This window comes from Gracilinanus agilis, chromosome 4 (genome assembly GCF_016433145.1).
Source record: "Gracilinanus agilis isolate LMUSP501 chromosome 4, AgileGrace, whole genome shotgun sequence".
Classification (NCBI taxonomy): domain Eukaryota; kingdom Metazoa; phylum Chordata; class Mammalia; order Didelphimorphia; family Didelphidae; genus Gracilinanus; species Gracilinanus agilis.
In genome coordinates, this window is record NC_058133.1 from 474466068 (window position 1) to 474538156 (window position 72089).

Sequence of the window (72089 nt, forward strand, 5' to 3'; positions counted from 1 at the left end):
TGTTACTTATTGTCACTGGTGGGTAACAGACCTTCCCCTCCCCACTTAATTCTAAGTTGGGTGGGGTGACATATTTCTGATGGCTAGAGTCTAAACTGATGAATGAGGATGAGCTAATTTCATTTACACAACTTATGGATCTTTTCCTTTTCCTAAAATTTCCTTGGGGTATAGACCTAATTAACAGTATCATTGGGTTAAAGGGTATGTATTGTTTTATAACCCTTTGGGCATAGTTTAACTTGTTCTCTAGAATGGTTAGTCTAGTCCATAGCTTCACCAACAGTGTATCTAAACTAGGCCAAATAATTGAAGGAATGTTAATTGCTTATGGGTAGACTAGGTCGATAGAATAAAAATGTCCACACTACCTAAATTAAATATTTATTTAGTCTTATACCAATCACTCTCAGAAAATTACTTTATAAAGTGAGAAAAAACTGTCAAAATTCAACCAGAGGGACAAAAGGTCAAGAATTTCAAGGGAAATAAAAAAAGAAGTACAAAAGAAAGAGTCCTAGTAGTGCCAGATCAAGCTATATTACAAAGTGGTAATTATCAGAATATTTTGGTTCTGGGTAAAAAATGAGAGGTCAGTCAGTGGAACAGATTAAGTATACAGTATACAGAAACAGATAAACCCAGCATTCTAGTGTTGAAAAACTCTAAAGATACTAACAGCTAGAGCATGGGGTGGGATTGGGGGTGGGGAATGGGAAGTACTATTTGACTAAAAAAAAAATCTGAGAAACATCTGGCAGAAATTAGGCTTAGATTTTATTTTATACTAGATACGAAGATAAACTCCAAATGGATGCATAACCTATATAGAAAAGGTCACATGATAAACAAATGATAGGAACAAGGAAGAAATTACCTTTCAAATGAATGGATGTGAGATCAATAACAAACAAATAGCAGAAAAGGTCAGAGAAGATAAAATGGACAATTTTGATTACATAAACTTAAAAAAATTTTTTAACAAACAAAACTAATGCAACTAAGATTAGAAGGAAAGAAATAACTGGGGGAAATCTTTTCAGCTAGTTTTTCTGTTAAAGGTTTCATTTCCAAGATATATAAGAAATTGAATCAAATTTTTAAGAGCCACTTCTCAATTGAGAAATGGTAAAAGGATATGAACAGATAATTCTCAAGACTAAAAATCCAAGCTAGCTATGGTCATAAGAAAAAAGGCTCCAGATCACTAATAATTAGAAAAAATAAAATTTAAAGTAACTGAGGTTTTATCTCATATTCCATGTAATTGGCCAAGTTGAAGGGAAAAAGAAAACGAAAAAAATGCTGGAGGGGCTATAGAGTAAAAACCGGGGTGATAAACTGTAGGTGACACTATGAATTGCCAATAGGCAAATTTTTTAAATCAGGCATACACTTTCTTTCAGCTATGCTACTACTGAGTTTAAATATAAAGATAAAAGAAAATGGTCTTATATGCACAAAATATTTATAGCAACTCTTTTGTAAAGTGCTGCCTATCAACTGAGGAATGGATATGTAATGGATACATAAATTATGGTATATGAATATAATGGATAAGGCAGGAAGATCTGAATTCAAATCCATAGCCAGACACTTGTGTGACCTTAGGCAAGTCACTTAAATGCTGCTCGCCTCAGTTTCCTCAACTATAAAATGAGGATGATAATAGTAGCACCTATTTCCCAGTTTTATTATGTGGATCGAAAGAGGTAATATTTACCTGTGTCTGGTACATAGTAGGTGCTATGTATTATTATTATGCTATTCTATTTTATTTAGCTATTATTAGCATTATAGCATTAGAAATTATGAAAAATGGTTTTAGGGAAACCTGGAAAGATTTTTATGAATTGACATCTAAGGAAGTGAACAAACCCAGGAGAAGCATTTCTATAATAAACAGCAACATTGTACAAACTAACAACTTTGAAAGGCTTTAGAACAAAATGATCAGTCATTATTCCATAGAGCTAATGATGAAGAATGCTGCCCATTTCCTTAGTTAGGAATAATGGACTAACTTAGGAGATATATATTTTTGGACGTGATCAATGTGAGGTTTGTTTTTATTGACTTCTTTTTTGTTACAAGGCTTTTTCCTTTTTCCAATGGGGTTGGTGAAGTTGAAATAGAAATGAGGGGATCCTAGCTGTATGTAATCCTGGGCAAGTCCCTTAACCCCAAACCCCCATTGCCTAGCCCTTAACCGTTCCTCTGCCAGGGAACCAATACACAGTATTGCTTCTAAGACGGAAGGTAAGGGTTAACAAAAAAGTTTCCCTAAAAAAAAAGAAAAGAAAGAAAAAGAAAAAACTTGGCAATCAAATATTACTTGCAAAAAAAGTAAAGGAATCTTTATTGTAAAAGGGAGGTAGATAAAGACGTGTATAGATTCATAATACATCATGCAGAAATGCATGTTGGAGCAGACTACTTCCGGTTCTAACCATTCTACTATTGGAGGGTCCCTCCACCATATATAAGATTCTGTAATTTTTTTGTCTGAATATACATCAATGAGTATTTTCTTTTAATAGGGGAATTGAGAGTCATCAGACTTGGCCAGCAGTGAACAATATCATAAAAAATAAAACTACATTACAACAAACCCCAAACCTCTTATTTTCCGCCTTAGAATCAATATTACGTATTGGTTCCAAGGCAGAAGAGGGTTAAGGACTAGGCAATGGGAGTCAAGTGACTTGCCCAGAATCCCACAGCTCGGAGGTGTCTGAGGAATTGACTACATATTTAACGCAAAAGAAATGGTTTATTTCTGAGTCAGCCGGGCTAGTTGTTCATCTGAGAGACCCCGAGTCCGGAAAGCAGTTGCAACCGAAGTGTGAAACATCTTTTTTTTATATCCTGATTCCTCGATTTGTGAGCAAAGCGTTGTCCAGGGGAAGACAGCTGAGAGAGGACAGAGAAATCCCCAGGCAGAATCTCTGAACTATGGAAGCAACGTTATCGGGAGCTATGATTAATATCCCACTCTAGCTGTCAAATCAAAATTTCTTTTTGATACTCATATGAAGAAATAGAAAGGTGGTAGTTACTCGGCCGGTTACCTCAGTTGGTTAGAGCGTGGTGCTAATAACGCCAAGGTCGCGGGTTCGATCCCCGTACGGGCCAGTCAGTTTTATAAGTCTGTATACTTCAAAAGAAAAACCTACAGCATCTTACCTGCTTTTCAGTCTCTCATCTCACGTGAACTAATTTAGGTAATGTAGAAAATTGGAACTCAATCCTCCGTCAAAGTTCTTCACCTGGGAAATGGGACGCACCTTTACTTTACTTATGCTGCAGTAAAAAACAGGACGAGATCATTTGAGCACAACTTTAAGTGGATGATGAATACAGAGACAAATTTAGTAAGGAATTTTCTGTCAATTAAAACTACCCAGAAATACAATAGTGGGTGACCACTGGTCTGGTAATTTGGAGAGAGGATTCTTCTTGGAGTAGAAGTTAGATTATATAGTGTCTGAAGTTCCCCTCCAATTCAGACTCTGGACCTAGTGTGGAGGGGGAGAAGGGAAAGGAAATGAAAGTGTTATTGGAGAGATATAGCTGTTATTTTATTCAGATTTCTCCTTCTGAATAGTGGCTTAAAATCAGGACAGAGCTGGGTTCAAATCTGATTTTGATACTAGCTGTGGGCTTCAGTTACCTCAATAATAATAACAATAACAATAGCACCTATCTTCCAGACCTCTTGTAAGGGTCAAGTGAGATAGTACTTTTAAAGCAAGGTACTTGACATATTTATTCTTCAGTCCACCCAATTCTTTGTGACCCCATTTGGAGTTTTCTTGGCAGATATAAGAGTAGTTTGCCATTTCATCTGGCTCATTTTACAGAAGAGGAAACTGAGACAAACAGGGTTAAATAATTTACTCAGGGTGCCTTAGTATTAAGTGTCTGAAACTAGATTTGATTCCAGACTGAGCACTATCCACTGTACCACCTAACTGCTCCCCACTCAACACGTTAGTAAGCCCTTAATAAATGCTCGTTTCCTTTCTTCTTTTCATTGAAAGCCACCATACTTGGGATGCAGCCTTCTCACTCTGCTCCTGGGAACCCTTTCTCCACTGGCAAAATTCTTCCTGGAACCTCAGTTTTGGAAAGGGTCATGCTCTGGACTTAGCGGCCATGCCCCTACACCACATCTTCCTTTCTCCTCCTTCCTTATCCTACAGCTTCCCCTCATCAACATCTTTCCTTATTAGAATATAAGCTCCTTGAGCACAGATCTCTTTCTTTTGGCTTTTATTTGCACCACAGGTTTGTAGTATAGTAACTGGTACATAGGAAGCTTGATTCTCTGGTTGAATCTACAATGAGTGTCACTTGAGAGTGTCTTTCTTGGATTGTTGATGAGAGTGACTGATGTGGCCAGAAGCATGTCTGTAGTGTTTGTTGTGTATTGCCTCTGGGAAGTTTTCAGAGGCTCTAGAAATCAAGATCAGATTTCTGTCTGAGAATGGTATTACCTCCTCTCTTCTGATTCATCTTCTAAATGAATTACCTGGATCTGAGTGGAAAGATGGGCAAATCCCAGTCTATTCCCTGTTTGCTGACTCTTCCTTTCTGCAAGGTTTTTATAGGGCTGAGACCCTCTTGACCCTTTCAAACTGGAAGTCAGAGTCACTGGGAGGAGGCGACGGGATTTTACTAAGACAATAGTAATAGAAAGGGTGATGTAGGGGATGAGAATAGAGGGAAGGAAGGAGGAGAAAGAATAGGAACATGACAATGAATAGGAAGAACAAATGAAAAGATGACCGAATTTCAAATCCAGGTCTGCTCGGGACAGTGGTAGTGGCAGCCAGGAGTATGCTGGAATTGCTCTTACCAAATGGAGAAAGCTGATTGTTAAATTTTCGGTGTGAGCACTTACACCACAGAAATCAGGAAACAATACAAATTGGGACTTTATTGTTTGTTTATTGATTGTCTAGACAGAAAAGAGTTGGAGAAAATGTTAATGCAGATTAGATTTTAAAATGTGTTATGCAAATCTGGCCTGACACTTTCTATCTGTGTGATAATGGGCAAGTCACTTAACCCCAGTTGCCTAGATCTTACCACTCTTTTTTTGCCTTGGAACCTATATTAGTACCAATTCTAAGATAGAAAGTAAGTTTTTTTGTTTTTTTAATGTGTTGTCCATATATCCCCCCCACCCCAGCCAATTGTTAAACCTTTATCATTACATCACTGGTAGCAACTCCAAAGATTATGTCATTTCTCTTTCTTTATTATCAATGATCTTTGAGTAATTTTTAGCAAAGGACAGTCGCTGGGCATATACAGAACAAAACAAAGCCTTCTAGGCTGCAAAAGTGAAATTTTCAGGTGAAAATAGCAAACTCTTTCCCCAAGAGGGGTTTCCGTAGTGTAGTGGTTATCACGTTCGCCTCACACGCGAAAGGTCCCCGGTTCGAAACCGGGCGGAAACAATCTTAGTATTGACTGTTTTTTTGGCCAACCCTGTAAAGTGCTATTGTACCTTCGCTAAGCAAAAAGGAAAAAAAAAAAAAAAAAAAGGAAAAGGAATACTACTTAGTGGGATGGCAGCACTTCCAACCTTGAATAGGAGGTAGCCATACTTTCCTTATCTTTCGTGCTGTCGTGATTTGTATCAAATCTCCTGGTAAGTTATAAGATAAAGAAAGAGATAAATGCCAGCGTGTATGTAACATATGTACATATATGTATACATAGGTATATGTGTGTGTTTGTACTAGATTATATACACAACCTACCAGACAGAAGGGGCAAGCTACCGTGACCATCCTGGTATTAACGAGTTTGCCCCATTTTTCTGGTAGGAAAGGAGGATGAACTAATTGCAGCAAACGTTTGCCTCCCATAACTTGGTCCAGGTTCCTTTAGACTTGGTCGAGTATTTCAGAAATTTTTTTAAAGCACCCACATATAGTATTTCAAGATCAAATACTGAAGATGAAACTTGAATTAAGATTTTTGCCAATTAATAAAAAGACAGAACTAACTGGAAAAGTTCTCCATGTTGGGAAAGATTGAAGGCAAAAGGAAAAAGGGAAGATAGAGAATGAGATTGATAGATAGTGTGTCATGGAAACAACAAACATGAGCTTGGAGAAACTTCTAAGGAGAGTGGAGGATGGAAGGACCTGGCATGCTATGGTCCATGGGATCACGAAGATTTACTGAATAACAACAACAGCATTTCACAACCAAATCACCATTTCAGTTTCTATATTATTTTAAACGCCTCCACTAGTGATGTAGCCAGAGTGAGGATAGCTACATCTTGCCTCCTTTAGTGTTCTAGGGGATCTCCATGAGGCCTTGATATATATTTCAAATGCTGCCAGCTGGAGCCTCTATTCCAGGGTCACAAAATCAGTCACCAAGTGGCAGTTAGTGTCTTCCCTACAATTTTGATATATTCGGTGATTAGCATCATAGTATCCATTAATCATTTAATATCAGTTATCTTTCATAAAGGGATTCTTACAGAGAAAATAGAGTAAACCTAGAAGTACAATTCCTCCAGCACCAGGGAGCACATTCTCCCCATACCTCCTGAATTTTCCCTCCTGGGAAAACTGGCCTCAAATTTAACTTGAATGCTACATAACAATGGCCTCACCAAGTTTACTTCCATATCTTAAGTGGCATAACCAATAGACAAAGTCACTCCTTTGCTTCAAAAAACCAATAGTTTCACTGTTGATTCATTGATATCCTGGATCAGGCCAGTTGCTCAAGGCTTCTAACTTCGAGGGACTTGTTAGTCCAGAAACTGACTGGTACTCTAATACATGATGCTTTCCTGATCTTTCCATAAGTCCCTCAGCATTGCTCTGGATTCTTGCATTGCTGCTAGAAGAGAAGTCCATTATGTTCAGTTGTACCACAGTGTATCAGTCTTTCCTGATCTTTCCAAGCTCATAAAATCACAGTCTAATTCTTCAGTCTCCGGTACGCCACCCAAGGTAGAAAAGATAGACGTCACAGGAAAAGAAGCAATACTAGGGCTAGGTGTTCATGGATTCCCATAGACCTGGGTCTGCCCACTTAGCTTAGAGAAGTGTTATATTCAAACTCTGAGAATTGTTAGTCTCATCTTGATTGACAAGGGAGATAGCTGGAGAAATTGGAATGTTCCTGGATGGATGCCATGAGGACAGGAGCAAAGGCAGTTGGCCTGAGGATATAAATACCCTAACAGTCTTCTGGGAGGGGTCTTTGGTCTTTGAGGTCTTTGAGCTTGACCATTGAGCTTTGATCTTTGATCTTGAAACAGTGATCTGTGGGTCTCTGACTGTGGGCTTTTGAATCATCATTAGCTGTTAGGTATCTGGGCCTGGGAGGTGAAGGGAGGAAGGGAGGTAGAAGGAGAAGAGGGTAGATTTCCTAAGGGTGGTTACTTCCTAAAGGCTATGCAGACTGACATCACAAATTGATACTAAGAAAGCTGAGAGAGGTCATCGATATCTGTACCAACTGAGCAGATTGCCCTCTGGTTTGGCAGTGGCCAAACTGGACCAGAGGAGGGTGAAACACTAGCTCCAGCTTTACTGAAACATCAGCCTACAGTCCTGAGGGATTATTGATCATAGATATTAGTGTGACAGGGTCTCCTATCCCCGATCTGTTCCTGATTATTCCTTTCCCTATTTAATATCAATAAAGTTTTATTAAGTACCTTCCTGAGTGGTCATTATATCATGACCCTTGGGGAGGGAGCAACACACTCAGATGAAACATGGTCCAAGGCTAATTAGAGCCCAATATTAGTCCAACGCCAGGTGGGACCTGAAAGGGTTACCCATCCACCAGACCTCAAGGGTCCTACCTGGGCACTGTTATATAGAAATAGGGCATTATACCATCAAGCAAGGGTGACTGAGTTGGTGTCCTCAGTCACCAGCTACCTAGGGGAATACAAGGCACAGTTTCTCAAACCAATATCCCCTAGGAGCATAGCAGTATTCAGAAGAGTCCTATTTATTTTTTATAACAGCAGTAATTGCCTCCTTGCTAAAATGAAGCCAGACAAGAAAGATGAAAGATGAGATAAACAGTGCAACAGAGACAGAGACAGTCTAATAGAGAGATACAGAGAAGAGATAAGCAGAGAGAGGGAGAGAAAGAGAGGGAAAGAAAGAAATAGAGGCTGATCCAGAGACAGAGATACAGAGTGTGGATCATTCTTTGTCTCTCTCTGTCTCTCCCCTCTGTCCTCGTGTCTCTCTTTGTCTCTGTTTCCACTATTTATTTGTGCTTCCCAATCCACCCCCCACCCCCACTCTCCAAACACACTTCTTGTTCAAAAAGTCACAGACACATTGCTCTCAATCTCGAGATCACTTCCACTCTAAAATCTCAGCTTTCCAAATAAGCTCTCCATTTGTTTTTAAGAGTTGGCTGTGATTAAGGTTGGGAGACTGGCATCCAAAGGGAAACTTCCCTCCATGGGTGAGAAAGAAATATTGAGAACAACGCTGGATGAGAAAGACATCGAAGACTTAGTTCTCAAGCATCGTGTAGTCTCCTGCTCTTCCATCCTCTCTGCTTCGAGTCTGTCCGATTCCTGTCCGAACCTTCACCATCTTCCACCGGGCTGGGACAGGCAGTGTTAGCTTGAGCTAGGCGGTAGAGGTGACAAGCTGGAGAAAGTTCAGGGTCTAGGGGTGTGTAGAGATGTGCGGGATGCCGCAAGAGGTGACTGATGTGTGAGAGTGTGAGTGGGCACGGTCTTGAGCTTGGTGGGGTGTTTTGTGCCAGAGTACATGGGGAGGGAAGTTTTCCTAAGGCAGGGCAGGAACCAGCTCTGGAAAACAGAAACTTCGGTTCTTAGATGTCTTCCAGTAAATTCTAAGCAACGTTTTGTCCAGTAGTCAGCAGAGAAGAAAAGCAGAAATCCATGTTATTCTCTCAAATAAAAAAAATGGTTCCTTCCCCCTCCCCCTTTTCATAGAATACATAAAACAAGTGTAAGCATATTGGCCGGTTAGCTCAGTTGGTTAGAGCGTGGTGCTAATAACGCCAAGGTCGCGGGTTCGATCCCCGTACGGGCCAACAGAGTTTTGTAACTCGCCTGAGTCCCTTTAGGCGTGTTAGGCGTGTTGGTTTACTCTTGTTGAAAACGGATTTTCATCCGGCTGGCTAACTCGAATGAAGTCAATCCCCACTAGCTGAGCATATCTCATTAGGGAAGGAGGGAGATTTGTGGGTGTCGTCTGTCTTTCTAGAATAAAGATCAAATAAATTTGCTGGAAGTGTCTGAAATTTACGAAGAATACAAATGTTTAGCCCGTTAAAAAAGTGGATCTAAAGTGGACTTGTTATAGAAATCTGTTTTTGACCGTATTCATTTTAACAATTTTATCAGTGCTTTGAATAATGGCACAGATAGTGTACATATCAAATTTCAAGGTGATTACAGTCAGCCAAAGTACATTTATTAAATATTTACTATATACTAATACCGTGCTAACCTCTAGGAATAGGAAGAAAAGAAGAAAGAAAGAATCCTTTTCTCAAGGAATTTATATACTAATGAAGGAAACAACATGTAAATAATTAAGAACATACTATATAAACAAAGTAAATGAGAGATAATTGCAAAGGGGAAGGCATTGGGTTAGGGGGAAGAGATCAGGAAAAGCCTCCTCTTTAAAGGTGGGACTTGAGTATTGAAGGAAGTCAGGCAAACTGAGCCACAGTGATGAAGAAATCACCCAGGCATAGGAGACAGTCTGGATCCAAAGAAACCACAGAGTGAGTAGAGTGACTAGTCAGAAGAACAGTAAAAAAGACTGATCAGCTAGTTCCACTGCTAAGCTGAGATGATCCATGCTGTGCTTGACTAACACTTCACTGGGCATGATGATCTCAGGCAAATTGGTCAACATGCTGAGTGACTTCTCTGCTTTCAAGTTTCTCCCTTAACTTTAGCTTATTTCTCAGCAGCAACTGCAATATCCACCATTTCTAGCTTCAAATCTAATGGATACAAGTATGAAATCTTTCCTTTCATCATTTTCTACCCCTTCTTAACTTTCTAGGTTAAAAATTAGGATCCTCTCTCAGAATGGTCCAACTTAAATTCATGGCTAGTAATCAAATTCTCATTTTCTCTGTATGATTATTTGACATTAGTTCCATAATTATGAAACAGTTACTTATGGCATCTATAATATTCTTTTTCTGTTGTTTACTCATATTTTTTCCTTCTTTCCCTCCTGTACTTTCTCTGCTCTGCTGATTGATTAGGTTAAGCAGATGGTTTTAATGAGCTTTGATGTAAGATCTTTCCCAGCTGGCAACAGAAATTTGTAGGTACTTTCTCTGCAGTCTATGGGGGAGGGGTGTGGGAGTTTTCCTGTCTTCTGAAGACTTCTTATCTATCCTATTGTTGGGATTAAGCCAGGGCAGGGTTGATCTGTAGAGCTTGATGTGTTCTGAGGTTAAAACCTTGAGAGAAGGGGGGTAGGGCAAGATGGAGCATTTTGCTGTGTTTAGGTTGCCCTCCCCTCTAGCCGACTCCCTGCCATCTGTGTTCAATGCCTTGAGACCAGCTCAGCTGTGCCAGCAAGGCCCTCTCTCCTGACTAGTGGGTTTGCTCACCCAGAGATTCCAGGAGCTGTGGGAGACTCAGCACAGCATGAGGATTCCCCTACTTCCTTACCCTCAAACCCAACAGTTCAAGAATTCAGGACTTTTTCTTGGTGTACCTCTTGAGCTGTCCAGCATGGGGATCCCCTAGCTCTGTCCTGTTGTTAGATTTGGTTTTATTTCTCCTCAAAGCACTTTTTTATCTTCATGTGGAGGTCTGACGTTTTGCTCTATCTAAGCTGTCATCTTCCCAGCACTGGAAACAAGATTATAATATTCTTGTATACTACAGCCTATCACATTCAAAAATAGGAACTATTTTTCCTTCCTTCCCCTTACCTTCTGTCTTGGAATCAATATTAAAGCATAGGTTCCAAGTGTAATACAGGGTTGCAGCAGGAGCTTTTGCATTTGCAAATTCAACTGTAACAGTCCTGGCAATTAGAAGTTTAGAATGTTCACAGAAAAGCAGTTGGAGCCTGAGGCTAGAAATAGTCCTGAAGCTCCAACTGAGGGGCTTTTGCCTGTTGGCTTTGGCTTCTGGCTTTGCCTTGGCCTGTGATTTTGTCTTTTGGGGCATTTGGACCTAGTCTGATTTCTCTGGACCTCTCCCTGATCTCTCCATTACATTCCTGCTATTTTCCCTGAATCTCCCTTTGGGCCCTGGGAGGAAGGGTGGTTTTGGTGGTTGAACATTGTGGGTTTAGTTTCTGTAGGCAAGTAGGTCATCCTAAATCAAGTCACTCCTTATTTAGTGATCTGATTAATATTTTACTTCAGGGCAGTGAAGCCTTCCTGACTGGGAGAGCTGGTCTCTCTCAGTGTGACCCTACCTCCTGTGATCCTTCCCCCAGCACCAGCTTTCTCCCTAGCAGCAGCTACAAACCCTGAAACCCTCTTTCCCTTGGCTTACCTCTAACATTAATAAATCCCCTTTGTTACCTACACAAAGCCTCTGGTGAATCATTGTATTGAATATTAAGGCAGAGGCTGAAGAGGGAGGAAGTTACTTTCCTTTATTTCTTGAGGGAAACCTAGGCATCCATCTTGGGCAGGAAGTACCCAGCGGAGACTTCCTGCAGACATCAGTTTCACTGGCAGGGAGGAGCCTTTGACTCCTCCCTCAAAGGAATCTTAGAAATTAACAAAAGAAAACCTTCCAGCCAGATGTAAACATTTCTGACTTGGCCCAGTTCCTCTTGAGCCATAGAGATATATCTTCCCTGTCTGAAGGATCCTGTCTATTTCCCCCCAGTATCCTCTGTCTCTAGCCTCAGTGACTAACCTGTTTGAGCAGCCCTCCTGTATACTCCCATCCATTCCCTTACTTTCCTATATACTACCCATTCATCCCTTACACTCAGCCATCCTCTTCATTCCTCCTATCACCTTATCCCTCCTCACTACCAAGGTTGCCTACTTCTTTATAACACAAGGCAATTGGGGTTAAGTAACCCTTCCAAGGTTACACAGCTAAGAAGTGTCTGAGACCAAATTCAAACCCCAAACCTCTCATTTCCAGACCCATAGCTATTTTTTCTTAGCACTCTAATCATGTGAAAAGTTAGTAACTTAAAAGGACATCATATCACTTTGGGGAAGTAGCAAGGAGGGATCATTAGAAGGGAGTTGGATGATTAGAATAGGCACTTTCCTCTCTCCTTCCAAATGTAGTGCAGAGGTACAATCAACCCTGCAAAAGGCTAACTGCAGAATTTCTGGCAGTTAAGAGGGTTTAGAACCCTGACTAAGGGCAGTTGATCCCGGAGGCTTAGACAGAGCAGAAGGGCCAACTGAGCTTGGTCTTTGGGCTGAAACCTGGCCTTGAATCTATGCCTTTTCTCTTGAGATTTTGTAGCTTAGCTAATTCCTCTGGATCTCCCTGACCTTCCCTATTTCAATCCCCATTTCCTTTCCTAATTTCCTGTGGGTTTTGGGAGAAGGGTGGATTTGGGTGGTAGCAATCAAACTTTGAAGACTTAGTTTTTCCCCATAGACCAGTAGGGCTTACCCTTGATACAAATTATCTCCTGATTCATTGTATATAACTTCCTTAACCTTAAAGGCAACAAAACCTCCCAGGGCTGAGTAAGAGCAGGTTCTTTCTCTGTCTCCCATTTCTGTGTTCCTCTCCCACCTGGAGCTTCTCCCTAGGAGGTTGTTAGAGAAACCTTGTATCCCTCTGTCCTTTATAATCAACCCTGAAACTTAATAATAAGCTCTGTTGTCATTTAATCAAACCTTTTGCTAAATCAATGGTTGAATGATAAAAGAGGAATAAGGAGAGAAAGGAATAGTTTCTCTTTGGGTCCTGAGGGGAGTTGGAGGCATCCATCTTGGAGGAAGTGGTGATCTCTGTACTTCCTCTGAGAAGCCCTTCTATTTCACAGACATAGAGGAGCCTCGGGACTCTTTGTGAACTTGAGAAACTGACTAGAAAGCCCTCTGGTCAGTTTCAAATCATTCCTGGCTGGCCCTAACCCTTTGTCTGTAGAAGTGCCCTTCCTACCTGAAGGGGTTCAGCCTGTTGTCCTCTGTCTCAAGCCTGTGTACTGTTATATTGAATCTCTGGGAGCTAGGAGTTCACACTGTGATTGACAGGTGGATCAGTTGGATGTCAGAATGTTCCCAGAGAGGCATGTGGACAGGAGAGGGCAGTTGGCCGGGGGGTTGGGGGGGGGTAATAAAACCACTCTGGGAGCCCTGGCAGAGGTTCTTGGTTCTGACCTTTCCCTGAGACTGGAGATCAGTGGATCCTGGTCTTGGTGGGATTGAGACTTGCAAACTCAACCCTGCAAGCTCCTCCTGTTTGTTCCTGTACCATCAACAACCTGTACCAGACCTCCATCTCTGATTCTACTGCCCCTAGATATTAGGAAGTCAATCATCTTAGTCATCTAGGTTTCCCAGGGCCCAGGAGGGATACGGGAAGTGGGCAGGAGAAGAAGAAGAGGGTCGAAAGGGTGGATATCTCAAACTGATTAGACTTAACATCTACTGAAGAAGAAGCTGAAAGATTATACAGCAGTTTGCCTGCTCTGGTGTGGCCCTGGCCAGGCTGTACCAGAGAGAAGCTATCATCTTGATTCCTTCATTTGCCTGCAGTTTAGAGATTCATTGCTATCATTTAAATTAGGGTCTCCCAATACCTCTATCCCATACCATTATCCTTCTTTGCCAAATACATTCAAAGTTTTAAAGTACCTTCCTGAATTGGTTATTCAAAGCTTATTTGGGAAGGGAGACACGAAGTTAGATTACAAGGTTACCAAGCAGAAGAGCCCAATAAATAATATCAATTAACCCAGGTGGGTCCTGAAGGGATATCATCCATTGACCTAAAGGATCCTGCCTGGGCAACTGTTATAAAGGAGAGAGGTGTCATCCTATCCTCTCTCCATACTACATCTACATCTACATCTACATCTAATAGATAGTAGTAGTATCTTTTATTATAACAGTACCCAGTCTGTGTCTCCCTGTTGCAGCTGCCTGCCCAACTACCTCATCATCTCCCCTTGCTGCTCATTATACTTCATCATCTTATATTTCCCTAAACTCAGTCATTCCCTTACATCTCTCCTACTACCTCAATCTACTACCTCCACTATTGCACCCTCCTTTCCCACCTACTGACCTAGGGATCCACAAACCGCATCCACTTGCTTTATTCCCTTATTACACCAACCTGATCCAAATAACAAGAGAATGAATATTGTGGCTTTGTATGGATCTACAGCATAACTGTTAAAGGTAAAGTTCTATTTCCTTACTCCCAAGCATCTCTGATACCTTCTGCCTCTTTTCATATCCCCAGTGCTTATCACAATGACTGGCACATAGTAGGGGATTGATAAATGTTTGATTAATCAATTCTGTTGCTCCCTCTCCCATACTGTTGTGTGTGGAGAGACTACTATGCATAAGCATCTTTTTGGCCAGATGGACTTTGTATTGCCTGCTTTCACCACTTATTTTTTGTTGTTTTAGAAGAGGATACCTTTTCTCTGCCAACTCCTGTCTAGAGATGACTCTCATTGATTATAAATTTGGGAGAATGCTTGGAGTTTTCTAGTGCAAGATAGGAATGATGGCATTGTAGAGAAGAGACTGATGACTTTGATAAGGTGTCAGATTCCTTTCTCCAATTACCCATGACACAGGTCAAATGTGACCCAGATAGGGCCTAGTTATCAAGAAAAATTAATTAAAACAATGTAAATATCAGATGATTGGGAAGGAACACTTCTATGTGCAAGACCCCTGTACTCAGCAAAGGAGATATAAATAAGAAAAGAGACAGTCCCTGCTCTCACAGAATTTGTATTCTAATAGAGGAAGATAATCTACAAGAGAAAGTTGAAAAGCAGGGGCAAGAAAAATGTAAGAGGGTGCCTGTGGCAGGGGCATGATGTTAGTGGAGTAGAAGCTAAGGAGGAGGGTAGATGTAGACTTGGCTGAAAGTTCTAGGCTTTCTATAAAGAGAGGCTTCAGGAGTTTTTGCTCTGACCTCCAACTCTCTAATCTGAGAGGAGAGACACCTGAGGGTATGAAGTAGATTTGACCTCCAAAGCTGAGTTAATCTTCATAATGATGAGATTTCTAGGGCTGAATTTGTCTTGGGGGAAGTAAGATGAAATCTAAACCAAGCAGAGCAGGGGGTGGGAAATAAAGCATATGACTCATCAATTTCTTGGAGGAGATGACAACCTCTGGGAGAATGATACAGGTAGAAGGACTGACAAAGGCCTAAGCTGTTCCCTAACTTACCAACAGATCTGGACTGGTGAATGTAACAGGCAGCACACTGCAGACATGAAAGCGAAATACCTTTCCAGAATTTCCTATAAAATTGCTTTGTCCACCCTAAAGAATATATTAGATGATAGGTTATTATTGCAGGTGTCAAGAATTTCTCCATGAAATTCGAGTTGGATATGGGGAGAGAGGAGGGGAGTGAAGGGGAAAGTAAAAAACGAGAATCATGTAACCACGGAAAATATTTCTAAAAAAAAATATTAAAACAGGAAAAAAAAAAGAATTTCTCCATGACTCAGTTTATGAGCATTTTGTGTGTAACAGGATATTTATGAAGACTTATGTCCACTGAGATACCAAAATTCACTAGTTTATCTGTTTGAGTTCCTAGTTAGCCTTGCAACTCTAATAGCTTCTATCCAATCTGAAAGGAAAAGTTTCTCAAGAGGAATCAGATCCTAGAGACCAAAAGTGGTTCAAGGTTGAGATTTAGAAGTGAGCAGTCAGTTGTGTGTGTGTGTGTGTGTGTGTGACACATAAGAGTAAATGAAATAAAGATGAGAGAAGAGAGACATGCTCAGTGGACTGGAGGCCCTGGCCAAGGAGTGGCTTGCCCCACCCTACTGTTGTTTTCATTGATAACTGAGAGAACTGATATGGAAGTAAAAGCTGAGATGATCAAAAGGTGGGGGAGGGGAGAGTGAAACTGAACTCTGGAGAAATCACACAGAATAGTGAAAGATAGAGTCTAGAGCTATTCACCCTGCCTAGAACAGAACTAGCAAATTTCTGGTTTTCCATCCTTTCCTCACAGGAGAAAAATGATGCTGTTTCCCAATCTGTTTCTTAAGATTTTTTTTTTCCTCTGAGATAAAGTGATTATTCATTGAACTGTGCATCTCAGATAGGGCACTTGCACAATGAAGAGAGAATGAGTAGAAAAGTATGAAGAGTAGAGGGGAGAGAGACAGAGACCGAGAAAGAAACAAACAGACAAAGTGATAGAGAGAGAAAGAAAAAGACAAGCAGAGACAGAAGGAGAGAGAAGAGACAGAGACAAAGTGACAGGGAGACAGAAAAAAACAGGCAGAGACAGGAGAGGGAAAGGGGAGAAGAGACAAAGTGACAGGGAGACAGAGACAACAGACACAGAGAGAGGGTGGAGGGGAGACAGATTTGTATAACTTTTGGGACTTTCCTGACTTCGCAGGGTGTCAAAGCTGTACAATGTAGATCTGCCTTTCCTGGGAGGGGAGGCAGGAAAAAGGAAAGTGATCTGCCCAGCTCCAAGCAGCTAGTGTGAATCAAAGACGAGATATGAACCTGAAAAGAACCTTGTACTTCTCTCTAACCAGCTCGGGGATGGGTTCTCTCCATCCTCGCGTACGGAGGTGCTGAGCGGGCGCGTCCCCCGGCTTTGTGGGCTGAGCCAGGGTGCCACAAGAAAATTTACTTTGATGAATTCACTTTGGCCAAGAGCTCAGGGCTGAGACTATTCCACAGCTGTGTGCTGTAATAGAGGCAAATTTGGGCGTTCCGGCGTGGGGTCAGTGGGCTTGTGTCCCTTTTCTGTCATTTCCTTATCAATTCCACGAGGAACATTCACGTCTGTAACTGTATGCATAGAGCAGAGTGTGTGTTTCGCCCGCGTTTCAGTTAACTAGGCAATGCTCACTGCAGGTCAGTGTTCTGGAGGTCTGAGAACAGAGGTTAGGCTCTTCTTACAAAATGTTTCATCCAGCCGATCTAGCCAGGTGCCTCTCAAGCTCCGGGGCTCCGGGCAAAGGAAGCTTTTCCTGGTGGCCGAGGGCCTTTTGAATAATGGGATGGAGTTTTCCAGACATTTCCCTTTGCTATCCAATAGGCATCCCTCATCTCAACTCCGTCTTTCAGCTTCTACAGACACCTGATTACCCAACAGACTCATTCACTTAGTAGAAAATGTCCTTAAAACCCATTAAATGAAATCTGCTTTTAAAGCAGCAGGAAAGCAGTTTGATTACATTTATATACCTTCGCCCGGTTTTCCGTCAGCTGGGAAGCTCCAGTGGCGCAATCGGTTAGCGCGCGGTACTTATACGACAGTACAAGCGAGTAATGCCGAGGTTGTGAGTTCGATCCTCACCTGGAGCAGGTGTTTTTTCTCCTTAAAACTTTAGAACCAGTTTTAAAAATTGCCTGGTATTCTGTTTACTGAAAAGATGAGTGGGTTATGGTTATTTACTGGACATTGAAATATCGATTTTGTATTGCCTTGGATTGGACAAGGTCTTTTGCAGACAGCAAGACCGTAATCTACTAGAACTTTGTAAAATGATTTCAGTTTGTCAAATTGTATCCTTATGTATTTGGAACTTTGGAAGAATGTGAATTATTAATTGCACTAGCAACTGAGCCATAATAGACCTTTCTTGGGAATACTTTACTGCAGGTATTTGAGAAAGTATTAAAAAGGAGATGTCTGTATCACTAAAGAGCTTTCTAGGATTTAGAACTATGGATTTTGCCAAGCACAGATCACCAGATTTGCTGGTGATAGCAAATGTTGGGAGAATTTAAGGGTGGGATGATTGAGCACAATCAATAGTTACCCCACTAGAAAGTCTTGGAATTTTACGGATTTTATTTTAGGATTTTAGGGAGGTTTGCCTTTGGAGGAATTTTGAGAGCTGCTGGAATTGGGGAATTCCAGGCAGTGACAAAAGAGATAAGAAGGAGAAAGCACTTTCAACCCCGGCAACCCCTCCCCACCCAGGAGGAACTTCCTAGGGCTGGAGGTGAGAAAGGGAAGAGAGAGGTTTTGATTTAGGTTTTTGCCTCTCCCTCAGTTTGGAGGAAAATCTTAAGGGATCCAGAGGGTGTTGGACTTCCCATCCTCCCACTGATGTCCTAGTGGCATCTTGGGTTTGGCTGACCGGAGTGTCTGCATTGGGAGTCAAGGACACACTGTGCACAGATTCACAACTGCACAAGTTGCTCAACAAAGAAACTACATCTTGTGGAAAGTGAACTTCTTGAACATCTCATGAATGGGAGAAAAGGATTTCTAACAACCAGGAGTTGTTACTCCTTTGTCACCTGTACTTTCTAGGCTTAAGATATATATTTGTGTGAGATTGTCACAGACTTTTGGGGATGACACTTTGTACCTATTGTCTTAATTGTTCCATTTTAGTAAATAACTCCTTTAGGAAAACTCTTTTGTTTGGCTGATTAAATTAATTGGTAGCTGATATCAGGGGAGTTTGGAAGCACAGTAGTGGGGCTTGAGTCAAAGGCATAAAACAATCACTCTCAACTACTTCTTGGGCATCTTCCAGAACACAGAGATGGAAGCACAACGTTGCTCTGGGATTCAAGACTTGTCTGTTTGAATTGGGTTAGATGGAAAATTTATTCACTACTTATACATGCCAGGAAGTGTGCTAAACACTTGGTGATATAAATATAATCAAGTAAGACAGTCCTTGTCCTCAAATAATATAGTTTAAAAGGAGAGGAAAACTTATGAGAAGGGGGGGGGGGGGAAGGTGGTGAAATAGTTAGAAAGAAGAAAGTAAACTTCTACCCATCTATCTCTGTGAAAATCCTGCCTAAATACACAGTTAAAGTACAATGTGAGCCCAGTGTTGCATATGTACTAGAAACAAATAGAAAGGAAGAGTTGGAGGAAAGACCTATGAATTGATGCAAAGTGAAAAGAGTAGAAAAAAATAAACAGTATACACAATGACTTAAGTAATATAAATGGAAGGAACAACATCAAAATGGTGCATGGTGCAATTATAATGATCAATATTGGAACTGGAGAGTAGTTGTGAGAATATAGCTCTTTCACTTTGAAGAGAGGGCTATGGAGGTAGAGCATGGCATATCCAGGAGAACTTGACTGAATTAATTTGTTTTGTTGAACTACTTTCTTCCCTCTCTACATTTTTTATTTTATGTTGGAAAGGATGGCTCTCTGGATTGGCGAAGGGAGGGCTATATTAAAAAAAGAAGATTATGTAAGAGCAAAAGGTATAAATTAATTTTTAAAAGTTAAAAAATGAGCCACTACAGCTAAACAAATAAAATTTATTTTCATTTTTATTTTTAAATTTATTTTTATTGATTAATTATGAACATTTTTCCATGGTTACATGATTCATATTCTTTCCCTCCCCTCCTCCCACTCCTCCCACTCCTCTCCCATAGCCAACGGGAAATTCCACTGGGTTTTACATGTGTCATTGACCAAGATGTATTTCCATATATTGATATTTGCACTGATCATTCAGAGTCTACATCCCCAATTATATCATCAATCATATCCCCATAGACCCATGTGATCAAGCAGTTCTTTTTCTTCTCTGTTTCTACTCCCACAGATCTTTCTCTGGATTTGGATAGTATTCTTTCTCATAAGCCCTTCAGAAATGTTTTGGATAATTGCATTGCTGCTAGTGAAGAAGTCCATTACAGGTGCAGCTCGGTAACTCAGTGGATTGAGAGCCAGGCTTAGAGATGGGAGGTCCTAGGTTCAAATCTGACCTCAGACCCTTCCCTGCTGTCCCAAAACAATACACAGTATTGATTCGAAGATGGGAGGTAAGGGTTTAAACAAACAAAAAAAGAAGTCTATTACAATCCATTGTGCCACAGGGTATCCGTCTCTGTGTATGGTTCTCCTGGTTCTGCTCCTTTCACTCTGCATCAATTCCTGGAGGTCATTCCAGTTCACATGGAATTCCTCCAGTTCATTATTCCTTTGAGCACAATAGTATTCCATCACCAACAGATACCACAATTTGTTCAACCATTCTCCAATTGAACCATTCCCCTTTGTTTTCCAATTTTTTGCTACCAAAAAGAGTGTGGCTATAAATATTTTTGTACAAGTCTTTTTCCCTATTATCTCTTTGGGGTACAAACCCAGAAGTGGTATGGTTGGATGAAAGGGTAGGCAGTCTTTTAAAGCCCTTTGGGCATAGTTCCAAATTGCCCTCCAGAATGGTTGGACCAATTCACAACTCCACCAGCAATTCATTAATGTCCCTATTTTGCCACATTCCCTCCAACATTTATTACTTTTCTTTGCTGTCATGTTAGCCAGTCTGCTCGGTGTGAGGTGGTAACTCAGAGTTGTTTTGATTTGCATTTCTCTAATTATAAGAGATTTAGAACACTTTCATGTGCTTATTGATAGTTTTGATTTCTTTATCTGAAAATTGCCTATTCGTGTCCCTTGCCCATTTATCAATTGGGGAATGGCTTTACAAATAAAATTTATTAATAAATACCCATTTCTTTTATTTCTCCCTCAACCCCAAAGGAAGAACTGGGTTCTGAGAGACTAGAAACAAAGAGGGCCTTTACTTTTCTAGTGTACTGAAGAGCAGGCAAGAATAATAATCCAGGTGGCTGAAGGTCAGGATTCTAGGAAGACTCAGAATGGAGAGAGGGAAGGGAGGTGAAGCTAGGCAATAGGTGGGAAATAGTTGTCTGTAGTGAAAGGGAAATGTGGAGAAGGAAACCTATATTCCAGCTATGAAACACAGCCAGAAAATACAATAGATTGATTAGAGGGAAAGTGCTTCATTATTCTATCAGTAACTAGTCCTGACTTCAACATGAATGAACTATATTTTTCCACTGAAGAAGCTTCAGTTCAAACCCACATTCATTACCTGGGATGAAACTTTTTTCATTTCCTCTAGGAAGTCCTTAAAGCCTATTAAGAAATGACCAGGTAATCCTATTCAAGTAAGACTTTGAGAGGTTCTGAAAATGAAACCCAGTCATCTTCTCTATTGTAAATGGAGCAGGATACTAGGGATTATGCATACAAAAACATATAAAATATGATCCCTGAATTCAAAGAGTTTGCTATTTGGATGATGAGCTAGGACAGAGGCATAAAAAGATAAAGAGCAAGGTCAAGTAGCATTTGCTAAATACCACATTATAGGTCAGGCCTGAAAATGTGGGTTTTTGTAGTCATCTGTGCAGAGTTTTAAGTTACCAGATAAGAAGAGATGAATTTTCATTTTGAATTTTATTAAAATATAAAGAATGGGGGCAGCTGGGTAGCTCAGTGGATTGAGAGCCAGACCTAGAGATGGGAGGTCCTAGGTTCAAATCTGACCTCAGACACTTCCCAGCTGTGTGACCCTGGGCAAGTCACTTGACCCCCATTGCCTAGTCCTTACCACTCTTCTGCCTTGGAACCAATACACAGTATTGACTCCAAGACAGAAGGTAAGGGTTTAAAAAATATATATATAAAGAATGTTTGAGCTAGTCTGTCCATTGAGTTCATGTATCTTAAATATATCTCTTATAGATGAAGAAACTTAGATTCAGAGAAATGAAGTAACAATCACTTTTGGTGGAACTAGTACTAAAGGCTCTAGAATATTGATCTCCAATAAGCAGACAAACTATCTGGATCAGCAATATATTTGTACATTGCATTGCTGAGCAACTTACAATATCTGAACATTCAATTTGTCTAGGGAAGGATGGATTTAATTTAGAAATTTGCCTTTGTAAAGATTAAAATTAATATTCAATTCTTTTTCTTTTTAAGAATATTTTCTTTTTTCCAATTACATGGAAAAACAATTTTTACCATTTGTGTTTTTAAAAAATTGAGCCCCAAATACTTTGTTCCTCTCCTCCTCTCTTCCTTCATGCCAATTTGGTATAAGTTTACATATGTACAATCAAGCAAAATCTGATTCCGTATTCACCATTTTGCAAAAGAAAACAAAGACAAAAAAACTACAAAAACCCTTGAAAATAAAGTGAAAAATAGTATGCTTTGATTTGTATTCAGACTCCATCAGGTATTTGGAAGTGGATAGGATTTTTTTTTTTTATCATAAGTCCTTTAGAATTGTCTTAGATCAGTGTATTGCTGCAAATAGCTAAGTCATTCACAGCTGTCCATCATCCAATTATATTGTTGCTGTGTGCACTGTTCTCTTGGTTCTGTTCACTTCACTTTCATGTAAGGCTTTCCTGGATTTTTTGAAAGCATTCTGCTCCTCATGTCTGTAAATACTTTTTCAAGAAGCCATTTTGGATCAGAATAGTTGTCAGTTGCCGAGTTGGAATACAGAATGCAGGGGTGGCATGAGCTGGCATGAGACCAAAAAGTCTGTTGAGATAAGCCTATAAATTGAGAGCGATTTCTAGCTTCTGGGCCTCAATCTAGAGATATGCTGGGAGGGTAGGCATCTCAGGATTGTCTCTTAGCTAGGTTAACTTATATCTCTTAGGATTAGTTACCTAGGCTGCTCACTGCTCATCTAGTGCTAACAGCATCTGGCTTTAAACATCATCATCATCAACAATATACAAATTTGCTAAACACCAACAAGAAGATCAACTCTGTTAAATCAAATCAACAACAATTAATTAGAGTCAGGCCTTAGGCCTGACCAAGGCAATCTGCCTGGCAAACTTCAGGAAATCAGCTTCTCCTGAAAACTTCAGAAGATTTAATATAACTTTATTAGTTAGACAAGATTTTAGGATTCAAAAAAAAAAAGATTTTAGGATTCATCCCTAATCTCTCTTTCCTCAATATTTCAACCTATCCTTTCCCCAATCTTGTTTATGATCATTAAATAAGTTTATAGAGGGAAGCTGGTACTGATCTGTTCTTTACTGAAGGTTCCAAGGGGAAGTTGTCAGTTAAAACTTCTCCTTTACATCACAAAATTTATCCAAAAGCTTATTGATCTTCTGTTATCAGGATCAACCAATTGCAGTCAGAAATAACATCTTAGAATAATTTGAGTTTATCCATCTTCATTTCATCAAAAGAACTAAGTTCATTTTGCACTGACAGTTGAAGAAAATTTTCTACTTCCTCATTGGTCAGCTTGTAAAGGTGGAATCAAGTGAGTGAAGTAGCCTATCAGCTGATTCAACACAAACCACATCCAGCTGCAGAGTCACTGAAACTTACTTATATACCATCTAGTTAGGTGGTCGCACAACCTCCTTTACAGCTTCATTTACCACCTTTTACATTTCTTATAGCACAATAGTATTTCATCACAATCATATACCACAACTTGTTTTGCTATTTTCCATTTGATGGGTATCTTCATCCTTAGTTTCTCTAACTTCTTGTCACCACAAAAAGAGCTGCTCTAAATATTTTTGTACACACAGATCTTTTAAAAAAAAATTCTTTATGAAACAGACCTAGTGGGGAGTATTGCTGGGTCAAAGGATATATGCACAATTTTATAGTCCTTTGGGCATAGTTCCAAATTGTTCTCCAGAATAGTTGAATTGGTTCACAACTCCACCAGCAGTACTTTTTAATGTCCTGATTTTCCTACATTCTCTCCAAAATTTGTCATATTAACCAATTTAATAGGTGTGAGGTAGTACCTCAGAGTTGTTTTTAATTTGAATTCCTCTAATCCATAGTGATTTAAAGTGTATTTTTTTTTCATCTGCCTATAGATGGCTTTGATTTCTTCATCTGAAAACTGCTTATGTATGCCCTTTGACCACTTATCAATTGGGGAATGACTAGTATTGTTATAAATTTGACTTAGTTCTCTATATATTTGGGGAATGAGGTCTTTATCAGAGAAATTAGGTATAAAATGCTTTTCATAGTTATGATTTCTGAATATTTCCCTCCATCTTATTTTCCCTTTTCTCCCTCCTTTCACCAGACCTTCTGCAAAAGTGTTTTGCTGCTTCTTCTTCTTTTCCTATTGTCATGCAAACACATTTCTATATTGATCCTTGTAAAAGCAAAGTCATACACAACCAAAACCCACAAATAAAACCAAAAACACACTGATGCAAAGACGACTCCAACAGTTATTTCTCTGGAGATGGATAGCATTCCCTGACATAAATCTTTCAAGATTGTCCCAGATCATTACATTGTTGAGAGTAGCCGAGTTTTTAAAGATAATCATTATCCAATAATGCTGTTATTGTATACAGTGTTCTCCCAGTTCTCATTTTGCTCTGCATCAGTTTCTGCAGACCTTTCTAGTTTATCATTTCTTATAGCACAATAGTATTCTATTTCCCAATTGATGAACATCCCCATAATTTCCAATTCCTTGCCACTATAAAAAGAGCTGGGGGCAGCTGAGTGGCTCAGTGGATTGAGAGCCAGGCCTAGAGACTGGAGGTCCTAGGTTCAAGTCCAGCCTCGGACACTTCCAGCTGTGTGACCTTGGGCAAGTCACTTCCCTATGCTCCTAGAATGGAGTCCCAGAATGGAGTCCCAGGATAAAAACTTCCAGCTGTGTGACCTTGGGCAAGTCACTTCCCTATGCTCCTAGAATGGAGTCCCAGGATAAAAAAAATAAATAAAAAGAGCTGCTATAAATACTTTTATACAAGTAGATCCTTTCCCCTTTTTTATTTTCTCTTTGGGATACAGACCCAGTAGTGGTATTACCAGATCAAAGGATATGCACAGTTTTATAGCCCTTTGAATATAATTCCAAATTGCCCTCCAGAATGGCTGTATCAATTCACAACTCCACCAACAATGTATTAGTGTCCCAATTTTGCCATACCCCTTCCAACATTTACCATTTTCCTTTACTGCGATATTGGCCAGTCTGATACATGTAAGGCGGTGCCTTAACATTACTTTAATTTGCATTTCTCTAATCGAGAGTAATGGAGAACATTTTTTCTTGTGATAGTGTTTTGCTTCTGACTATTGGCTCCTCCAATCTGCCCTCCCTTCTGTTAGCTTGCCCTTCTTCTTTTATCCCCTTCCTCTCCTGATTCCCTATAGGGTAAGATAGATTTCTAGACATACAAAATGTGTATGTTATTCCTTATTTTAGTCAATTCCAGTGAGAGTAAGGTTCAAGTGTTGTCTACCACATCCCCTCAACTTTTCCTTCATTGTAAAAGCTCTTTCAAGCCTCTTTTATGTGAAATAATTTATCCCATTCTATATCTCTCTTCTCCATTCATCACTCTATTTTTAAAAATATCATCTTATGATAGGAAATAGTATATTTATAGTTTTTAATTATAGTAATTTAATTTTGTAATTTAATTTTATAATTATCCCTCTTTCTAAACCTTTAATTTTTAAAAAGATATCTTATCATAGTCAATTCATACATATGCTCTCTGTCTATGCATATTCCTTCTTGTTATCCTAATAATGATAAAGTTCTTGGGAATTTACAAGTATCATTTTCCCATGTAAAAATATAAACAGCTTAATTTTTAAAAATCCCTAATGTTTAATTTTTATGCTTCTCTTGACTCATGTATTTGAAAGTCAAATTTTCTATTCAGTTCTGATCTTTTCATCATGAATGATTGAAAGTTCTGTTTCATTAAGTATCCATTTTCCCTAATAAAGGATTATATTCAGTTTTACTGGGTAAGTTATCCTTGTAATCCTAGCTTTTTTGCACTTTGGAATATCTCATACCAATCCCTCTGCTCTTTTAACATGGAAACAGCTCAATCTTGTGTTATCCTGTATATAGTTCCATGATATTTGAATTGTTTCTTTATGGCTGCTTGCAATATTTTCCCCATGATATGGGAAATCTGGAATTAGGCTACAATATTTCTGAGAGTTTTCATTTTGGGATCTCTTTCAGGAGATAATTAGTGGATTCTTTCAATTTATATTTTGCCTCCTGGTTCTAGGATTCAAGGGCAGTTTTCCTTGATAATTTCTTAAAATATAATGGATACTTTTTTTTAATCATGGCTTTCCCGTAGTCCAATAATTCTTAAATGATCTTGCCTCAAATTTAAAGATCAACTAATTCCAATATTAAATAAATTATTTAAAATAATAGGTAAAGAAGGAGCTTTGCCAAACTCTTTTTATGAAACAAATATGGTACTGATACCTAAACCAGGAAGAGCAAAGAGAAGAAAGAAAATTCTAGACTAATTTCATTCATGAATATGGATGCAAAAATCCTAAATAAAATACTAGCTAGGAAACTACAACAATACATCACAAACATTATACATTGTTACCAAATAGAATTTAGACCTGGAATGCAGGGATGGTTTAATATAAGTAAAACTTTCATCATAATTGATTCTATTAATAACAAAAGTAATAAAAATCATGTGACTATATGAATAGATGCATTAAAAGACCTTTGATAAAATACAACACTCATTCCTATTAAAAACACTGGAAAGCATATATATGAATGGAGTTTTTCTTAAAATAATATGAAGCATCTACCTAAAACCATCAGTAAATATTATTTGTAATAGGGATAAACTATAAGCCTTCCCAATAAAATTAAGAGTGAAACAAGGATGCCCATTATCACCAATATTATTTCATATAGTACTAGAAATGCTAGCAATAACAATAAGAAAAGAAAGGAAATTCAAAGAATTAAAACATGCAAAGAAGTAATAAAAATGTCTTTTTTACAGATGATATGATGATATACATGGAAAATCCCAGAAATTCATCTAAAAAGTTAGTTGAAACTATCAGTAATTTTAGTAAAATAGCAAGCTATAAAATAAACCCACATAAATCATCAGCATTTTAACATGTTACTAGCAAAGTCCTGCAAGAAGGAATAGCAAGAGATACTCCATTTAAAATAACCACAGATAGAATTAAAAAACAGGAAGTATACCTGCCAAAACAAACCCAAGCAGTACACAAACATAATTATAAAACACTTTTTACACAAATAAAGTCAGATCTAACTAACTGGAGAAATATTAATTGTTCAGGGATGGCAGAGCCAATATCATTAAAATAACAAACTTATCTAACCTAATCTACTTATTTTTAAAATTATCTCTCCTTGATCTGCTTTCCAGGTCACCTGTTTTTTCATTGAGACAGTTCATATTTTCTTCTATTTTTTTCATTCTTTTGATTTTGTTTTATTGTTTTTAATGACTTATGGAGTCATTAGCTTTCACTTGCCCAATTCTAGTTTTTAAGAAATTATTTTCTGCAGTCAACTTTTGTACCACCTTTTCCATTTGACCAATTCTGATTTTTACAATCAGTTCTTCTCTTCAACGGATTTTTGTGTCTCTTTTAACATTTGGCCTATTCTGTTTTTTAAGGTGTTATCTTAAAAAAATTATGTTTCTTGTACCTCCTTTACCAAGCTATTGACTCTTTTTTTCATTATTTTCTTGATTTTTTTTTTTGCATGTGATTTTCTTGCTTTGATCTTATTCTGTTCTGTTGGAAGCCAATCGGAGAAAATAGGGTCTTTGATAGGGCTTTTCATCTGGATTCCCATCATGATCAATACAGCTGATGCAGCTCTGTGATTGATTCTGGTAGCCTAAGCCTGAAAGGCTGGGCTGCCAGCAGGATGGCTAATCCAAAATAATTGACCCCTCCTGGAAGCTCCTTTTATAACTGGAAGTCATTGAGAGAAATAGAGTCTATAATAGATATTTTAATCTGGACCCCATTACAAGATCAATGACAAGTAAGACTGTGTGTTTGAACTTTCTGCTCTGCAAGTCAGGACGCAGTCAGAATGGGTTATATAAGATAAAAATCTGAACTCCTCTCTTTGATTCCTTTTATGATTGATACTTTTTTTTTTATTGGAAAGCATCATAATCTAATTTTTTAGGAAAGCTTTAAGTTCTTAGTAAACCAGCAGTTAAGGAGTTAACAGTTTTTCTCCAAGACAAAAAGGCAGAAAGTAAGCTGCCAGGCTATGAGTCTGCTCCTAGACAGTCAAGGTTAAAATCAGGCAAGCTCAACAGTTGAACATTTTGCCAGGTGCTTTCCAACACATAATGTTAAAAAACTTATTCATGAAGTTATCTCTAGAAATATAGAAAGTTTTCCCAGAAATAGCTTTCAGATAATGATAAGACTCATTCCCAGCCTTGAATCTTGTTTCATTCCAGGCCTAATCTTTTGAGGTAATTCTTTTACCTTGAGCTACTGTACAACTATAACTTTATTGTGCTTTGTAAAACCATATGCTAATCATTATGTAATCCTATAACTTTAGCATGTCTTCGCAACTGCAAAACCCCATTATGCTCTGTGAGAAATGATTCTTTTGAAAATGGTTAAATAAAGAATGCTCAGAGATGGTCTTTTGGAGCAGCTATGAGCTAACCACTAGCTGCTGTTCTCAATCTTTTTCATCCTTATTGCCAACCCCATCTTAGGCCATTCAAAGCCCTGTCAGTATATAGAGCTGGACCTCTACACCCTTCCCCCATTTTTCCTCTACCTCTTTTAATTTTTAAAGTCCTTTTTGACTCCTTCCAGGAATTCTTTTTGAGCCTATGATCCATTAACAATTTTCTTTGAGGCTTTGGATGTAACTGTTTTGATTATTGTTTTCTGAGTTTGTGTTTTGATTTTCCCTATACACTATAATAACTTTCTATGATCAGGTTTTTTTTTTTTGTTTTCTCATTTTTACAGCTTATTACTTGATTTTTAACTTATGTTAAAATTAAGATCTGCTCCTGAGGTGAAGAGGTCACTATCCCAGGTTTCAGATTTTTTGTGTTCCTATTTTCAGAGCTATTTCTGGGGGTCTGTGTAAGTTTTCAGTTCTTCCTATATGATGTAAGGAGAGGTGGGGCCACTGCTTTCTTTATTTATGCTTTTTGTGAGCCATTACAAGAACTCTTTTTTTTGTCCTGGAACTGGGACTAGGGCCCCTACTCCCCTGCAGCTGAAGGCTCTAGTGTGCTAAAGATTCTTCTTACCCTGGGATGGTCACCTAGAACTTGATATGGGTAAAGCAACAGAGCACTGGATCCACTGTCAGAAAATGGTGATCTCCTTTAGACAGGTTGTCCAATTCCCTTACCTTCTGTGGACTGAGAACTTCAGGAGCCACTATTACCAATTTAGTCACTTGCAAGGCCTGCAATGGACTGTGATCCACTCTCATGCTACTGAGACAGATCTTTCCTATAAACTTTTAAAGTTGTCTTTGGAAGGGAAATTGTTTCACCATGATCTTTTATTGGTTCAGTCACTCCAGAATTCATTTTAAAGTTACTTGAAAGGGGAATTTGGGCTAGCTCAGGTAAGTCACTGCATTTACTCCAACATCTTGGCTCTGTTCCACTCTTATCTTTTAATTGTCCAGGGTTTGCCACTAGTTGTATTGACTGACTAATTAATGTTGTCTTGATAAGGGTATTCTACAAGTAGGATAAAGTATACTGGTAAATGGACCATGGCGTTTGAAAGGATCAATTTGTTTTTTGTCATGACCTCCAGTAGAATTATAAAAATTCAATCTATCAGGAAATATAGATGATATTAAACCAAAAGTTATAAATAAATAAAAGAAAAAGATAGACAAAACACCATATAACTAAAACAAAATTTATGAAAACTCAAATCCATGGAGTCTAGATAAAGCATTTCAGTAAAAGAATGAGTCATCCCTGCCTTTCAGTCTCATCTAAGTACATGTTTTACTGTAGTTCTCTTTGTATTGAAGTAACAGAGGAGCCTATGAGGTGCTCACTAGGAGGCCTTGCCCAGGGCTGAAACAGAAATATCTTGCCGCATCTGGCTTGTTTTTCTTTTTCTTTTTTTCCTGCAATATACACTAAAAAAGTAGTCTGTGATTTAATTAATTAACCAGCAAAAGATAGAAATGTCAAATTTCACCTGGTCCTCAAGCCACAATCATGTAGCTTCACAAGGATATTAAATCACTTTTCATGAGCTGATTTTCTCAGCAGTTGTATTCTGAATACCTACTGCTCACTAGAAGTGCTTGGCTTAAGAATACTTAAACTACTTGCTTTTCCCTTTTCCTATGGCTTAGCATGGCATCAATTTCCTTACGTATTTCTTTTTCTTTGTCATCAGGAAAGAGTAATCACTTTGGGTATAACTCAATATTAGAACTAAAATTTTGCTATTTTGACCCTGGTGCTCATTCTTGTTAGGAGGGAGGACGGATGCTGGTGTCTATCCTTTGGCTGTGGGAGACCCTCCCCAGGGGAGAGGTTCTAGACTCGCTCTAAGTTCTAGACTTAGAGCATTCTCTTCAACCTTTTTTGTTAAATCTCTCTTCTACAACTCCATCCAGAATAATGGGAGAGGGTATCTTTGGAAAGATGGGACTGGTTCCTATTAGACCGGGGTTCCAAAGGGTTTCACTTTCACGACTACTCTAAGTGACCCTAACATTCACCTCTTGTAAAGGGTGCCATTCTCTGCTGAAAGCAGAGACTTTCATTTGTTTGTTTATCTATCTGTTTGCTTATTCATCTATCTATCTATCTATCTATCTATCTATCTATCTATCTATCTATCTATCTATCTATCTATCCATTCAAACGGAATAAATTTCACAAGTCTCGACCGGAAGTCCGGAGACTGCGAACTATAACAGAGGCGCTTTTCCTGGCGTGAATGGGGAAAGAGAAACACCTGGGCTGTTAAGCAGGAATAAAAAGCCCAGATTGAAAAAAGGAAGCCCCAACAATGCCGTGACTCGGATTCGAACCGAGGTTGCTGCGGCCACAACGCAGAGTACTAACCACTATACGATCACGGCTTGCTACCAAACAGGACGTTTTGCCACCTTCCCTTTGACTCTCTTAACACCACTTAAACCTACTTTCCCGGGAAAATGCTATTTTTTATTTTGGGGGCAACCGTTTTTCTTCACTTCCTTTTCTGATAGCACCTCCTTCGACTTTAAATTTCCGGAGACTGGAGTTCATCATGAGTGCATTGTGAAACCCAGACTCAAGGAATAATTACAACACAGCTTCTTCTCTCCAAAGCAATTACAATACAACCTCTCTTCTCTCCATTCCCAGGGAAATAACAACAGAAATAAATTCCATTTCATAACACCATTCCCTCCGTTTCCATCTGACCAGAAGGACAAGTTACTTTCCTGGGTCACCTATTATAGAATTGTCAGGGGATAGTAGAGAAGCACACTAGGCTTTCTGGGTGACAGCCTGAGTGTTTTTCACTCTTCGGGGAAAGGAAATAGGCAACCAATGAAATGACTCGGAGGAAGAATGCAACCGATTCTTGATCTCTAAACAACTCTGCTCTTTCTTATTCCTTCCTGGGCAAAACATAGTAGATGGACAATAATTAAAATACAAAAAGAGTATGAAATCTGCAAACTCAGTTTCCAATTAAGCATTCTAGTCACCAATTACTCCATCTCCAAAACTAATCATACCCTCTCTCATGCCCTGAAAGTGTTTCTCTAAAGTTTCCATGGGTTTAGATTGGAATCAGGCAGAGATTATCTGTGTGGATGGCTCAAGGACTAGCCATTCCACCCCCACTACCATTCCATACCATCTTGTAATAATTTTATGTATATCATGCATATGTTTATGAAATGGCATGCTGACTGCAGTGTCCTAGGAGCATGCATATTATTTTAGTGTCTCTTTCTGGAAGTTCTTGAAAATCATATGGGATGAATAGGCTCTCTGATTCTTCGCATAAAAGGATAGTCTATTTCCACTCAGGTTACCTCCTGATGAAGAAGAGCCCTTTACCTTCAGCTGTTGAACTAGAATTGATGGAGAGACAAAAAAAACTCATAGGACAACTTAACTCATTTTTTTTGTCTGGCTGATTCCAGTTAAGGAAGACACACTGTAAGCCTCTGGGTAGGAAGAGGATCCAGTCCCTCCCTCCCCATTCTCTACTCTGACCCAGACACTCTTACTTGATTCTGTTTTAATTCTCCTCCGTTCTTAAAGGAAAGAGGATTAGAATAGGCTTTGACCTTGGAAACTTCCAAAGGTTTGGAGTGGAAGAGGCCAAAAGTTAGAGTCCAGTGAGAACTGAAGGCCTCAGCCCTGAAGTGGATCACTCACTGGGCAAGCAATTTAGGGACCAGAGAGTTGGTCTGAGCTCTCTTCTAATTCTCATGATTTAGCATACTTGGATGCTTGGATCTGAATTAGCACCTGTTTAACTTTAGTTTGTGTTTTTCCTTGCAGTTGAAGGAAAAAGAGGGGAGAATAACACCAGGGGTTACTGAGGCAGTAGACACAAAACCTTTCTGATTAAGGTAGACTGTGTTTTCTCCTTGACCTCCAGTTAATCAAGGATGTGCCAAAGAGCAAGGTGAGACTAAATGTTTTTTTTCTTCCTGGAAAATTAACATCACAGAAATTTTAGCATAAAGGGGGTGTTTCTTCCAGCCATCAAATGGCCATTGAGGCAAAGTCAATAACCATTATACTATAGGAATAATCTGTAGGGTTGTAAGATTTAAATTAATTTCCAATAACTCTAAGTTATATTTATATTTATAAAGTTTATTAATAATCACTTGAAGCAGAAAGAAAATAAACTAAAAGAAATAGAAGTTTAAATCTAATTATCTAACAAAAAATAAACCCACATGAGTAAATTCTCCTGCTTCACCTCACCCCACCTTCACAACCCATGATCAGGAGGAAAGAGAGAGAGGAGAGGCTACACAAAATTTATATCTTCCCTATGTCAGCATATAAAATGAGAAGGAAAGTGGGATGCTGGGAATTGAAGTTTTAGGGTTCAGATTCTGATTACACAGGGTGAACCTTTTGAGGACAAGTCCCATACCTCAGACTACTTGGTAGGGGCATCCTAACACTGTCTTATGGATAACAAAGATTCTGAGCCTTTTTTCCCCACTCTGGCTGTTTCTAATCTGAAAAGCCAAATGAAGTGGACTAGATTTACTGGAGCCCTGTCTAGGTTGCAGGGGGAGGTATAATGGGGAGTTGGCAGGGTTGGGGGGGAGTGTAGTCTGCTTGGACATTTTACATTAAGGCATCATCTTCAGGGGATTCCCAATATAAATATGGTTCTTGCTAAGCATTAACTTCTATTCTGTCTCTCTCTCTTTCCTGCTTACTCTTCACAGAAAGGCACTGGAGTTACAATTCTATGCTCACTCCAAACTATTCTGCCCCAGTATGTGGTTTTCCTGCTTCTCAAGGAATCTGGAAGATGCCACACCCTGGGCCCCAACAGATTATGCATCTTCTTTGCCACTGAAAAGGCCTTGGTTGATATTGTTATCTGTTCCTTCATGTACAGATAACAACAAATATTTATTGAGCTCCAACTAAACACAAAACCCCATGCTAGATGTTAGGGACACAAAGGTGAAAATGAAGCAGTGGCTAACCTTACTGAGCTTTACTTTCTTTTGGGGAAGAACAATATGCAACTAAATAAGGAAACCCTAAGAATGCACAAAGAAATACAAAGTAATCTCATGAGGCAGTGGGAGCATAAATAAGGAATCTGTGAGCCACAGTGAGACATATATATATATAAAGACCTCTCCTGCCTATATATATATATATAGGCAGGAGAGGTCTTTCACAGGAATTGTTTCTAGAGGAAAGCTGAGGATTCTCCTAGATAAGAGTCATTGTAGTCAAAGGGTACCATTTGTGCAAATGCATAAAGATCAGAGATAATAAGCTGTGTACATGGAATCTTGTAAGACAAGTGGATTGGGACAAGCATAAGGAAAGGGGGAGGTAATATAAATATGACTGGAAAGGCATATGGGAGTCAGGCTATGGAGAGCTTCAAAAGCTGGTTTAGGATTTTGTAGAGCCATGCTGGGAACCCTCAAGAGTATCAAAGAAGGAAGTTATAAGGCTGAGCATAAGCTTGAGCCACTTTGTTGACAAGGTAGACACAGTTCTGGATCCTAATTTCAAGACATGCTCAATCAGAGTCTCCAGGTGTATACTCATGGTCCCTTGTCAATGGATACTCCCTTAAAGATGATTGGTGACCTAACAGGAAGAATTGCACAGTTAAGAGGCTTAAAAAGAGAATTAGCATCTCTAGTTGTCTTTCCTCCTGGTGGCTCCCCTTTTGAGCCATTTGGAACCTTATAAGCTCTACCTTGCATTTCTCTAGATGGGTTTTCCCCTCTCATCCCTTCTCCAGCATCAGCTATTGTGGCTATCATCACCTGACTTGATAGGTAGATGTTTTCTAGGCAAGGCTGGGATTGGATCCAAGCTGCCTCTTCTGCTTTATGTTTCTTTTACTGAGCATGAATGATCTAGCACTGAAAAGGAGGTTATGAGACCTTTTATTTAGATGGTTTAACACAGCTGAATGATATTGCTTTAAGTAAGATTAAGTGACTCTGAAGCTGGGTGTGTTCTGTGTTAAATCAGCTGACAGGCCCCACCACTTGGTTGATTCCTCCTTCACAACTGACTAATGAGAAAGTAAAAGATTCCTCCCCAACTGTCAGTGCTAAGTGAACTCAGTTCTTTAGATGTAATAAGAACTAGTAAACTCAAACTATTAAAGATGTTGTAACTGACTGTGATTTGTTGGTTGTGATGTTGATCCTAGTGATAGAAGATCAATAATCACTTCAATGAGCTTGATGGGAGAAAGGAGTAGTTTTAACTGACACCTTTCCCTAAGAATCTGCAGCACAGATCAGGTCAATACAGGCTCTTCTCTTTTTAACTTACTTAATGAAGGTAAACAAGGCTAGGGAAAGGTTGGGTTGAAATAAAAAGGAAAGAGGGATGGGGAATGAATCCTAAAATCTTGTTAATCTAACTAAACCCATAATAAATCTTCAGGAGTTTTCAGGTGAAGCTGATTCACTGAACCTGCCAGACTAATTGCCTTAGTCAGGCCTTAAGGCCTGACTTCAGTTGCTGGATATTCTAGCTCAATTCAAGTTGGCTTGGTTTAACAGGGTTGATCTTCAATATTTATATTCTTTTTGGTGTTTAGTAAGTTGTATATTGTTGATGATGTATAGGAATGGATGTTGATAGCACTGGATAAGCAATGAGCCTAGGTAACTATTCCTATGAGGTATAAGTTAACCTTAGCTAAGAGACAATTTTGAAATGCTTACCCTCCCACCATTCTCAAGACTGAGACCCTAAGAATGGGAATCATCCTCAATTTATAGGGTGCTCTCAACAGACTTTTTGGTGTCATGCCAGCTCATACCACCTCTGTATTCTGCATTCAAACCTCAGTAATTGGCAACTATCCTGGCCCAATATGGCTTCTTGCAAAAGTATTTACAGCACTCATCATAAAGGAAATGTTTCTAGACTTAGAAATTACTGCCTGAACTCCAGAGGTCCAGGGTCATTGAAAACTCTGGCTATTGGGTGTCTAGCAATTGTTTGTACAGTTGTGACTTTCTTAGTGGATGTGATAACAGCTATGCCTTCTGGGATGGTCACAAAATATGGACCTTTCTAGAATTGTGGTTCCTATAAGAGAAACTGAGATAAAAATGAAAAATTGTAATCAGTCTCTAAAGTCTCCCTGAAGTTTTATCTATCTCTAGAATTATTATTATATCTAGAATCTATCTCTAGAATTATTATTATATCTAGAATATAATAAGAAGAGTGTGTGAGGGTTTATATATTAAGTATGTACAATTTTATGTATAGCCTTTTATGTTTTGAGCATTTCTTTTGTAGTAAAGTATAAGAATAGGATTATAGAAAGAAAAACTTTGATAAGGTTAAGTTTAAGAATATTGGATGCTGTCTCCAGTGCTACTAGCATGAGCCCATTCCAAGAATCCTGGAAGGGATCTTGGAATGTACAGGGAACTGGAGGAAGCTGTTTGAGTGAATGACTGTCACTTCCTGCCCTGAGCTGGAAGAGGAAGGCTACTGCTGTCTTATGAGTGTTTCCTACCTCAACCTTTTGTGGAAGAAGAAAACTATAAACTGCCTTTGGAGGTTCCTATTTCACTGGAGAGAACATCTTATAGAAGATCTTTCTATATTTGCTGTTTTACTAACACTGTCTGAGAGAAGATTTATCTGGATATCCTGCTTGGTGGGCTTTGATGTTTTTACCTCAGAGCCATATTCAGCTCTGAGTGAACTCAGCCATCTTGGATTCATTCTTAGTAAATCTGGAGACAATTTCTGAGATAAATAATTAGACCAACAACTGAGGATTGTAGTCCGGTGGATTAGAAAAGGTTTTGGTGGGGAATTAGCTAGAACCAGGGAGAAATAGTGTAGCTTGAAGACCCGAAGACTCCATCGTGAGATGGATGTAGATTGAAGGGTTGAAGTTTTAGGATTTAGAATCAGGGCATCCTTGTGTTTTAATCCTCATATTTTACCCTTGATTTCTAAATAAAGATACTTTTATACAAATCAGTCTCCAAGGCTTGTGGGTGCTGGCCCAGTGAAGGAAGGTTCACTTTGTTTTCCCTTCACAATAGGGAACTGAGATACTTATAAACAGCCAATTAAGGATCTAACCCAGTTCCCTATAGTGGATATCAGATATCACCATCTATCTACATTATTTCTTCAAAAGGAAAAATATAACAGACCTATAGTCAATATCTACTCTATAGATTGAGTAACTTTTACAGAAAGGTTGCTTCTAAATTCTTTTTGGGAAAGACTTAGACATGAGTCAAGATTTCCCCAGCAGTTCTGTTCTTTGATAGAGACATAATGAGCCAGGGAGTGAGAAAAACCTGATTCTCTCTTAAGATCCATCCTGGTGTCCCAGGACTTATCCCAAGTTTGGAAGCCAGAGCTGGGTGCCTTTGTGGAATAGGGGTACACTTAAAGTAGTCCCTGACATTTTGAAATTCAAAGATATTTTATTTTCCTAATTATATATAATAATAATTTTAAATATGTTTTCCAAAATCATAAGATCCAAGCCACCTCCTTTCCTCCCTTCCCTCCCTCTGCTCTGAGATGGTAGGCAATTTGATCTGGGTTATGCAAGTATTTCATGTAAAACATACTTCTCTATTGGTCATTATTATAAGAGCACACTCATATAAAACCAAAACCCCTAAATAAGACAATAAATACCCTGATGCGAAAGATAGTATGCTTTGATCTGCATCCATCTAACTGGCAGTTCTTTCTTTGGAGGTAGATAGCATTCCCCATTATAAGCCCTTCCAAATTGTCCCAGATCATTGTGTTGCTAAGAGTAGCCAAGTTTTCACAGTTGATTATCATTCAATATTGCTGTTACTATGTACAATGTTTTCCTGGTTCTAGTTATTTCACTCTGCATCAGTTAGTCTCTGACATTTTGAGGCTGGCTAGTACTGGGATGAGTCAAAGGAGAGTGATCAGAGTCCCAAGATACAGTCCTGCCATCATATCCCCTTACCTGACCCTTGCAATGTGAACTATGGAGAACAACCAGGAAATCCTGCTCATTTATGTTTTTTAGCAATAGATCAGCAGGAGGAGCCCCAGGGAAAGGGCCATGTCACAAGTTCAGCTTGTGACTCAAAACAGCAAATGGGTGCAGAGTTCCTTGATTAATGCTGTTCCATTGTTATGAAATAAGAAAATTTAAGCGTCACTGAGGGGGACTGACAGCCAAGTGGGTTGAGTGAATAGTTTAATCCAATTTGATCAAATCCCTTTAACCCAGCTGTCCTGATTTTCATGTATAATCTCAATCTGTCTTAATAAACTTATTTAGCCTCTAAGAAGATTCATTCTTAATGATGTATTATTTTCATTTCTAAATAATGCTCTAACTATATTATTTGATTTCTAATAGGGGTTGGTAATGTATTTTTCAAGCCTCTTTCCTCATTCCTTTGTCTTGACAATCCTAGGAATGCTTTCACATTCTAGAGCAGCTTCTAAAATTGGGATAATTAAAATTGAGAATATATGCTTCATTTTGTCTAGTAAACAAAAACTAGTTGAGGCCAAGTATACCAGGAGGGCAGTTATGTGCTTGGTGCTAAGGGGTAGGGATACAAAAAGGAAGTAAAATAGAATCCCTACCCTCAAGGAGCTTACAACCTAATGGCAGAGACAACACACAAACAAGCATAATACAAAGTAAGCTATGTAGAAGATAATTAGAATTAATTAAAAGAAGGAACTAGAATTAAAAGGAGTTGGGAAAGGTTTCCTGTGAGTGATAGGATTTTAAAGGAAGCCAAGGCAGAGTGGAGGAGAGAGAACATTCTAGGCATGAGGTGACAGCTAGAGAAAATGTTCAAAGCTGAGAGATGGAGTGTTTTGTTCATGAAACAGACTGGAGGCCAGTGTCATTGGATCAAACATTATGTGGCTGGAAGTATGGCATAAGAAAATTAGAAAAGTAGGAGAGGGCTAGGTTATGGAGGGCTTTGAATGCCATACAGAGCATTTTGTATTTGGTCCTGGAGCAAAAGGAAGCTACTGATGTTTATTGAGTGTGTGTGTGTGTGTGTGTGTGTGTGTGTGTGTGTGTGTGTGTGTGNGATGTTTATTGTGTGTGTGTGTGTGTGTGTGTGTGTGTGTGTGTGTGTGTGTGTGTGTGTGACATGATCAGACTTGTGTTTGAGGAAAATCACTTTAGTGACTGAATAGAGAATAAATTGAAGGGGAGAGATCTGAGGCAGGCAGATCCAGCAACAGTCTGTTGCAGTCATGAGGCGATGAGGGCCTGCACTAGAATGATTGCAGTGTCAAAGGAGAGAAACAGGGTGGGTAGTCATGAGATTTTGCAAAGGTGAAATCTGCAAGCCTTGGCAACTGGGGGCAGAGTGAGAGATGATGAGAAATCTGGGATGAGTCCTAGGTTGTGAACCTGAGGGATGAGAGAACAGTGTTGCCCTCAACAGGAAAAGGGAAAGTAGAAGGAAGGAAAGGTTTAAAAGAAAAGATAATGAACCCTGTTTTAGATATTTTGAGTTTAGGATATCTACTGGACATCTAGGAGGTGCCCCAAAGGTAGCTAAGATGGAAGATTGGAAATTAGCAGAAAAGTTGGGACAAGATAGATATATCTGAGAGTCATTAGCTCAGAAATGGGAGCTGATGAGATGACTAAATGAAGTAGTAGTAGAGAGAGAAGAGGACCCAGGACAGAACCCAGAGGGACTCCTATACCTAGAGGAGTATCTAGCAAAGGAGACAGAGAAGGAGGGATTGGAGAGATAGGAGAAAAACCAGGAGATAGTAGAGTCTCAAAAACAAAGAGAGAAGAGAATATCAAGAAGAGAATGATCAGTGGTGTCATGTGCTGCAGAGAGATCATAGAGAAAAAGAATTGAGAAAAGGCCACTGAATTCAGCAACTAAGAGATCATTAACTTTGAAGAGAGCAACTTCAGTGGAATGACAAAGTCTTATGAACATATACCAAGAGTTGTAAACCGATATGATGTAAGACAAATAGAAGGGAGAACTAGAAACTGGACTCTGTCCAGGTTCTGGTTCCAACTGTTTCTCAGCTTAAAACAGTATTTTATCATTGCTCTGTCACTCCTCCTCCTCACTTTCACTCTTCTTCCACTTGTTTCTGTCTCCTTGCAAAAAGTGTGATATGCAGCTATGAAGTTGACCTGTCTGACCTTTGATTTCCTCTTGATGCCCGACTCTTGTGTGAGAAAATGTAATTGAATATTAAGAGAGAGTTAAGAACTAGAGATAATTATATTTAGAAGTGACTCAGTGGAAAGTGATCCAAGCCACATTTTGTATTAGACTGAGCTGTGGGCAAGTTTGAGGAAAGTCAGCAAGAATGAGAGGTTCATAGGTTTGGAGCTATTAGCGACCATAGAAGCTAACTAGTGTTCTAGTGCAAATCAGGGCCTGGAAGGGTTAGTTATTCTGTAATACTTTGCCAATTTCCTTGCATAGAGGCTCCAGGGATATTATCACTGAAAGAAGAGTATCTAGAGGAAACGGGTGAGCATTGGTGGTTCAGTGGTAGAATTCTCGCCTCCCACGCGGGAGACCCGGGTTCGATTCCCGGCCAATGCAGTAACAATTTTCTATACCGCAAGATTCTTGGAATCTCACATCTTTAGAAAATAAACTCTTCCATTTTTTTTTTCTCGGTCTTCAAGGCATTTTTTTTTTTTTGTATCCTATAAATGTTCTAGGGCAGTTGGCACCTCCTGGGGATTCATCTTGTCAATCAAAGTGTAGTGGGCGCCGGCTGAAGGTAGGAGCTATAGGACAAGTCACTGATTCTCCTGCACTCTATATAGAAGGGGGAACAAATCGAGAAATAGGGACAAAGAATTAGTTCCACCTACACAGGTTCCCAAGACATACCAAACCACGCTCTTTTCTTGAGCCCTTGCCCCCCACCTCCCCCCCCCCCAGGTTAAGATTCAACGAGATCCAGAAAACGTCAAATAAAAACTTGCAATGTGAGAGATGCAACTAAAATGAGAGGGCAAATTTGTGTCCTCAAGAAGAATAATTATAACTGCAGGCACCATCAGATCTCGCTGGCTATAGTCAGAGATAGCCCAGCTGGCAGGCAGGAATTCAAGGCAGGGCAAAAGTAAAGGGAAAGAAAAGAAGCCATGGACTAGAAGGTCTCCTTTGAACATCTCCCTAGCCAAGGAGAACCTTGACTAAAAGATCCCACCAAGATTTGGACACATAGTGCAGGATTCAGAAGCCAGAGTGCTAACCTTTACATTAAGGAACCACTTGGAAAAATGCCCTTTCCAAGGGTTTTATTACAGAAGCCTTTGGAGCACCCATGCTTCACACTAATTTGTTCTTGCATCAAGAAATTCTGCCTCAGTCCAGAAGAAATTAAGTCAGCTCTAATGCAGACACACTCTCTGCCACAATGCCATATGCACTCATCCTTTCTCCCATGCTCTCATGACTATTTTTTCACTTTGCCTTACACACCAACATCTGAACTAACTCATCCAGGAAATGTACCTCCTCTCTATTTACAATATATAACCCCCCCACCCCCATCCCTGTCTCCTTCCTCACTCCAATCTATGGACACGAAAATTCTCTCACCTTTTGCTAATCAATGGAATGACTCCAGAGGAATGAAGCTTGTTTCACCCAGTCTTGAAAAGGATTGAGAACTAGAGGCAGACTGAAATGTATGTTTTACCCAGTCACAAAACAATGCATGAACTTGTTTTGCTTGACTATATTAAATTGTTTCAAAAGAGGACTTTTATCTTTCTTGGTGGAGGAGTGGGAAGAACTGTGGCAGATAGAAGGTGAGTAGTGCTTTTGATGAATACAAGGAAGAAAGAACAGAAGAAATAAGAGCAGAAAAGAAAGGATAGGAAATGGAAAAGGGAGGGATGAAGGAAGAATTAAAAATGAAAATCATTTTTAAAAAACACCTGGAAGAGAAAAGAAGAATGTTCAGAAGGAATACAACACTTGAAGAGGAATTTTGCTATTGTCCTGTAAAATTTAATATATAACTAAACAAAGTCTACTTTTTAAAAAATTGCAATTTCTTAAGCAACCCTCTTTTTCTGTTCTTTGGGTATTGAAATGTTTGTGTTTGCTGATATTGGTTAAATTCATAATCTTAAATTGCTTAAAAGAAGACATTGTACTAAATAAGTGCTGTCTGAATTCATGCTGAATATAATTTCACCACAATGGCTATGTAAGTCTCCCTTTGGTAACTGTTGGATGGACTGGGAACATCCCATTCCTTTATGGTCTAGAACAGTGATGGGCAACCTTTTGAGCTCGGTGTGTCAAAATTCGCCAAAAAACTGAGTATAACTCGAGTGGTGTGTCACTTCAAGAAAAAAAAACACTATATTTTCACGATATTTATAGTTTAAATAACAAAAATGTATAATTGTAATATATAGCTATATTTAATAAACAAAATAGGTAAACTAATATAGATAGAATTGTCATCTATAGTGCACAGAGTGTCTACACTACAGCAAATGTCATCCTTGGCATGCAGCCCCATACCTCAGTAGCGTGTCTTCAAAAATGGTTACGTGTGTCAGCACTCCATAGGTTTCCCATCTCCAATCTAGAATCTGAGCTACAAGATTAGCCTGAATCAGGCCCAGCCTATATATAACAACTTAAAAGTGAAACTGAGTCTTTAGGTTTTCATCAGAGAATGCACAATCAGTGAATGAGAAGTTTGTTGCCACAAACCAATCCTTCTTGACTTAGTTGTCCTTGGATGAGTGACCCTGGGAGCAACTCTGTGATGAAGAGCTAGCTATGAGAAGTGATGGAAGCCCACAAGAAAAGATGTGATCACTGTGAAACTTCATTCCTCCAAAGGCATCCTGCTCTTGGAAGATTGGTAGTAATTAGGGCTATAGGTCTTAGTACTGTGTCAGTTTGCAATGCATCCCACAAATGGCACTCAGAAGCATTTGGGATCAAGCAAGGCATTTAATTCGATAACCATGAAAGCAATGGTTTTGGCCACTTGGGTCAAGAGAAAAGGTGAGTTAATGATAAATAGTTTTTGTTGTGCCAAAATGGCAAAAATGATCTCTAAACAGGACAAAGCATGTATTTTGTTTTGGCTGAAGGAAGGTATTTTTGAACTGTACTGCATTCTTGGAGAGCATAAATTCTTGGAATCCTCTGGAGGTATAACATTTTATTGCTGAAAAGACAGGAAAAATATAAAAAGCATCCTAGTGGTAACAGACTTTTGCACCTGTATTGCACAACTCTATCCTACCAAGGGTTAGAAAGCATTTACAATTCCCAATGACTTATGGGGAAATTTTAAATTTCTTTGTGGCTTCCCTTCCCTAATACACTTTGAACAGATGGGAAAATTTAAGAGTAAACAACTTAAGAAGGTTTTGGTTTTGGTAGGATTCAAGGAGACTAGGACTACAACTTACCACATCCGAGAGACCTACAGGCTCTGCATTTCAATCAAAAACCATTCAATACACACTGGAACTGAGTGCCTTTGAGAAAGTACAAGAATATCAAGCTTCCTTACCACTCTTCTGCCTTGGAGCCAATACACAGTATTGACTCCAAGACGGAAGGTAAGGGTTTAAAAAAGAAAAAAGAAAAAAAAAAAAGAATATCAAGCTTCAATTCTATTTCCATTTGGGAATAAACTCTACCTTTCTACTGCCTACTCAGAGAACTTTGGATCAAAGGGACATTTTAGTCACATTTTTGATGTAATTCCAAAATGCCTTCCAGACTGGTCGAACCAATGTCCAGCTCTCCTAACAGTGCATTTGTTGTTGTTGTTCAGGTATCATAGCACTTCTTTTTGTAATGTGAAAAATGAATAACCGAAAACAAAGGGTGCGCCAGACAATTGGAGAACTGCTAAATCACTTGTGGCATATGAATATACAGCTTTCTCCGTAAGAAAAGAGAGATACGAGGAAGCAGGCCGACGCAGAGTAAAATAAGGAGTAAAAGGAAAATAATACACACAATGACTACAGTGGCGACCATGAAAGGGCCACTCAAATGGCGGAGGGAAGAGGCGTGGCCCCACAGCCAAGGATCAATGCTCCACTATGGACGTCTCTGTCAGATCGCCAAGTACTGAACCCTCGGTCTTACGGTTCGACAAGTAGGCTCTCAGCAGGTTTGTTGTTTTGTTTTGTTTTTGGCACGAATATTTCACGCGACTATGAAAATCTCCAAACAGCCGCTTTTTGTGTGGTGGTCTTGGATAACGCTTTCGAGTTACAGCGCGCAATGAAAACATCCTCTCGTAGGCGCTAAACGGCTGAGAAGGAAGCTTCGGAGAAAACCAGCAGGGAAGCGGCGGCTGGACTGCGTTGGACAGCGGCGAGGAGCCTGGCGAGGTTCCAGGGAGCGGCGGGAGCGAGAGAGCGAAGGGTCCAGTCGTTTGTGGATGCACAGCGCTTGGGTCCTCCCCTAGAGGAGTTAGAAGGGCCCGACTTCCCTCGAGTCAAGGAGCTGGTCTTTCTGGGTCAAGCGAGAGCCCTCCTTTCTGCCCCAAGGGTCAGGGAGGAATAGTCCCTGGCTGCTGGCGGAACTCAGCAGGGAGTCGAAATTGGCAAAACCCTTTTCCCTGGTCAAAGAATGATCTGTGGGGGAGCTCACTCGCCGTTTCCGTAGTGTAGTGGTTATCACGTTCGCCTCACACGCGAAAGGTCCCCGGTTCGAAACCGGGCGGAAACAACTCTTTGGCCCGCCTCCCTTTTGGCGGGCCCACTCTCACTGACTCTCGAACCCCCCTCTCCTGACCTGTTTTCTCGAGGAGCTGGGCACAAACCAGACGCCGGCCTCCCTAAGGCATCTCCCATGCAATTAGCGCTTGCTGCTCGGGATAGCCTGCCTACGATGTCCTGGCAGCTTGTTTGCCCCCGTAGATCCTAAGCTGCCGGGGGTGGGCACGACAGGTCGCACGGGAGACTGGCATTTATTAACTATTTGCTTGTCTGCTGTATGCCTAGCACGGTGCTAAGAATAAGTGTTGGGGAGACAAGAAAGGCAGGAGACCTCAAAATCTACTGGCGTGTGTGTGTGTGTGTGTGTGTGTGTGTGTTTGTGTGTACGCGCGCGTGCAAGGGACCTTTCCGAGGCTGCCGACTTTGAGATATTGACCTGCGGAAAGCAGCTGCTAGCCTCGAAAGCAGCGTGTTTGGTCTCTCTCTCGGGTGATTGATTCTTCAAAGAAGAAAATGGAAGAGAAAAGAAGTTGCGCCCAACGTGGGGCTCGAACCCACGACCCTGAGATTAAGAGTCTCATGCTCTACCGACTGAGCTAGCCGGGCGACCACATAAATTTTCCTCCCTTCTGGCCCCCCTCCCCCTTTTTCAATTAAGTGGAAAGAAATGAAGTTGGCTCTTGATTTAGAGAAAGTCAGAGCGCAGGCCTTACGATCCTGGTTCTCTCCCTTACCTTACCGTGTAGGGAATGATCACTACTCGGCTTCCTGCATTTTCCAACCTGTGCCTCAAGAAAGGCTCATTCGTGTTCAGGCAATGGACGCATTAACCAAGGTCCAGGATAGCGGAAAAGGCTCTGAATCGCATGGCAGAGAGAGAGAGAAGGAAAGGAAAAACGCATTCCCTATCCGTGCATCCACCCACCGTTTTTGTACCCACCATACAGCGCCCATTTTGGGTCATTCGTTTAGTTTTTCATTCTAACATGGGCAATGCCATGGAGCATGTCCGGAGCTGCCAACAGTAAGAGCCCATTTTACACTAAACAACGTCAATTTGTTGTGGACTCTCTTTGCTGGGTCGTAACTTTCTTGATAGCTCTTCGGCAACAGGTAAATAAAGACAGAGGAGGTCGATTGTGGAACTAACCCACAGTCTGGTTTTGTCAAGCAGTGATTGGCAGTAGGGGAAGGAGACAAATGATTCAAGACATATACAAGTCAGTAAAAGAAAGTGGAAATGAGGAAGGGGCTTACTAAGGACTTGTCAGTTGAACTGACCCATGGAAGAACCAAAAAAGGCGTTGAAAGGGACACTCTACAAAGGAATTGTATTTCAAAGAAAGGGTTAGGTGTTGGTGGGGGGGAAGGGCCTCTTGTCGGTCGCCCGGCTAGCTCAGTCGGTAGAGCATGAGACTCTTAATCTCAGGGTCGTGGGTTCGAGCCCCACGTTGGGCGCAACTTCTTTTCTCTTCCATTTTCTTCTTTGAAGAATCAATCACCCGAGAGAGAGACCAAACACGCTGCTTTCGAGGCTAGCAGCTGCTTTCCGCAGGTCAATATCTCAAAGTCGGCAGCCTCGGAAAGGTCCCTTGCACGCGCGCGTACACACAAACACACACACACACACACACACACACACACGCCAGTAGATTTTGAGGTCTCCTGCCTTTCTTGTCTCCCCAACACTTATTCTTAGCACCGTGCTAGGCATACAGCAGACAAGCAAATAGTTAATAAATGCCAGTCTCCCGTGCGACCTGTCGTGCCCACCCCCGGCAGCTTAGGATCTACGGGGGCAAACAAGCTGCCAGGACATCGTAGGCAGGCTATCCCGAGCAGCAAGCGCTAATTGCATGGGAGATGCCTTAGGGAGGCCGGCGTCTGGTTTGTGCCCAGCTCCTCGAGAAAACAGGTCAGGAGAGGGGGGTTCGAGAGTCAGTGAGAGTGGGCCCGCCAAAAGGGAGGCGGGCCAAAGAGTTGTTTCCGCCCGGTTTCGAACCGGGGACCTTTCGCGTGTGAGGCGAACGTGATAACCACTACACTACGGAAACGGCGAGTGAGCTCCCCCACAGATCATTCTTTGACCAGGGAAAAGGGTTTTGCCAATTTCGACTCCCTGCTGAGTTCCGCCAGCAGCCAGGGACTATTCCTCCCTGACCCTTGGGGCAGAAAGGAGGGCTCTCGCTTGACCCAGAAAGACCAGCTCCTTGACTCGAGGGAAGTCGGGCCCTTCTAACTCCTCTAGGGGAGGACCCAAGCGCTGTGCATCCACAAACGACTGGACCCTTCGCTCTCTCGCTCCCGCCGCTCCCTGGAACCTCGCCAGGCTCCTCGCCGCTGTCCAACGCAGTCCAGCCGCCGCTTCCCTGCTGGTTTTCTCCGAAGCTTCCTTCTCAGCCGTTTAGCGCCTACGAGAGGATGTTTTCATTGCGCGCTGTAACTCGAAAGCGTTATCCAAGACCACCACACAAAAAGCGGCTGTTTGGAGATTTTCATAGTCGCGTGAAATATTCGTGCCAAAAACAAAACAAAACAACAAACCTGCTGAGAGCCTACTTGTCGAACCGTAAGACCGAGGGTTCAGTACTTGGCGATCTGACAGAGACGTCCATAGTGGAGCATTGATCCTTGGCTGTGGGGCCACGCCTCTTCCCTCCGCCATTTGAGTGGCCCTTTCATGGTCGCCACTGTAGTCATTGTGTGTATTATTTTCCTTTTACTCCTTATTTTACTCTGCGTCGGCCTATTATGTGCCTTCTTGTACTCTAGACTTAAAATGTTTTATTCCGCTTTGCCCTAAGGATCAGTTGGCTAGAACGTGGTGCTCAGATCCCAGCGCTGGCTATGGCACTTTGGGGAGACTGCTAAAAAGATACTGCTTGTCTAGTGAGCAGTGACCATCTCACGCCCACTTGACTGATATATGCAAACAAGAAGCCTGGCGATCAACATAGAAGCAACTCTAAAAACGCAGCGAGCGATTTAAAGACCTAAAGAAATGTCAGAAATCATCTTAGTATCCAAGGTTCAATGCCTGGCTAGAGATAGAAACCCAGAAGGAAGAAATCGCAGATCTTTCCAGGATTAAATACGGAGCCCTGGGAAAATCTCTTTCTAAATAAACTATTATACTTTGCTAGAGAAAAAACCAAACAACAACAAAAAACGGAGACAACTCATAATAGCCAGGAACCTCCGAGATCACGTACCTATTATGTGAAATAAGAAGTGTGTGTGTGCAGAGATCAGCTGCACATTCTTATTGCCTTGGAGTGTTTTCTGTACGAGATAAATCCCTCAGTTTGATTTCCATAGTGTCTATCAGGTATTTAGTAGTCTCTCACCTTAGCTTTACATGCGGCAAGATCTCCTTCCGAGGGAAAGTGAGAAGAAGCGCCCGGATTTCCCCCTGGAATAGGGGACGTCATTCTCACCTGGCTTGACGAGATGACCAATTTTAAACCATCAACTGACAGAAAGGGGACAAAAAAAGTCTTTTTTTTTTTAAACCCTAACTTTCCATCTTGGAGTCAATACTGTGTATTGGCTCCAAGGCAGAAGAGTGGTAAGGGTAGGCCAGGGGGGTCAAGTGACTTGCCCAGGGTCACACAGCTGGGAAGTGTCTGAGGCCGGATTTGAACCTAGGACCTCCCTTCTCTAGGCCTCTGCCTGCCTCCTCTCTCTCTCTCTCTCTCTCTCTCTCTCTCTCTTTCTCTCTCTCTTCTAGGGTACCCAAGGTGGGGTGGTGGTGGACGGAAATCAAGTCGTATTCTTCCCTGCCCCACTCGTGGGAGAGGAAATAGCTTAACTTGCAGTAGGAAAGAAGAAAACTTTCTAGCGGAATTCTTACCGAGGGCGTGGCTGAGCGCGCAACAAACACCAAGAGATTTCCACTTTGCTCACTAGGCAGCGAATAGGCGCAACTACTGTATAATGTGCTGACTTTGCTATTAATTCCCTGGGATAAAACTGAGGTTCTCCAGAAACAGGCTGTGCTTACTGGGTGTGTTCGATCTATTCTAATAGGTCTTCCCCTCCCCACATACACCTGTCTCCTCGCTTCAAAGGGTATTCTGTGTCTCCTTTCTTCCATTTGTATTAATTGGTATTGTTCATTTAAAATTAAATTAAAGTTGTTTTAACTACTGATCTGAGGTGGGCGAGGAGGATGGTAGGAGTGATGGGGGATGGGGGAATGTCTCTTCTTTCCCTCATGAAGCTCTGGTTCCCCTCGCACCTGAGAGCTTTCTAGGTCACATCCTTTAGGACTCGGGTTCTGCCTTAATCAGATCTGGGGGGTATTGAGGCAGGAGAGATGGAGAGGGAAGTGGGTGGGATTTGTGAAGGGGCAGGTGAGGAGGAAACGTCTCGTTTCGACTGCCGGGGAGTTGCTTCGTGAGCCTTGATTTCACAGTGCTCTCTCCAGGCAGAACTGCACGCTCGTTAAGAAAGTATAGAAAAGAAGAACAAGAGAAGGAGATGTCATCAGAAAGAAGAACAGAAGAAGAAAAAAGTTTCCTTGGGAGGGCGGGTCTAAAAGGCAATAAGAAAGTCAGATGAAAGGAAATGTGTCGTCCTGTCTGATAGCAAGCCGTGATCGTATAGTGGTTAGTACTCTGCGTTGTGGCCGCAGCAACCTCGGTTCGAATCCGAGTCACGGCATTTTGGGCTCTCCTTTTTGTTCATGGGATTTTAATCTTGCCAAAACTTCCAATAGGGTTCTCTCGCACTGCAATTAAAATACTCCAAGGCGCTGGAACTTCCTGCGCCGAGCCTCAATCCTCGAGACAAGGCTGGGAAAAGATGGAGGAGCTTCACCAGACTGACTGACTGACTGGGGCTGCTTTGCTGCCTCTATAGGGAGCCTGGAGTCCCAGGGATGGCCTTTAAGAGGGACAGACTCCCAATCCAGGAGGTGGTGACTTTCAAGGATGTGGCTGTGGATTTCACATGGGAGGAGTGGTACCTCTTGTCCAGTCCCCAGAAGAAGCTGTACAAGGAGGTGATGCTGGAGAATGCCCAGAACCTGCTTTCTGTAGGATCTCCTGGATCAACATGCGGTCTCCGTGGGCATCTCCATCTGGATTCAGGAGGCAGCAAATCTTTCACTAAAATAACTTAGACTTTACATATGAAATAAAAACACATTCCCCCTGAGGAGGATAGAAAGAAACATGAAAATTACATAGGGTTATACGGCTGAGATATGCATATGAATCAGTGCCATTAAAAAATCATTAGAAAAAGTAGCACAAAAAAGAAAACCCAAATGACTATTAGATGAAAAATTCTAAATATTAAATACTAAATTTTATATGGAAAAAATTCTAAGTAAGAAAAAAACAAAATCTCGATAGGTCTTTGAATAATGCCCAATTAAAGTAATCCACAGTCCAGCAGCCAAGACCACAGTTAACCACCATAGTAAGAAACATAGGAAAAGAGACTAGATTTTTAAAATTTATTCCCTAGTCTGCTATTTTGTCATTAATTCTTTTGTTGTTTCTTCTCAGGAATAGAATATGGAGCCAGAATAACTAGTTGTTAGGTACTTGATATAAATTTTACAAGGAGTGTGATACAAGGAGTCCTGCATCTTAACATATGTTAAGTGCTGCAACCTTGAGTCTCACACTAGGTTCAAGTTCTTTTTTATTGGTGTAAAAGTCTCAGCAATCCTAGTAGGATTGGTTTCTCTTTTTTGACCTGTGTTCTCTTTTGGCATCATTCAGGTTCAGGTTAAGTGAGACCTTCTTTGGCAATGTGTAGATGAGGTCTGTGCTCTTTTGTGATCTCATTTCCTTGAATCAGACATATGTACTAAGTCCCATAATAGCAAAATACCAATGGTAGTTTCAGTGCTCTTAAGGCTTTTGGGCAGGCAGTTACAGTTAGAACAAATGGATATACTAAACCCACACTAATGTAATAAAAATTTTTTCAATTTAGATAACATGCTTAGAAAAACTCAAATTGCATATGCAATTATAAAAAATCTGCTAAAAACTCAAAAATATATATCTCATATAATCAGTGACAATAGATATATATATTATAATTAGTGTCACTAAGGAGGGGTAGAATATAAAGGTTCTTACCCAAGAATTTAGATGTATTTCTTTAACTTCGTCATGGTCCATAATATGAGTGCAAATGAGGTAAAACAATGGAGGTATAAATACATTGAAGAAAATACAAAAAATTTCACAAAAAAATCCCAAAATGCAAATCAAGTCAATACAGGTCACTAATACAGGTAATATATGATCAGATCTTCCAGATACACAAAATATAAGTTATCCAAATTATCCATTCAAGTTGTTATGGACTGCCATAAAGGCACATGTCCAGGGTCAAATACAGGATGGCACAAATAAAGGCAGTAAGGGGGTAGAGAGGCACTGTATTGCAAAACTTGTTTCTTCTTTCCTATTTGGCGGGAGACAAAACTGAAAAGGGTTAATAACAATAAAACAACAAAAGCAATAGAGTTTAAGGGGTACCATCTTCTACCCCACGTGGAGAGGCAGTAGCACCCTGAGTAGTTCATAGACGAGCTCCACTTAAAAGATACTGTTGTGGAGTCATTTGGTTTGAGATATCTGCCTGATTTATGATCCTAGAATTATCATTTCTAAAATTGGGATTCCTGAAAGTATAGTTGTTCCTGAAATTGTTTCTGTAGTTGCTGTTCCTGAATTGTTGTTGTTGTTGTTGTTGTTGTTGTTGTTGTTGTTGTTGTTGTTNTGTTCCTGAATTGTTGTTGTTGTTGTTGTTGTTGTTGTTGTTGTTGTTGTTGTTGTTGTTGTTATTCCTGATTGCCTGGAATAGATTTCTACAGTTCATCATTACATGGCCCTTCTTTTCACAGAAGTGGCAGATCAGGGATTGATAATGAGATTCTCGGAGAGGGACAAATGGTATTGGTGAATTATCATGTCCTTTTTCCTGTTTATCTACTTTATCACATAGATTTCAGGCCCTTTTGTATTATTTCCAATAAATCATTGGTTTCTGCTGAAAAAAAAAATCCTCCAAGGCATCCATCCTGAGACCTGTGGTCTCTTTATTCCCTTTGAGATGAATGCCATGAGTAGGGACAGACACTCAAAGAGACCAGCCTTGGTGTTTTGAGAGAGAGAGAGAAGCAGTTGTGAAAGTGCAGCCCTTTGGGACAAAGGCTAATGGCAAGATCTCCCCTTTTCAGAAATCCCTTAATCCTTCTTCCTCCTTCTAATTGGAAGAAAAATACAAATTTAGTAGAAAGAGAGAAGTGAGTGCCCCAATCCCAAATTGGTCTAGAATCTCTCCCTTAGGGAAGACCTCCCACAGTTCAAGGAACAGCAGACACCTAAATTCTTCTTTTCTCCCAAGGTCAAGTACTAGAGCAAGATTTGCAAGGTTGTAATTTGTAGCTCTAATGCCCAGTTATACCTCAAATGATAACTCTTCCAGACTAACAGTAAAAGGAGAGAGGAGAAGACAAGGATGACTGTAAGATTCAGTGAGAGCAAGGAAAGAGTCTATTCAAGAATAAAAACCCAAAATGGGTGTCAGATTATACTGTAACATTCTGAATGGATTGATTTCTGGAGAACCCATGTGTATGTCTTTTCTCCACGATCGTCTCATTCCCTTTTTTTCTCAAGATGCTAAAAAGAAGGAAATCCTAGTGTGATCTTTTCTTTCCCTAGAGATTGCATATACACTGGGTGGACCCTTGTCTTTTTTCAGGTTCAAGTTTCAATGAAAGGAATCATTGTTTGCAGATTTGGGGGCTGTGTGTGTATGAGAGAGAGAGAGAGAGAGAGAGAGAGAGAGAGAGAGAGAGAGAGAAGAGAAGAGAAGAGAAGAGAAGAGAAGAGAAGAGAAGAGAAGAGAAGAGAAGAGAAGAGAAGAGAAGAGAAGAGAAGTGCCTCTCTGGCACTAGGTTTTCTTATTGGTAAAAGGAGTGGAGTTGGGCTACATGGCCTTTTGCATTCTATAATCATATATATATACACTGAGGAATGTGGTACCCATTATTAATTTATCTTGAAGTAGGGTAAGGAAAGGACTTCCATTACTTCCTATGCCACTGTAACTTTGCCCATCAGAGGCACCTAAGTGGTTCAGTGGATAGGACTAGACCTGTAGTCAGGAAGACTAGTAGTATGACCTTTGGTAAATTACTTGCCTGTCTGCTTCAGTTTTCTCAACTGTAAAATGGAGATAATAATATCATCTACTTCCCAGGGTTGTTGTGAAGATCAATTAAGATCATATTTATCAAGCACTTAGCACAGTGTCTGCCATATAGTAGGAGCTGTATAAATGCCTATTGTCCTTTCCCCAACCCCTTCTAGCTCAATACGTCTGGCATGAGACTTTAAGTTCAGGCTCAGACTGAAGGTTGAACTCTCATCCTTTGATCAACCATTTCAGCTTCATTCACCTGCCCTACCCTCTCTATGCAAAGCATCACTGGTTGACTTTCTTTCTTTCTTTTTCCCCAACAAATTCTAAAATGAAATTGTCTTCCCCTGAGATAATTTTATCTCACAGGATGTTAGTGTGGGAATGTGAGAAGGGGGACAGCACTAACAACTGACATAAATGACAGATTGAGATAGGAGAATGTAAGGAGGGAGGGAGGAGGGATGCATTCCATCATGGTTAGCCCTGTGAGACTACAAAGAGAAGGGAAATTGTTAGGAATCTCCCCCAGCAGTCTAGGTATCTTGGGGGAATGGGACAGCTAAGCTTGCAGAAAGCTGTTCTGATCTGCCATCTGATGATTTTAATTTTTATGCCTTTTTTTAAGATTACATAAATGTTGCCATGATTTCCATTCCCACCATATATTTTTTCTTAGAGACAATGTAGTAAGTCATACTTTTCATTCTCTAGTAACTTTTCCATATTTTTCAAAGTGTATTTGACATATCTCTTGGGTTACAGTGGTAGGAAAGTACAGTATAGAGAGCCAGCTCTATATTTTTGGGGGTCCTGAGTGGTGTTTAGTGGCGTTGGATTGAAAAGACAGGAAACAGAAAACTGAGAACAGCCAGACTAGTGGTTAGCTCATAGCTGCTCCAACTTCATGGAGTTTTGAGTTTATTTTATGCTGGTTTCAAACAAAGAACACAAAGAAAGAATCACAGTTGTGAAGGGGTTATAAATCATACACAAACCCATTAAAATCTAAAAAGTAGAGAGATAGGTACAGGGTCAAGGGCCAAATTCCAACCACCAATTAGTAGGGGGTTAATTCTGGGAGCAGAAATATATTTCACAGAGATTTTTACTAATTGCCTTCTGTCCTCTTCTTGAATTATAGGACTGCACCTGGTCAGATAAAGTCTTATCTGGCCTTATCTGTGTCTGGCCTTATCTAAGTAATATATTATTTAGAGTTAAGGCTTTTTAATTATCAAGGAGAAAAATGGTTAACTCAGTAGCTGCTGATCTGTTAAGGACTCAAAGCTTTCCAATAAGAATATTGAGAAAAGGTGGGGATCTAAAAATGAGTCAAAAGAGGAGTCTCAGATTTTTACCTTAGATGGCCCATTCTGTCTGCTACGTGACATGCAGTGCAGAAAAAATCATACACACAGTTTTACTTGCCAATGATTTTGTAATGGGATCCAGATAAAATATCTATTACAGACTATTTCTCTAAATGACTTCCAATAGCTTCTTAGAGGGGTCAAGTTGTTTTTGGATTAACCAACCTGCTGGTACCAGAGCTTTTCAGGGCTCAGGTGACCAGAACCAAACACAAAGACTGCCTCAGCCTGGATTGGTCATGTAGAGAATCCAGATAATAGGCCCTATTCTGACCCTATTTCTCCAATCAGCCTTCTACAGTACAGGAGATCATTTTTCCATTTATCATTTCATTGTTCTTTTATGTTGACATACTGTACTGAATCAGGGATCAGGGTTGGGGGAAACTTGGAGACTATTCTGGCCTGTTTTTGCAGGCACCTGTGTATGAGAATCTAAATTAGAGTTTTAAAAATCTTTAACATTAACTCACTATTTGCTGGTTTATTGTGAAATGACTTCTGGAGGAATTTCTGTATTACTGCACGTAAAGGTGGGAATTTCCTACGCGTTTGTAGGGGATCTGTAAGGGCTCTAATAACAACCTATAGTGTTCTGTATTTCCCTGGGGCTAAGTGGGGATATTTGATCAGTAAATAGGGAGTGTTGGTAAGAAAAGAGTCACACAAGGAGGCCTGGGTGGGAATCCATCCTCCTATAAATCTTGCCTTGCAGATTTCAGGATTCGTGTGTGACCTGTTAGCTGACCAGAACTTGATGGCCCTTGGCAGGAAATGACAAGCTATATTCTTTGTATGGAGTCTTGGAAAAGAGTAATGTGAAATCTTCCCTTACAACTGTCAGCTTTCAGGATACTTAAGTCAAGAGTATTTTTGATACTTGAGAAGGTAGCTCAGGTTTTGCTAAGGTGTCAGGTCTGGACATTTCCAAATGTTGTTGTCTGGAACAGGGAAAACTCATTTATTGATTGTTATTTGGCTTAGTTTGGAGGGGACTAATAGAAGGGGATCAAGGATGGAAGAAAATAATAAGCTAAACTTGGAAGAATTACTTGGAAATGTTATCATTTTTCATTGTGCCTCCACATGGTATCTAGGTTGGCCTGGACTCTAAGGTATAGTTAATATTGTTTTAAGAAGTAACATAATAGATAGAATTGCTTGCCAGCTCTGGGAGAGTGTAGGGAAGGGGTGAAAGGAGACAATTTGGATTATGTGACTTTGGAAAATGTATGTGGAAATGTGTTATTATATGTAATAGATAAAAAAAATTAATTAAAAGAAAGTAAAGTATCACAATATAGTGAATAGAAAGATGGTCTCTAAGCCAGGGATAACTCTACTCAAGTCTTGCTTTTAAAGCATATTGGCCTTGGGATGTTGAATATTTTCTTTTAAACCCTTACTTTCTATCTTAAGATTGATTTTAAGACAGAAGAACAGCAAAGGAATTGGGGTAAAGTGATTGCCCAGGGTTATAGAGTTAGGAAGTGTCTGAGGCCAGTTTTGAAACCAGCTTCTCCTGATTCTAGGCCTGACACTCTATCTACCCCACTATCTAGTTGCCCCTGGGATATGAGTATCTTAAGCTTCCTGTGTTTTAGACAATTATCTAAAGATTATAAGTTGTAGATAAGGCTCCTACCTGTATTGATAGAGAAAGTTGCCTCTTTTGGGAGCTCTCTATAAAATGAAATCACAGTTTTAGTACCCTCTCATTTCCTTTCTTTCTTTTTTTTTTTAAATTAAAGAGTATGTAATATAACTATAACATCCATTCCTGAGTTGTGCTTCCAAGTTTCTCAGGTTATAGGTTAGGTCTCCACAATTCCTTAAGTTATAGGGCAGTGATGGCAAACCTTTTAGAGACAATGGGCCATGTCCCCTGGAGCTCTGGTGCTGTGCCACTCCTTCCCTTACCCCAGACAGGGGAGGGAGAAACCCCTCCCCTTGGGCTAGAGGGGTGGGTGAAGTGAAGAATGTCCTCAGCCAGGGTGGAGAGGGGAAGTGGAGCAACTCTGCCTTTTTAGTAACAAACTCATGGGGGAGGAGGGGAAGGCAGCACACATGCCCACAGAGTATGCTTTATGTGCCATCTTTGACACAGGTGCCATATTTTCATCACAGGTTATAGGGTTTTATGTTCTGTACAATTGGGCTCCTGTTACTTTGGTTCACTATCCTTAATTTGTGTATTTCCCTTTGACAACTCAGTGGTACTTTGAATAGAATCTAATCCTGAGTTCAACTCTTCTCTGACACTAGCTTTCTGATTTTGAGCAAATGCCTTAACTTTAAAATGGGCATATTAATAGTACCTATCTTCCAGGCTTGTTTTATTTATCAATATTTGTAAAGGAGCTGATACATAGTTGGATGTTTCCTTCATTTCTTAATTGGTGAGCAGACATAATTAGTTCTCAGAAAAAGCCTTTATGAGTGTAAGGTAAGGACAATAGCTCTTAAAAATACTCTCCTCTCTTTGCCCCTAACAAACCTGGGATGGGACACAAATATACTGCCACAAAAACAAGGAATGTCTCTAGGAAGAAAGGAAATACATTTAGAATAAAAGTAGTAAGACATACACATAGGGAACATATTTGATCAAGGCAATTCACACCTCCAGAACTATAGTTCCAACTCTCCTGCTGGAATACTCATAAACCCTCCAATTTTGCTCAGTTGAACTAGTGCCTGCTCCTCTCCTCCATAAACTCTTGATAACCAGGGCTGGATTTGGGGAGATGAATATGAAATCAAAACAGACCCTGTCCTCAAGGTGTTTGCATTCTATTAGGAGCAAACAGAATAACCAACACAAAGTCAGGTATAATACACATAAATGAGTGACAATGGGTGTATACATGTTGTACACTTCATTGGTTTTTCAGTTGATGCATTGAGTTTTGCCTAAGTAAGGACAGGCTGTTCCTATTGAACCTAGAACCTGCAGATCTATAGGAAACTGTGTTATTGCTAATTAATTAAATAACTCCAGAACAAAAAATCTTCTGTATTCCTCTTTAGTGGGAAACAAAGTGGACAAAATACTGGATAAGAAAGAAATTTTTCCTGACCTGAGGTTCTGAATTGCAAGAGAAAGTATAAAGTAAGTGCCAAAATTTCTTTGTAAGGGGAAGAATATTTAATTGCCACTTCTTCACTTCTTTCACCTCCCACCCCAGCAAGCTGATGACAGAAATTAAATAAGATAACAGGATTGAGAAGTATTCATATGGTAAAGAAATATATACAGTAATAGCCTTGTTCTAGACTACACCTAAATCAAGCCAATTTCCTAGTAATTTATGTCAACTATAAAAATGAAACAAGACATTGATAGGTCATTCAACCATTTTTTAAAAAAATGATGTTTCTTTACTTGTGACAGGAAAAAGACATTCAACAAAGATTTCACATAGGACACCCCAAATTGATTCAGCTGAGTAAATCTGTTTTCCCTCTGATTTCCTCATTCTTTTACAACTGCCATGAATCAAAGCATGCCTGGAGGTGTGGAGTGAGTGACTTGGATGGTCAAAGGGAAGTCCTTACCTCCCCATTAATGAAACTTCCATACAACACCCCTGGGAAAAGACTAGAAATTCCTTCTTGCTTTTGCCTAAATTCTCAAAAAGAATATACCCTTGCCAGCATAGCCACTTATTTTTGGAAGATGATTTCCTTATGTTATTTAATATATCTGGGTATCTCTGATACTTGGAAGAAAGGACAGGAAGGTGAGCCTGATAAACTGGCCCAAGATCCTTAGGTGGTAAAGGGATCTAGGCTGAGAGGGACAGTGATGCCTGTAGCTACGAAGATGTGCTGGTAACCACCAGGGCTTATGGATGATCAACTCAGCTAAGCACCTGACCCACTAACAGTGCCCAAGCCAAAGTTGTTGAAGGAGAAACTGTATGTATAATAGTTCAACAACCCCTCTGGTTCCTTGGCTTGGGGTTAGGTTAATGATAAAGATTGGTAATGGGCTAGTTATTGGAATTGAATGGATAACACTAACTGACTTCGATGTTGGCAATCCCTTTCCCCTTTTGCTGTAACTATTAACTTGCCCTCTTGAAATGAATGCTAGCCTTCACTTGTATTAAATTTGAAACAGGGTTTAATGCTTGGCTCAAAGGGGTTAGGAATCAGGGTAAGGAAAGAGGTGTTGGGAATGGCTATGCTATTTCTATAGGGAGTTAAAGAAATCTAAAACAATGAGCATCAGGTTGGTATTTGGTTGGAGATTCTTCTCTCCCTCACGGACCCTGATCAGAGCTGGCCATGGTACAGACCAAAGGAAAGGATGGGGTAGTGATGTTCTTCTTGGCAGCTGTGCTGTTATTATCTCTCATCTCTGTTTGGTAATAGATGAATGAACCTCTAGTGGCAATGAATTATGGATGCTGGATCTGCAGGTATATTGGCCTACTCACCTGTCACCACACACTGCTCCGGGAAATTCCCTTCTCCAGACTGAGACCTAGAATGGCTGAGTCCCCAGGCTTTTATAGAGGTGGTCCCAACTGTCTTTTGCCCTTGGTTCATGCCATCTGGGTAAATTCCAAGTTCTATAACCAATGATTTGTCACTCAAGCTGTTCTTCATCTTTGTCCAGAAGTTATCTATAACACTTATTGGGAAAAGTTGTCTGTTAAAATATCTGTTTGGTCAAGATTCAAGAAAATGAATATAAAAGAGCCTTCAAAGACCTATGAACTAATTGATATTAATGAAACTATGAAGAAGGACAAGAGAAATGGCAAAACTTCCTTCAACTGACTAGATGATTTTGTCACAAAAAAAGAATTGAGGTAACTAGGTGGCTCAGTAGATACAGAGCCAAGCCTGGAGACAAGAGGTGTGCTGAAAGACCAAACTCTTGGGTTCCCTGTCAAAGTGGGCATTCTGGTGACAGAGGCATCAAAATGTGGCCAAAGGGGTGGAGCTGAGAGGATTTTAAAATTCAGATGGGAAGCCCAGTCTTGCTCTTAGCTTCCATACCTAACATGAGGTTGATGTTTTTCTCTTGGAGCTGCTCCCTTATCTTACCATGACATCTCTGGTGAACCTAGGCTTGGCTAGAGCCAGCAAAAGGGAGAAGAGAATCAGATCTAGAAAGATTTTGCTAATTCTCTCTCTATCTACCTTTCTCAATCCTTTCTCTCTTTACTAATAAATGCTTATAAATCTAGTAAATAGTTTCCAGGTCCATTTTATTTATAACAATAGTATTCCATCACCAATTTGTACCACAATTTATTCAGTCATTCCCCAATTGATGGATATCCCCTCAATTTCCAATTCTTTCCTACTAATAAAAGAACTGTTATAAATATTTTTGTACAAGTAAGTCCTTTCTTTTCTTTTCTTTTTTTTTTTTTAATTATCTCTTTAGGATACAAACCCAGTAGTGGTATTATAGCAGGATATGCAGTTTTGTAGCCCTTTGGGCATAGTTCCAAATTGCCTTCCAGAATGGTTGGATCAGTAGTGAAGGGATTTCAGAGAGGCTGGTAAGCTCAGTTTGTTAAATCATGATATTATAACCCTATGGCTAGAGGCATTAGAGTCATTTCTCTTTTTGAAATAGCTGCCTACAGGCTCTGGAAGACAGGGACCCTAGTATCATTTTATCTTATAAAGAAGCTCATTTCTAGAGTCGTTGGTGATTGTAATATATCTATAACAACAATAACAAAAATCAGTGAAAAGCACTTATTAAATATCTACACTGTGTCAGGAGATATGAAAGGCACTGAAAACTTTGGCACTCTCAGGCCTTGAGGAATTTAACAAATTTGGAGAGATATCATGAACAGATACAGATAGGAAGATAACAAATACTTAGCTGGAGGTGGGATCATGGAGGCTTGGAGAAGTGGGGAATGGATTAGGGAAGGGTTTCTACAGAAGAAAGAATTTGAGCTAATTATTGAAGGAGTTCAGGAATTTTAAGGGGCAGAGATGAGGAGGGAAGGCATTCCAGGAATGGGTTAAGGGGGAGGGGACTATTAATGCAGAGACAAGAACTCTGGAAATGCAGTGCCACATATGAGAAGGCCATTTGATTGGATTGCATGAATGTTGAGGGGAAATGTGGTGGCTTTTTTTTTTTTAACCCTTACCTTCCTCCTTAAATCAATACTCTGTATTGGTTCTAAGGCAGAAGAGTGGTAAGGACTAGGCAATGGGGGTTAAGTGACTTGTCTAGGATCACATAGCTAGGAAGTCCCTGAGGCCAGATTTTAATCTAGAACCTCCAGTCTCTAGACCTGACTCCCAATCCACTGAGCAAGCTAATCAGCTGCCCTTTAGGGAAATGTGTTTTAAAAGTCTAGAAAAATAGGCTTAGGTTAGATTGTTAAATGCCTGAAAGAATAGTTTATATTTTATATCAGAGGCAATAGTGTGTCTTTGGAATTAATTACAGAGGGGAGAGGCAAGATCAAATTTGAAATTTTGGAAAATCTAATTTGTCACCTTCAAGTTAGATGTTTTCTAAAAGGGAAAACATTTGAGGTATCAGGCCCAATTCCCAAGCTATTCCAACAGTTCATAAAAATTAGCATGGTGACTGGGTTGGTAGACTGCTTGTGGGGAGGGAGAAAAGATTAGAATTAGCAGTTGATTAGAGAGGTGATGTGAGTGAGAGTGAATAGTCAAGGATGAGACTGAAATTAACTGTTTCAAAGAAACCTGGAAATACCTATATGAGTTGATAAAGAGGAAGGCCAGTGGAACCAGGAGAACAATTAGGACAATAAGAACTGTATTGTAAAGAAAAACAACTTTGAGTGAAGTAAAAATTTTGATCAATGAGATGTTTAGTCATGAGCTAGAGGGAGGCCTGATGGGACATTATTGACCCAACTCCTGACTGAAAAGTGATAACCTCAATTTGCAAAACAAGACATTAGTTTTCGGATGTAGAATATAGGTACTTGTTTTATTTGTTTATGACTATTTGTTAGATGAATCCTTCCTCCCAGTTTTCTGGGGTAAAGAGTTATGTAAAAGGGAGGTTAGTGTTATAATAAAACACTAGATATATGTAGATGTTGTATAGAGGGAGAGGATGAGATGACACCTCTCTCTTTATAACAGTTGCACAGGCAGGATCCTTTAGGTCAATGGATGATATCCCTTCAGGTCCCACCTGGGGTTGATTGATATTATGTATTGGGCTCTTCAACTTGGTAACAGTTGGTATCTGACTGTATCTCCCTTCCCAAAGAAGCTATGAATAACCACTTCAGGAAGGTACTTTAAAAGCTTTGACTGTATTTAAACAAAGAGGGGATAATGGGATTGGATAGAGGTATTGAGAAACCCTAATTAAATTTGGTAATGATAAATCCTTAAACTGTAGGCAAATAATGAATCAGGATGGTTAGCTTCTCTCTGGTCCAGCCTGGCCACAGCCACACCAGAGTAGGCAAACTGCTGCTTGATGTTCAGCTTCTTTGCTAGATGATATGCCTAACCAGTCTTTGGGATATCCACCCCTTTCCACCCTCTTCTTCTTCTCCTGCCCACTTCCCGCATCCTTCCCGGGCCCTGGGAAACCTAGATAACTAAGATGATTGATTTCCTAATATCTAGGGGCAGTAGAATCAGAGATGATGATCTGGATACAGGTTGATGGTGTTAACAGGAACAAACAGGAAGATCTTGCAAGGTTCAGCCCTGCAAGTCTCAATCCTCAAAAGACCAGCATCCGAGGGCAGCTGGGTAGCTCAGTGGATTGAGAGCCAGGCCTAGAGACAGGAGGTCCTAGGTTCAAATCTGGCCTCAGACACTTCTTCCCAGCTGTGTGACCCTGGGCAAGTCACCTGACCCCCATTGCCTACCCTTACCAATCTTCCACCTATAAGTCAATACACAGAAAAAAAAAAAAAAAAAAGAAGACCAGGATCCACAGACCTCAAGTCTCAGGGAAAGAAAGGACCAGGGCTGCCAGGGTGTTTTATATCCCCCTGGGCCAACTGCTCTCTCCTGTGTTCTCAGGGCCCTCTGGGAACATTCCTATATCCAACAGATCCACCTGTCAATAAACAGTGTGGATTCCTGGCTCCCAGAGATTCAATATATCATTAGCGAAAACAGTAGTCAAGAAGAAAGAAAAGAATGTCCAAAAGGAAGAAAAGCAAGGACAGAAAGAAACACAAGAAAGCAGAAAAATCTTTGAAATTTTCAAGTTGAATTTATTAAATATTTAAAAAGAAAAATAAAGCCATATGTAAAAAAGATTTGAAGCGTAATATACCTTTTTTTACTGTTCTACATTTATAAAGAAATTCTTGTCAGTCTGACTGATGAAGGTTCCACCCAAGAGACAAATGAGACCAGAGAAGGGGAATGCAGCAGAGTATATTGAAGCAGCAAGGGGAGCCCAGTGCCAAGAATAGTGAAAGGGTGGTGGGGAGGGGAAGAGGCAGCATGGGAAACCTAATGCCAAGAGAGTTGGTGAGGCAGTCCCCTGGGGGGAGAAAGGAGGAGAGGATCAGTAACTGGGGACCTGATGCCAGTAGATGGCTACAGATTCCCATCTGAGTGGAGGGGGGAGATTTAGAATCTTATAGGTTTGGGGAACTAAGGGGGTATAGGGAACAAGGCAACTTAGATTGCCTCTATGGCTGTCTTTGGAGAAGGTGAGCTACTTGGGTTAACTTCATTGGGTATTCTCATGGCTGGTTCTCAGGAATGGTGTTCAGTCATGCAGGAGGTACATATACAGGCTGAGAAATGGGAAGTTCTGCTGTTCAGATACACGTTCTGCAGGTGCTGCTGGGGCTTTCCCATGGTCTGTCAATGTTCATTTTATTTTTTAACTTCAATTTTTTTCTAAATTGAAAAATATTAAATTTTTTGAGGTAGTGAGTTTGTATAGCCAAGGAAATCTTTTGTTGCATGGTTATCAACATTACTATTAAAGTGGGTTGGCAGTGGTAAATGATTTTAGAAATTCTTAGAAATTCTTTTTCTTTAATGGTGCTTTTAGAGTTTATGTTTTTTATTAGTTAGCAGACATTAGAAACTCAATGCTTTTCCAGCTACTCCCAGTTGATAAGAGCTTACAAAGTCAAATCTGAAGGTGGGGTGGGGGTGGGGGAGCACCTGTACTATGTTTTAACTTTATTCCCTTGGATAAAGAGTTTATAAAGCTGAGAAAAGATACTCAAGTGAAGCAGGAGAAATATACCCAAGTTTATAGCAGGGTCTCACCCCAAGAATGGAAGACCCAAACTCCATTCAATCCAGAAGAAAAGAATTTTATTTGAAGAAGAGGTAGTTTGGGGTTCTACAATAGCCTAATAGCTGGTGGAATAGTCTTGGAGCTAATCAGGTAGCCTTAGGGCTGATGGATCCTCTTTGGAGCTGATAGTAAGATACAGCTCAGCTGTAGAGTGGCAGCTTCTATACCCTGTTGTGAGTAAGAAAACCTTTACCCCTTTTTAGGATGATTAGATTTAATGTTAGCAGTAGTCTTTGGATAAAAACTGTAATTTTAGGATAGTTAAATAATGTTAGTATAAGTGAATCAATATTATGATGCTCATTATTTTAGTAGTGTTTGTATCATTGTTTTAGTATAAGTTTTAAGGTTTGATTCAAGTAAGCAAAAGTTTTAATATAGTTAGTAATTGTTAGCATTTTCAACCTTAGTCACATGATTGTCTTTTCCTCACGAAGAGGAGGTTAGTACCCTTACTCTCCCCTATATTGTCAAGTGTCTGCTTCAACCAATGAATATTACTTTCCCTTTGCTTTATTTTTATCCTGGTATAGAAGTTGTAATATTCTTTTGGGTATAAAGGAGGCTCTCTCACAAAGTTCTGGGTCTTTGGTCTTGAGCAGGATCTGGCTTTATTGTGGGACCAGTCCTCTCTCAATAAACCTAATTCTTTTTGACTTGGAGACTTTGTTTCTCTTATTTGCATTTCTTTGGATAGAAATTACACAACTCTGTGGATTCGAGTTGGCATATTTACTGCCCTCTGGTAACTTCCAAAACTCAGGTGGAAGTTTTTTGGGGGGTTTGTTGCCATAGGGAATAAGGAGCATATGCAAGTTTGGGGGATTCTTCTGGAATGCCAAAGTCCCCAGTGTTCCATGTTCCTCTATTGTTTGTTCACCTTGTCATCATTTGTCAATGTGGGAGAGGTCTTGCTGTACTTCTAGAATGAGAACATGGGGAATGAAGATGTGGTACATTAGAGAACCACTATAGATAATTAATTATTTCTAAGAACAATCTAAGTAATTAATAAAACAGAGTAGGTACAAATCTGATGCCCAGTAAAGGAAAGGATTTTGACACAGAGTGGAGATGGAATGCTGATGACCATTATAACATCATCCCAAGGGATTCCCCTTTCCTCTTTTAACACCAGTATAGAATGTTACAGATCCAGTACACAGTGTCTACAATTGAACAATCTACAATTCATGTTTGACTAATGCTGAAACTATAGGTTTTGCAGTTGATGTTTAACCAGTACTAACTAGTGAGAAATGCAAGATTTCAGAGTATGAGGGTCCTGTTCCTATTATTATCTCTTACTGCCTCTATCAGCCCACATGACAAGCACTAAAACAACCTTGAATGTCTGACAAACGGGACTTGGGAGGGAACATTCCCAAGTTGTGCTAAGATTCTTTGCACTCCATTCTTACCCATTCCCCTGGAACACCCATGGAAAGAATAATCTGAGGGAGGGAGGAGAATTCCCATGAGGGAATCTCCTAGATCAGTGGTTCCCAAACTTTTTTGGCCTACTGCCCCCTTTCCAGAAAAAAAATATTACTTAGCCCCCTGGAAATTAATTTTTTAAAAAATTTAATAGCAATTAATAGGAAAGATAAATGCACCTGTAGCCATCACCACCTCTCTGGATCGCTACAACACCCACCTGGGGAACGGTAGCGCCCACTTTGGGAATCACTGTTCTAGACCCTCAATAAAATCTAGCAACCTGAATCCAGGGTGTGGGGCGTACAATTCCATCCTGGCTATGGTTTCCCATTGCTATGGCTTTTCTATTGCCCTGGCCATACTATCTGTAACATTTTTAAATAAAAACACGTTCATGCCTTAACATGAAGGAGTCTAAACTGCTATTCTTTGGGTGAGAACTAGCATTTACTCACTCACCATGAAACTCCCTTTCCTACAACACTGATAGACTACTCTGATAAGACATGTTTAATACCAGAAAAAGACCTCCATATATTCCCATATTACTCAATGAGGAAATTCTGCCAAACTCTCAAAACACCAACAGTCCAGCATAAATATCAATGTTCTAATCCCACAAATTCCTGATCTCATGCTGGGAAGAAACATGGGAATAGCATTTCTAGATTGGCCATTCTATGTTCCAGGCCTCCTACAGCTCCACAATAGTTAGCTTCCTCCCCACCCTTCCCCCTTTCTAGCTACATACCAGCTGCCTAATGACTTTAGCCAATGTCTAATTCCTAGGTAAAGTAGCCTATCTGAACTCAATCTTCAATGGATAATATACTCCTACCCTACCTGATTTTCCCTTCCTAGTGATTCAGATGACCTGTCTGTCATTGCTCACACCTCAATCACTGTTCCTCTGGACTAGTCCCTTATTCCCATTCACCTTAATACCCACTTTACCCCCAATGCTCCATTCTAAAGCTATACATCACTTCTACTGTATTCTTTGGGATACTTGTTCTGTAAGTAGCTTGTATGCTTTTCCTTTCTCATTCACTTCTATCTTCTTGTAATCATTGAGACCTGGCTTGCTTGTTAACATAGATTTCCTGGCTTCCCCTTTTCAGCACTGGTTACACTTTTACTCATAACATCACTCCTTCCCCTCTTCCCACTCATTTATCATGATGGGAAAGCTGGAATATTCCTTGATTTCCATTGTAAGAAGATGTAAGCAAAATCTTTCTTAATGTACACTGTTGTTAATATGAACACATCCCCAAATCTGAAATAGTTTTAGAAAGACATTTATTAGATCATTTGCTAGACAGTAACCCAGAAAGGAGGTGTGGTTTCCTCCCTCCAGATTCTGAAAGACTTACATTAAATAGGATTTTGACAAAGGTTTCCTACCTAGGAATGCCACATACACAAGTAATTTTGCCCAAAAGCAAGGTAGACTGAGGTAGCTATGAACACCCTTAAACATTAAATAATATTTAATCAAACACAAGAGTACTCAAAACAGAAGCTTGGGGTGGATTCCTCAGGAGCTCCTGAGTATGGCAACCCAAAACAAGAATGCTTTGTATGGATTGGGGACCTGGTAGAATTAGAAATACCTTGTAGCTATTTCTAGTATTCTTAGAGAGCTATTGACGTCAAAAGACATTTTGGGTGTGGACAACCTTTAATCATATCAAGTTGGATTTAAACAGTAATTTTTTTTCTCAAATTATGATAAATCATTTCCCCACAAGGAGACAGGGATGAATGAGGGAATCTGTTAGAGTTAATAGTGAGGAAGCAGACAGGGGACATTATGGAGAGATCCTGGTGATACTCTGTCTATAGATAAAGGCTTCTGTTTTGAGTCTACATTACAACATGGGAGGGTCCATCAAGAAGGAGGAGGGGAGCAAGGGGATAGAGAAGAGTGAGGGATGCACTTGCTTCTCTTTGATATTTAACCAGGAGTTGCCTTTCATAGCCAATTGATTCCCTTTATTTGGCAAGTCAGTCCAGACTTTTTCCAGCAATTTTGCTTTCTCAGATCTTTTGGATTCCTGATTTTGGCAATTGATTTTCATTGGTTAAGCTTCTTCTTATTCTACAAGATTATATTCAATAGGTTTCAATCTCATTTTTCAATTCTCACTCTAAACATCAATTACTTGTTGGAAATCATTCAGAATCAAATTGTTCCAACATATGATTCTTATTCAATGAAAAATTAGTGGCTGTGTTGCTGAAAGATTATAGAATCATGGGTTTAGGGATACAAGGGATCTGAAATACTCAATGAATCCAGCTGATGTTGTCTTTAGAGAAACACGTGGAGGGCTAGAATGCAGGCCATTACCAAACCAAGAGAGGGGGTAGTGGGGACAATACCAAATCCTAAGGAGCAGTGGCAGAAGTCTCCGAAGACCTCAGCAAAAGCAGCTGTTGGGACTCGGGGTTCTGGGCTCAGAGCAGGACTAGCAGCACCAGCGAGTCAGGAAACGGAGGTCACAGGGACTGGGACACTTGCAGGCTTTCGGCACGGCAGGAATGGAGATCGGGTCTGGAGTCAGGAGATTAGCGGCAAAGACACACTGGCTGGGCTCCGGTATTTTAGTTTTAAAGCCAAAAGCCAGAATCGGCTGGCCTGACCTCCCAAGGTGGTTTGGGCTAGACTGGCTGGCTGAGTCCCACCTGAGGCAAAAACGTGCTGTTGCTTTTAGCAAAAGCATGGCAAGGAAAGCCACTTTCCTTTTTAAAAAAGTGCTCAAAAGAGCTGAACCAGATGGCCAAAAAACAGGCATGGCTATCGTTTTTGAAAGGCTATCTGGAAAATTGAGAATTCGATTTCTAAAACTTCGTAAGGTTGCCAAAATTATAAAGATAAAAAACAATAAAGGCTGATATAATAATATAAATTAGTATTTTAATCAAAGCCATGCTGACAGATAAAGTTATTAGACCACACGCTTGTAAGAATTCAAAACTGCTGCCCCAGCCATTATTGTTACCTCCCTTCCTGAGTCTGCTGGCCAAGAGACCACTCCTCCTAACCCAGGAGATTTAAACTGACTTCTGCGTCGTGGTGAGGTAGGCATCCCCACACCCAAAGAACAGGAAACGGAAAGCCGTTGGACCACGGGAAATGTAGTTTGATAATTTCCATGTGTCCATAGAAAATACATATATATACTTAAAGATGGCATCTCCCAAATTTCATTCTTACAATGTTCAGATAGGTTAAGCAATGCACATAGAATTATATAGCTAGTTAAGCAACAGGCTTTGAATCCAAGTTTTCCTGACTGAGTAGAGGGCCTCTATACACTGCTCAACAACATGCCTGATTGAGGGAAGGGTTGGTGAAAGAAAAGAGTAGATTTAATCATGCACCTAAAGGCAAAAAGTGACATTTCATAGAATATTTGGTCCTCATGTCTTGCAAAAGTATGTGCAGTGGGGGCAGCTGGGTAGCTCAGTGGATTGAGAGCCAGGCCTAGAGACAGGAGGTCCTAGGTTCAAACCTGGCCTCAGCCACTTCCCAGCTGTGTGACCCTGGGCAAGTCACTTGACCCCCATTGCCTACCCTTACCACTCTTCCACCTATAAGTCAATACACAGAAGTTAAGGGTTTAAAATTTAAAAAAAAAAAAAAGTATGTGCAGTATTTGCAAAAAGTACCCATGGAACATTGCTTGTTGGGGCTGAAGAGATAGAAATATTCTAAAGAACTCTGTAAGAACCTACAAATTAAGTCAGCCATATCCCCTGATATATGGTGAGTTCAATGCAAAAATTGAGGATAGGGAGACATTGTATGGAAAAGCATAGATCAGGAAGAGAGAATGAGGGTGAGGACAAATTCTTGTATATTACCCAGAAGCCTTTAGCCTCATACATGAACACTTTCTTCTAAAAAAATAAATGCTGCTAAGTGCTGGACGTTACAGGCACTAAATAAGTAGATAAGAAATAAAAAGTATATTTTAACAGATAAGGATTGACTTTTTGTTGATATGAGTTATTCCTGAATCAGTTATCTGTGTATAATCAAGTTATTCACTTGTTGAAACTAAGACCAGAATTGATTAAAATCAAGAAAAATAATGAAGAAAAAACATTTCACAATATAACACATTATCTTGGATTTCAGATTATTACCCTGGCTACACTGATTATGTTGTAGTTTTTACAGGGTGGGGTTGCTAGCCCCACGCCCAACCCTCCTCCTTTTTCATCTGGGCTAGGGACCATCCTTAGTAGGGGCAGCTGGGTAGCTCAGTGGATTGAGAGCCAGGCCTCAAGATGAAAGGTCCTAGGTTCAAATCTGGGCTCAGATACTTCCCAGCTGGGTGACCCTGAGCGACCCATTGCCTACTGGTTGTGGCCCTATGCTCCTAGAATGGAGTCCCAGGATAAAAAAACACTGATTGTGTTGATGTAAAATCTTTTAAATTTCATATGATACTTTTTAGTTTACATATTTTACTTTTTAGTGATCATTTCTATTCTTTGCTTCATTAAAATCTTTTCCTTTAGCCATAGCAACAGCTTAGATGTGTGTGTGTGTGTGTGTGTTTTGGAACTTGTGCTGAATATGGGAGCAAGGACAGATAACAGAATGAATTCTCCCCAAAGTGGCATATTTCTGTCATTACAAAAAGAACTTGCATTTACATATATAATAAGGTTCAAAGCACTTTACACAAATTATTCCTATTTGGTCTTCATGATAGTACAGAGAGAGATAAGTGAGAGAAGGATTATTATCTAGTAGCATAGGTGAGAAAACTGAGGCATAGAGAGATTCAATGACTTGCCAAAGTCATAGAGCTACTAAGTGTCAAAGGCAGGTGTCTAACCTAGGGAGAATGAATGCTGGTCTCTTGGTCTTCCCACTAACTCACACGCTGGTTATGTAAGAATTGTATCTGGAGTCCCTCTTGTAAAATAGTGCTAAAAATGCTGAAGTTAAAAAAGAGTTAACATTAGTGATAAATGCTAAAGGCAACAAAAAAGAGTTCATTTATTTAGCCATCTGTTTATTTCCTTAGCCATGTTGGGGACATATTTACGCAGATGGATGGGACAATGATAATAGATCTCAAGGGAAAATGTTTCTGTTTTTGCAAGAGAGAAGAATGACCTTTGACTTGGGAAAGGTAGAACAAAAACAGTTAATAAATTGAAATGCAAGTGTAAGATTTAAAATGGGTTTGACAAATATAAGAATTTTTAAAATTGTTGTGGTAACCACTTGTAAAAATGAACTCTTACATCATGAGGCTGTTAGTAGCTTTAGTAGCTTTATTACAGCAAGGAAGAGATAGTAAAGGAGGAAATGTAAGAAGGAGGTAGAAAATATTGCCTAGCTAAATACCCTAAATCTGGATCTTAGTGACTCCACACCAAAGAGAGGGTCCCACTGAAGATAGGAGAAGAGTTCAAAGGCCAGTATCTCTTCAACCCAATCAAGTCAGCAAAGCTGAACTCCTGGAGCCACTAGTGCAGAATAACCATGCAGGAAAATCCCTCTTTCAGCAATAGCCACCAATGCAGCAGAATGAGTCAGAATGCTCTCAGCTGGCTTTTGTAATAGGATATTTGTTAAGAATTAATTGAGTTGATTAGGAAATAGGGTTGATTGCAATGGATACATATAGAAATTCGAGAAAGCTGGATTTCTTTAAGCCAAATTAGAATTTTCAAAGAGAGTCATGGGTAATAAAAAGAATTTCTCAGAGGTTCTTGGAAAGGAAGTTAGACCAATGAACTCACTTTTAGTCCATCCTGACTCAAGAAAAGTGATCCAAGGGGTTTTCTCGGAGAGTTGGAAGTTGGAGAAGTTCTCATAAAATTTCTACTTGAGAAATAAATATCCAAGTAAGAAGGAAGGAGAATGTGTTGTAATATCATTGCTTTGCCAGTGGTGGCAAAAGAGAGCAAAGCTGTGAAGATTCTGACTAGCTGTTTCCCCATCCAAATAGCAGGAAAGAAATCCAATCTTTCTCATTGTGATGAAATATATATTTTTAGCTTTAGGGTAGAAAGTTAGAATTGGGTTAATAGACAGATAGGAAGATAAGTTAGCCTTGATTTTTATCAAGGAGAAGCAGGTTCTTGCAAACCTTAAATTGGGGGTTTGGGCACAGTTAGAAAATTTAGATTTAGGGTAAATATTATTCTTACTTGTTTCCTTTTTCTTTCCCTTTTCCCTAAATTTTAATACAATAAATAGGCTTTTCATATAAAACTGGCCTGAGCTTGGATTTTTTAGACTGCTAGGGATTGTTAGTCTCACCTTGATTGACAAGGGAGACAGTTGGAGACATTTGAATGTTCCTGGGTGCATTGAGGACAGGAGCAAAGGCAGTTGGCCTGAGGATATAAATACCCATAACCATCATCTGGGAGGGGTCTTTGGTCTTTGAGCTTTGACCATTGATCTTTGATCTCAGAGACTGTGGGTCTCTGACCATGGGTCATTGGTTCTCCCTGAATCTTCTTAGATATTTAGGCATCTGAATCATCATAGCTATTTAGATCTCTGGGTCCCCTGGTGTTAACCAGGAGGAGGGAGGTATAAGAAGAAGAGGGTGGATTTTCTTAAGGGTGGTTACTTCCTAAAGGCTGTGCAGGCTGACATCACAAACTGATACTAAGGAAGCTGAGAGGAATCACAATATCTGTACCAACTGAGGAGATTGCCCTCTCTGGTTTGGCAGTGGCCACGCTGAACCAGAGGAGGGTGAAACACTAGCTCCAGCTTTACTGAAACATCAGCCTACAGTCCTGAGGGATTATTCATCATAGATATTAGTGTGACGGGGTCTCCTATCCCCAATCTGTTCCTGATTATTCCTTTCCCTATTTAACATCAATAGATAAAGTTTTATTAAGTACCTTCCTGAGTGGTCATTATATCACAACCCTTGGGGAGGGATCAACGCAGTCAAATGAGACGTGATCCAAGGCTAATTAAAGCCAAATATTATTAATCAATGCAACCCCAGGTGGGACCTGAAAGGGTTACCCATTGACCAGACCATTAAGGGTCCTACCTGGGCACTGTTATTGAGAATAGGGTATTATATCATCCAGCAAAGGTGACTGAGTTGGTATTCCCAGTCACTGGATACCTAGGGAAATGCAAAGACATAGCTTCCCTAACCAATATCCCCTAGAAGCATAGTAGCATCTCCAAGAGTCCTATTTATTTATAACACTATACAGGACACAATTATTGGTAATACTACACCAATGCCAATAATTTATAAGGGTTAGAAAACCCTTATAATACTTTGATAAGCAGTTTTCTCATGTCACTTCCTGTCTCTCTGGTTTCTACTTCCTTTCACTGTGGGCTAATCTATCACATCTCAAGAACCAATCAGAGTTTCTTAATTTGCCTGGCACTGCCCAGGAGGCAGTGGCTATGGAACCCATCTCTCATCTTCTGAGGGTGTGAACTTTTATCTAAAGAATTATCAAGTTCCTGGCTGATTAAGTTAAAAGGGTGGAATACTCCTGGCTCTACTCCTTTCATTCTAGTTTCTGGAGGTCCTTCCAGTTCACATGGAATTCC

General features: G+C 40.1%; 11 non-coding genes across 11 annotated transcripts; 8 read left to right on the forward strand and 3 right to left on the reverse strand.

Moving 5' to 3' along the window:
* Positions 1 to 3061: 3061 nt before the first annotated feature.
* TRNAI-AAU lies at positions 3062 to 3135 on the forward strand. Its single transcript has one exon. It is a non-coding gene; the product is annotated as a tRNA-Ile (tRNA).
* A 2260-nt stretch (positions 3136 to 5395) lies between these two features.
* Positions 5396 to 5468, forward strand: TRNAV-CAC. The gene has a single exon. It is a non-coding gene; the product is annotated as a tRNA-Val (tRNA).
* A 3539-nt stretch (positions 5469 to 9007) lies between these two features.
* Positions 9008 to 9081, forward strand: TRNAI-AAU. The gene has a single exon. It is a non-coding gene; the product is annotated as a tRNA-Ile (tRNA).
* Positions 9082 to 17419: 8338 nt separating this feature from the next.
* On the forward strand, positions 17420 to 17511 carry TRNAI-UAU. The gene is given in 2 exon segments: positions 17420 to 17457; positions 17476 to 17511. It is a non-coding gene; the product is annotated as a tRNA-Ile (tRNA).
* A 13325-nt stretch (positions 17512 to 30836) lies between these two features.
* Positions 30837 to 30908, reverse strand: TRNAH-GUG. Its single transcript has one exon. It is a non-coding gene; the product is annotated as a tRNA-His (tRNA).
* A 9139-nt stretch (positions 30909 to 40047) lies between these two features.
* Positions 40048 to 40118, forward strand: TRNAG-CCC. Its single transcript has one exon. It is a non-coding gene; the product is annotated as a tRNA-Gly (tRNA).
* A 4067-nt stretch (positions 40119 to 44185) lies between these two features.
* On the forward strand, positions 44186 to 44258 carry TRNAV-CAC. Its single transcript has one exon. It is a non-coding gene; the product is annotated as a tRNA-Val (tRNA).
* A 523-nt stretch (positions 44259 to 44781) lies between these two features.
* TRNAK-CUU lies at positions 44782 to 44854 on the reverse strand. The gene has a single exon. It is a non-coding gene; the product is annotated as a tRNA-Lys (tRNA).
* A 779-nt stretch (positions 44855 to 45633) lies between these two features.
* On the forward strand, positions 45634 to 45706 carry TRNAK-CUU. The gene has a single exon. It is a non-coding gene; the product is annotated as a tRNA-Lys (tRNA).
* Positions 45707 to 46229: 523 nt separating this feature from the next.
* On the reverse strand, positions 46230 to 46302 carry TRNAV-CAC. The gene has a single exon. It is a non-coding gene; the product is annotated as a tRNA-Val (tRNA).
* A 2539-nt stretch (positions 46303 to 48841) lies between these two features.
* On the forward strand, positions 48842 to 48913 carry TRNAH-GUG. The gene has a single exon. It is a non-coding gene; the product is annotated as a tRNA-His (tRNA).
* The last annotated feature ends 23176 nt before the right edge of the window (positions 48914 to 72089 follow it).